The sequence below is a fragment of the Solanum pennellii genome, chromosome 12 (genome assembly GCF_001406875.1).
Source record: "Solanum pennellii chromosome 12, SPENNV200".
NCBI classification, from domain to species: Eukaryota; Viridiplantae; Streptophyta; class Magnoliopsida; order Solanales; family Solanaceae; genus Solanum; species Solanum pennellii.
Window position 1 is genome coordinate 60,040,372 of NC_028648.1, and position 51,251 is coordinate 60,091,622.

At 33.8% G+C, this 51,251-nt stretch overlaps 4 protein-coding genes and 2 long non-coding RNA genes across 6 annotated transcripts; 5 read left to right on the forward strand and 1 right to left on the reverse strand.

The window, feature by feature from the left end:
* Positions 1–15,633: 15,633 nt before the first annotated feature.
* LOC107006725 (cytochrome P450 CYP736A12-like) lies at positions 15,634–17,433 on the forward strand. The gene is made up of 2 exons (XM_015205241.2): positions 15,634–16,515; positions 16,588–17,433. Exons 1-2 carry the CDS (start codon positions 15,655–15,657, stop codon positions 17,218–17,220), a joined length of 1,494 nt encoding a protein of 497 aa, XP_015060727.1. The 5' UTR covers positions 15,634–15,654; the 3' UTR covers positions 17,221–17,433.
* Positions 17,434–31,274: 13,841 nt separating this feature from the next.
* On the forward strand, positions 31,275–32,165 carry LOC114075081. The gene is made up of 2 exons (XR_003575420.1): positions 31,275–31,703; positions 31,994–32,165. It is a non-coding gene; the product is annotated as an uncharacterized LOC114075081 (long non-coding RNA).
* A 725-nt stretch (positions 32,166–32,890) lies between these two features.
* On the forward strand, positions 32,891–34,882 carry LOC107005779 (cytochrome P450 CYP736A12-like). Its single transcript, XM_015204437.2, has 2 exons — positions 32,891–33,945; positions 34,022–34,882. Exons 1-2 carry the CDS (start codon positions 33,070–33,072, stop codon positions 34,637–34,639), a joined length of 1,494 nt encoding a protein of 497 aa, XP_015059923.1. The 5' UTR covers positions 32,891–33,069; the 3' UTR covers positions 34,640–34,882.
* LOC107005780 lies at positions 34,420–36,808 on the reverse strand. The gene is made up of 3 exons (XR_001454938.2): positions 36,464–36,808; positions 36,207–36,316; positions 34,420–34,541 (listed from the first exon to the last, which is right to left on the reverse strand). It is a non-coding gene; the product is annotated as an uncharacterized LOC107005780 (long non-coding RNA).
* Positions 36,809–38,341: 1,533 nt separating this feature from the next.
* LOC107005805 (cytochrome P450 CYP736A12-like) lies at positions 38,342–40,470 on the forward strand. The gene is made up of 2 exons (XM_015204458.1): positions 38,342–39,310; positions 39,703–40,470. The coding sequence occupies exons 1-2, from the start codon at positions 38,441–38,443 to the stop codon at positions 40,312–40,314; spliced, it is 1,482 nt and encodes a 493-aa protein (XP_015059944.1). The 5' UTR covers positions 38,342–38,440; the 3' UTR covers positions 40,315–40,470.
* An 8,728-nt stretch (positions 40,471–49,198) lies between these two features.
* Positions 49,199–50,476, forward strand: LOC107007615 (3-oxoacyl-[acyl-carrier-protein] reductase FabG-like). The gene is made up of 3 exons (XM_015206304.2): positions 49,199–49,617; positions 49,737–49,969; positions 50,042–50,476. The coding sequence occupies exons 1-3, from the start codon at positions 49,314–49,316 to the stop codon at positions 50,318–50,320; spliced, it is 816 nt and encodes a 271-aa protein (XP_015061790.1). The 5' UTR covers positions 49,199–49,313; the 3' UTR covers positions 50,321–50,476.
* The last annotated feature ends 775 nt before the right edge of the window (positions 50,477–51,251 follow it).

Consider the following 51,251-nt stretch of genomic DNA (forward strand, 5'->3'; position numbering starts at 1 on the left):
TTTTTTTTTTAAAAGATATTTTCAATTTCAAAAATTTATTTTTTCACCACAGTCCCACTCTCGACCCCATCCCCTCCAAATAAATTTAAGTTTATTTTTAAAAAATATTTCTAATTTTTAATTTTTATTTTTTACCCATCTCACCCCTACCCCCACTCCCACCACATCACCCTCCCAAAAAAAGTTCAAGTTTATTTTAAAAATTATTTTCTACTCAAGTTATATAGCTGAAGAAATTAAAGCGGCATTGGGTTATATTTAATCGAACCCATCCATCACGACTGATAAACTAAAGAGGCAATCAAAGCAGAGAATAGGGAAAAGAATTACCTCTACAAGCTTCGGTTGGGTATGCAACAAAATTCCATAGTTGATTGCTGAAAAGAAAAAGAAATATATATTCGTGTTGGAATATTTTTTAAGGCGTAAGGCGTTTTGAAAATATTATATAGACATAATTTAAAATGGACAATATCACATTGTCATATCAAAAATATCTTTGAATTAGCTTAAATAATTTTGCACAACTTTTAAAATTTGCCTAAAGTTCACTCGAGTTACATGATGAAATTAGCAAGAGGTGTTGGTTGCTAGTTTGTTGTAGGAATGTAAACTATAGTTAAAAAATATATATGATCTTACCTAGAGAATCGTTCTGAATAATGAATATTGAACACAATTTTTTTTATTGTTTATGCCTTGTATGAGTTATTTAATAATACTGGTGAGCGGTGATAGTAAGTCTGGGGTTAGATTTCTTATATAATTTTATCTTTTTTTTCGAAATACTTTTGGTTCTTTTTTTTTGGGTGTTATTTTATAGATCATAGTAAGCGCCATCGTGGTTCTTATACGATAACAACACAGTCACTCCTAATCAATTATTACATAAAATATGACTTTTCTTCTGTAATGACCAGGATCCAAAAAATCTTTTTTTAGCAATTTTGAATAGTCATTTAACTACAGATAATTAATTTGTGGATAATTTAATTATTTTTAATAATAATGGGCTAAGTTTAAAATAATAAAATACGTTAATGGGAATTATTAGTTTTAATATATGGGTCATAACTGAATAAGAAAAAAAAAAGGGAGGCGGAGAGTTTCGGCATCGCGAGTCTCAATTGCTCTAGGTACGACATCAAGTGCTCTCTGAATAGGTGTGAAAATAATATTTTATTATATTGGAAGGGAAAGATTTCTTTCATATGTTTGGAGATTAGATATATATGGCAGTGTATTCCTTTTCATTTTTTTAGAATTAAGAATTGAGGAAGTTTGATGATTGATTAATTTTCCTAGGAACACTAACCATGATATTATTATATTACCATATTTGTGTATTAAATGAAGTGGGTTAAGAAAATTTGTGCATGGATTATTGTAATGTTTTGAAACTTGGGAAAAATAAATAGAATTTGTGGTGGGTATTCTTAGTGTGATGGGTCCCTAAGGTAGGTGATTTTTGGGATATAGCATATTGTCAATCAAAATTTAGGGAAAGACGTTAATTACAAGATTTATCTTTGGCAATAATAAAGTGTTGATTTGTAGTTCTATTAATTGTTAATAATAATTAACTTGGGTGATGGTGATTCGTGGGATTTTGACACTTATTGGAGGCAACCATTATTTTAATGTTTATTTTTGAATTAGTGTAGTAGTTATAAGGGAGTGCATGTGCAGTGTGATGTCATATGATGCTCTGCATCATTCTGTGGACTTTAGAGAAATGAGAGGCAAGAAACAATGGGATTGTTGTTAGTATGATTATATAATTTTAGGTTATCAATGGGTTTTAAGGGAATTGATTTGTTAGGAGTTTATTTATATATATATTTTTCCATACATACAACCTACAGTTTCAAGTAGTAATTAAAATGCTCACTAAAGGGTTATGACGATAATCATTAAGAGTTATAATATTATAATGAGAACCATATAAGTGAGGAAGTTATGTCTTGGCTTCGAAAAATTGGAATTCTTATCTTTTTTTTTATCATCAATTTATAATTTAAGTTGATAAATGGAAATGGGTATTAAATATTGGGTTATTGAATTATATGAATACCATTCGAATCATGATATTGAAAGAATGAAATTAACATTATACTTGAAACTTGGAAATTATGATAGTTGAATTAGTTGGTATCAAGAATTATGAACTTGACTATAATTTTGGGTGAATTTCAAGGTCAAGGTTAAACATATAATAATGTGGGTGATATTATTTCGGAAATCTTATTGTGAATATATATTTGAATAGATTGCATTGGTTCGAAAGTTCAACGGAAAGGGAAGGCTCAATTCCCAGAGTGATTATTCGGTTGGCTAAGGCAAGTAGATTTCTAAACTCTTGTTAAGCGTATGAAATTCGTGTATTTCCTTGTCTGGTGTTGAGAATGATTTGGAGACTTGTTTCTTATTTGTTGGTGTTGTATTCCTTGTTGTAAATTGTGTTTTGATATCAAAATGGTAATCTCCTCATTTTCATTTGAGCATGTCATTGCATTGCATCTGAGACATGGTTGTAATAAGAGTTATGTGATAAGAGGATGTACCATTTCGAGGGTTGTATCGTGCGCCGTGATGAATATTATATTTTGAGGGACGTATCGCGTGTTGGGATGGTTACTATTATCGAGGGTCGTGTCATGCGCCGCGATGGATGCATGGACAGATATGTCCCCCATGGGTCCCAAACTGAGAGACAGCGGATGTGTATCGTTAGGGAAGACATGCATCACTGTACTTGACATTTGCATTCCATTACATTGCACATACTTATCATTGATAAACTTGATATTGTGTTTTGCTGATCTTGTGAGTGTTCCTCTGTGAAACTTGTGAGTGTTGAATATTGAGTTGTTATTGAGAATATGTAAACTGATAGAGTGTGGTTATTGAGTTGTGTGTTTGGTAAACTGTGAACTGTTAGGCTGTAGCGTGGAGGTTTATATAGGGTGTAAGGAGTACCCGTATTTTGTTCACTTAACTTGTGTTTAGAGGTTGACTTGTTGGGTGCCGCGTGGTTTGGTACTCACCCCTTGCTTCTACAAATTTTTGTAGGTTACAAGCCCGGATCTTCGTGATACCTCTCATTCTCTTCGTTTCCGAGGCATCTTGTGGAGGATTGTGAGGTAGCTGCTTGTCATCTCAGTGAACTTTCCTACTCCAGTTTATGACTTTGTTTTTACTTGAAAGACAACATCTTTTTAGACTCGTATTTTATTTTAATTCTAATATTTACATTAGAGGCTTGTGCACAATAACCTGGTTTTGGGGATTGAATTAAGTTGACTTGTTTTTCATAATAGAAATTGTTGTTGGATTGTTGTTTATTTCCGCACTTTGTTAGATATTGGGTCCTAGGCTAACTTGTCTTGGTGGGATAAGACGAGTGCCATCACAACCGTTTTTGGGTTGTGACAAAATGGTATCAGAGCCCCAGGTTCATAGGTCTCACGTGTATACAAGTCGAATCTACGTAGAGTCTCAAGGATCAGTACGAAAACGTCTGTACTCATCTCTGAGAGGCTATAAAGATTACTAGGAAACTTCCTTTTGTTCATTCTTTCTCATCGTGCGTAGTTACCTTTGTTAGTACTGAGTTGTTGTATACTCTTTTGACAGATCACGAGGACTAGAACTAATGCTACTGGTGGTAGAGGGGAGGCACTTCCCGAGGTAGTTGTTCAGGCCCCAGCTAGGGGTAGGGGTAGATCTCGAGCTAGAGGTTGTGCTCGTGGTACGACAGTAGCCAGAGGTCGTGGCCGTGGAGCAGCACCAGTGAGAGGTCGTGCTAGAGAGGTCTCTCCAGAACCTCAGATTGATGGCAGAGAGGACCAGGTTCCTCCAGAGCCTATAGTCACACCTTTTCTTCAGGATACACTATTGAGGGTGTTAAGTGTGCTATAGGGCTTTTCTCAGGGTGGTGGTGCGACCGCCACACCACATGACTCTCGTACTAGAGAGGGGGCTCAGACCCAAGAGCAGCAGCAAGCTCCAGTTGATCAGGATGCAGTAGGGCAACTACCAGTGGATCCCGCGGTTCAGAATGATGTTGCACCAGCAGTTGGGGGTCAAGTTGCACCGGTGGTTGTTTTGACAAAGGATGAGCAGCATAGGTATGAGAGATTTCGAAAGATGGGACCTACCTCAGTTTCAGGGTGGGAAGAGCGAGGACGCTCATGAGTTTCTAACTACCTGCCGAGAGTTACTAGAGGTGGTTGGATTAGTTGAGTCACATGGGGTTCGATATGCTACACTCCAGCTTCGTGGGCCTGTGAGAGACTGGTGGAGGATTTATTCGGGGGGTTTGCCAGTTGGATCTCCTCCAGTGACTTGGGAGCAGTTTGCTAGTGCATTCCAAGATCGTTTTATCCCTTAGAGCGTGAGAGAGGAGAGTCGCTTAAGGTTTGAGAGTCTGAGACAGAATGGTTTATCGGTTACAGAGTATGAGGCGTGTTTTTGCCAATTGTCTAGCCATGCGTTGGCCATTATTCCAAATGAGACAGAGAGGATCCGCAGAATTGTGAGGGGATTGAATTTCTCTATCAGGTCAGCTGTGTTTCGGGCATCTAGGGAGGGGGCTTCTTTCCAGTCCATTGTGAGCGCCGCCAAAGAGGCGGAATTGATGGAGAGAAAGGAGTTTGGGGACCCTAAAGGGGCCCGTATATCAGGTCAGTTTCATGGTGCCTCATCTACAGAGAGCGAGTGGTTCTTTTTAACAGCGGGGACCTATTCATGCATTTATGTCGATATTTGAGGGTGGCCAGACATCTAGGGGTTCTTATAGCCCGGTTCAGGGCTCGTACGGTTCACAGCAACGACCTACAGGGCGAGGCAATTATAGTGGGTTTTTAGGGTCCACACAGCAGTTCCCAGGTCAGAGATTTTATTTTACTTGTGGAGATCCCGATCACCTAATGCGGTAGTGTACTTCTCAAAGGGGTCGTGGTGGGCCTCGACCTAATTTTTCATTCCATACTAGACCACCAGCACCACAGGGTAGAGGTTGTGGCAGAGTTCAGTCAGATAAAGGTGATAGAGTTTCTAGTAGTGGTGTTGCAGCTCAGCAGAGTGGGGGTAAAGGTACAACCCAGACTGGAGGTAGACGACGAGACCACTGCTATGTTTTCCCGGGGAGACCTGCGGCGGAGACCTCTGATGCTGTTATTACAGGTATCATCCCAGTATGCCATCGACCTGCGTCTGTGTTGTTTGATCTAGGTTCTACATTCTCTTATGTGTCTATGTATTTTGCTGCTGAATTTGATATGATATGTGATAGCATGACTGTACCTATTCGTGTTTCTACACCCGTGGGTAAGCCCTTAGTGGTGGATCGAGTGTATTGATTCTGTTTGTTTCTTTGGCTGGGTATGACACTTGGGTAGACATAATCATTCTGGGGATGGTAGACTTTGATGTTATCTTGGGTATGGATTGGCTTTCTCCTTATCATTTTGTCCTTGATTGTAATGCTAAGATTGTGACTTTAGCAATGCCTGGTGTTTCGAGGGTTTAGTGGAAGAGTGTTAGTGGTTCTTATCCTAGCAAGGTCATCTCTTTTATCCGTGCTCAGAGATTGGTAGAGAGGGGGTGTTTGTCTTACTTAGCTTTTATTCAGGATACTAGTGTTGAACCACCTCCCATTGACTCTGTTCCCGTGGTTCAGGAGTTTCTCGATGTATTTCCTTCTGATCTTCCAGGTGTTCCTCCCGATAGGGATATCGATTTTGCTATTGTTTTGGAGCCGGGCACTAAGCCTATTTCTATCCCTCCATATCGTATGGCCCCAGCAGAGTTGAAAGAATTGAAGGATCAGTTGCAGGATTTATTGAGTAAGGTTTTTATTCGCCCTAGTGTATCACCTTGGGGTGCCCCTGTATTGTTTGTGAAGAAGAAGGATGGGACTATGAGGATGTGTATTGATTACAGACAGTTGAACAAAGTAACAGTAAAGAATAAGTATCCTCTTCCATGTATTGATGACTTATTTGATCAGTTATAGGGAGCATCATTGTTCACTATGATTGATTTGAGGTCTGGGTATCATCAGTTGAAGATTAGAGCATCAGATATCCCTAAGACAGCTTTTCGGAGCTTGTATGGGCATTATGAGTTCCTAGTGATGTCCTTCGGATTGACTAATGCCCCTGCAACATTCATGGAGTTGATGAATGGGGTGTTTCGACCATACCTTGATTCTTTTGTGATTGTTTTCATCGATGACATCTTGGTTTACTCCAAGACTAAGGAGGACCATGTCCGACACCTGAGGATTGTACTTCAGAGGTTGAGAGAAGAGAAGTTGTATGCCAAGTTCTCAAAGTGTGAGTTCTGGCTTACTTCTGTGGCATTCTTGGGACACGTGGTGTCCAAGGAAGGTATTAGAGTAGATCTGGCCAAGATTGAGGCAGTTAGAGGCTGGACGCGACCTACTTCACCTACTGAGATTCGGAGTTTTGTGGGATTGGCAGGCTATTATCGATGATTTGTTCAGAGTTTCTCTACTATTGCCGCTCCATTAACTAGATTGACTCGACAGGATGTGCGTTTTCAGTGGTCTGATGAGTGTGAGCAGAGGTTTCAAAAACTCAAGACTTTGTTGACTTCAGCTCCTGTGTTGACTCTACCTGAGGAGGGTGTAGACTTTGCAGTGTATTGTGATGCTTCAGGAGTTGGATTGGGTGGTGTGTTGATGCAAAAGAGGAAAGTGATTGCTTATGCTTCTAGGCAATCGAAGTCCCATGAGAAGAACTACCCTACTCATGACTTGGAGTTGGCGGCTGTGGTATTTGTACTTAAGTTATGGTGTCATTATTTGTATGGGGTGCATTGTGAGATCTTCACTGATCATCGGAGTCTTCAGTATATCTTTAGTCAGAGGGATTTGAACTTGAGGCAGCGGAGATGGCTTGAGTTGCTGAAGTACTATGATGTGACCATTCTGTATCATCCGGGGAAGGCCAATGTTGTGGCCGATGCTTTGAGTAGGAAGACCCTTAGCATGGGGAGTCTTGCATCTCTTAGTATTGATGACATGCCATTGGCTAGAGATGTTCAGATGTTAGATAACGATCTTTTCCGAATGCAGATTTCAGAGGAGAGTGATGGGATGATTGCTTTTATTGAGGCTTGATCTTCTTTAGTCGAGCAGATCCGTGCGCACCAGTTTGATGATGAGAAGTTATGTCTCATTCGAGAGAAAGTATTGAGAGGGGAAGCCAAGGAGGTTGTCCTTGATTTTGATGCGTCTTGAGGATCGAAGGCAGAATTTGTGTGCCTAAAACGGGTGATTTGATTAGATTAATTCTTGAGGAGGCCCATTGTTCTCGATATTCCATCCATCCGGGGGGGGGCGAAGATGTATCATGATCTGATTCAGCATTACTGGTGGTGTGGGATGAAGCGAGATATTTCAGACTTTGTTTCGAGGTGTTTGACTTGCCAGCAGGTTAAGTGTGTGCACCAGGGGCCCAGGGGTGTATCTCAGAGGATGCCTATTCCTACTTGGAAGTGAAAGCGGATTACTATGGACTTTGTTGTGGGTATTCCTACCACAGTGGGTGGTTATGACTCTTTTTGGGTTGTTGTTGATAGGCTGACCAAGTCTGCCCACTTCATTCCGGTTCGGGTGAAGTCTACGGCGGAAAAGTTAGCCAAGCTATATATCAGTCAGATTGTGCGACTACATGGAGTTCATGTTTATATTATATCAGATCGAGGTTGACTATTTACTTCTCACTTCTGGAAGGCATTACAGCATGGTCTTTGTACTCAGTTAGATATGAGTACAGCTTTTCACCCTCAGACAGATGGTCAGTCCGAGCGGACGATTCAGGTGTTGGAAGATATGCTCCGGGCATGTTTGATCGATTTCGGAGCTAGATGGGATCGACATTTACCCTTAGCGGAGTTTGCGTATAATAAAACAGTTATCACTCTAGTATCCAAATGGCACCATTTGAGACATTGTATGGTAGACGGTGTAGATCTCTGAATTGTTGGTTTGATTCGGCGGAGATGGACTCTTTGGATACAGACTTGCTTAGTGATGCTATGGAGCAAGTCCGTATGATTCAGTATAGACTGCTGACAGCCCAGAGTCGATAGAAGAGTTATGCAGACCGGAGAGTTAGAGCTTTAGTGTTTATGGAGAGTGATCATGTTTGGCTCCGAGTATCACCCATGAAGGGTATGATGAGGTTTGGAAAGAAAAGAAAGCCTAGCCCTAGGTTCATTGGACCTTTTGAGATTTTGAGCCGAGTGAGAGAGGTGACTTATAAGTTAGTGTTGCCACCTAGTTTGTCAGCAATTCATCCTGTTTTCCATGTCTCTATGCTTTGAAAGTATATTCCGGATGAATCTCATGTGCTTTCACTTGATTATGTGGAGTAAAGGTCCAGACTTGACATTTGAGGAGGAGCCTATAGCTATATTAGATAGGCAGGTCCGAAAGCGTAGGACCAAGGAGATTGCTTCAGTGAAGGTGCAGTGGAAGCATCAGTCGGTGGGAGAGGCAACTTGGGAGACAGAGTCTGACATGCGTGCCAGATATCCTCAACTTTTCGAAGCTCCAGGTACTTTCATTCACCTTATGTTCGAGGACGAACATGATTTTTAGTGGTGGATAATGTAATGACCCGGACCCGAAAAGTCTTTTTTTGGAAATTTTGAGTAGTCATTTAACTACAGTTAATTAATTTGTGGATAATTTAATTTTTTTTAGTAATAATGGGCCAAGTTAAAATAATAAAATACGTTAATGGGAATTATTAATTTTAATATATGGGTCATAATTGAATAAACAAAAAAAAAAAAAAAAGAGGCGGAGGGTTTTGGCATCGCGAGTCTCAATTGCTCTAGGTACGGCATCAAGTGCTCTCTGCATATTGTCATTAATTTCTGCAAATGATGAATAGGTGTGAAAATAATATTTTATTATATTGGAAGGGAAATATTTCTTTCATATGTTTGGAGATTAGATATATATGGCAGTGTATTCCTTTTCATTTTTTTAGAATTAAGAATTGAGGAAGTTTGAGGATTCATTAATTTTTCTAGGAACACTAACCACTATATGATATTATTATATTACCATATTTGTGTATTAAATGAAGTGGGTTAAGAAGATTTGTGCATGGATTATTGTAATGTTTTGAAACTTGGGAAAAATAAATAGAAATTGTGGTGGATATTCTTAGTGTGATGGGTCCCTAAGGTAGGTGATTTTTGGGATATGGCAGATTGTCAATCAAGATTTAGGAAAAGATGTTAATTACAAGATTTATATTTGGCAATAATAAAGTGTTGATTTGTAGTTCTTTTGATTGTTATTAATTATTAATAATAATTAACTTGGGTGATGGTGATTCGTGGGGTTTTGGCACTTATTGGAGGCAATCATTATTTTAATGTTTATTGTTGAATTAGTGTAGTAGTTATAAGGGAGTGCATGTGCAGTGTGATGTCATATGATGCTCTGCATCATTCTGTGGTCTTTAGAGAAATGAGAGGCAAGAAACAATGGGATTGTTGTTAGTATGATTATATAATTTTAGGTTATCAATGGATTTTAAGGAAATTGATTTGTTAGGAGTTTATTTATATGTATATTTTTCCATACATACAACCTACATTTTCAAGTAGTAATTAAAATGCTCACTAAAGGGTTATGACGGTAATCACTAAGAGTTATAATATTATAATGAGAACCATACAAGTGAGGAAGTTATGTCTTGGCTTCAAAAAATTGGAAATTCTTATCTTTTTTTTTATCATCAATTTATAATTTAAGTTGATAAATTGAATTGGGTATTAAATATTGGGTTATTGAATTATATGAATATCATTCGAATCATGATATTGAAAGAATGAAATTAACATTATACTTGAAACTTGAAAATTATGATAGTTGAAAGGTTAGTTGGCATCAAGAATTATGAACTTGACTATAATTTTGGGTGAATTTCAAGGTCAAGGTTAAACATATAATAATGTGGGTGATATTATTTTCGAAACCTTATTGTGAATATATATTTGAATAGATTGCATTGGTTCGGAAGTTCAACGGAAAGGGAAGGCTCAATTCCCAGAGTGATTATTCAGTTGGCTAAGGCAAGTGGATTTCTAAACTCTTGTTAAGCGTATGAAATTCGTGTATTTCCTTTTCTGGTGTTGAGAATGATTTGGAGACTTGTTGCTTATTTGTTGGTGTTGTATTCCTTGTTGTAAATTGTGCTTTGATATCAAAATGGTTATCTCCTCATTTTCATTTGAGCATGTCATTGCATTGCATCTGAGACATGGTTGTAATAAGAGTTATGTGGTAAAGAGGATGTACCATTTCGAGGATCGTATCGTGCGCCGCAAAATGGATATTATATTTCGAGGGACGTATCGCGCGCCTCGATATTTACTATTATCGATGTTGGGTTTTATTTGCCCTGGTTTCTTACCATAAATAGGTTTTCCTTTTAGGAAAAGGTTTTGGATTGACTAATCCTTTTTCTGGTAGGAAAAGGTTTAGAACTCTATAAATAGAGGAATGTTCCTTCTAACTTAATTAGCATTCACAATGTAGTCTTAAGGGCTTTGAGAGTTTTGGTTAGAGGGAGAATTTGTGGGTCACAAGCTTGATACGTTATCACTTGTGTGAACCTCCCATGTATTCCGAGTGAATTGGTTGAGGTTGTTTCCCTCTGTATTTTGTACTCTCATATTTATAGTGAATTGCTCATCTCCTTTGTGGACGTAGGTCGATTGACCGAACCACGTTAAGTCTTTGTGTCTTTTGGTATATTTCTCGTTGTCTTCTTACTCGTGGTCTTTCGAGGTTTGCATTGCTAGCTTCTGCAGTTACACCTGCTTATTTTCGGTCCTAACAATCGAGGGTCGTGTCGTGCGCCCCGACAGATGCATGGACAGATATATCCCCCATGGGTCCCAGACTGAGAGACAGCGGGTGTGTATCGTTAGGGAAGACATGCATCACTGTACTCGACATTTGCATTCCATTACATTGCACATACTTATCATTGATAAACTTGATATTGTGTTTTGCTGATCTTGTGAGTGTTCCTCTGTGAAACTTGTGAGTGTTGAATATTGAGTTGTTATTGAGAATATGTAAGCTGATAGAGTGTGGTTATTGAGTTGTGTGTTTGGTAAACTCTGAACTGTTAGGCTATAGAGTGGAGGTTGATATAGGGTGTAAGGAGTACCCATATTTTGTTCACTTAACTTGTGTTTAGAGGTTGACTTGTTGGGTACCGCGTGGTTTGGTACTCACCCCTTGCTTCTACAAATTTTTGCAGGTTACGAGCCCGGATCTTCGTGATACCTCTCATTCTCTTCGTTTCCAAGGCATCTTGTGGAGGATTGTGAGGTAGCTGCTTCTTATCTCAGTGAACTTTCCTACTCCAGTTTATGACTTTGTTTTTACTTAAAAGACAACTTCATTTTAGACTCGTATTTTATTTCAATTTTAATCTTTACATTAGAGGCTTGTGCACGTGATAACCTGGTTTTGGGGATTGAATTAAGTTGACTTGTTTTCATAATAGAAATTGTTGTTGGATTGTTGTTTATTTTCGCACTTTGTTAGATATTGAATCCTAGGCTAACTTGTCTTGGTGGGATAAGACGAGTGTCATCACAACCGTTTTTGGGTTGTGACATCTTCATTACAAAGCAACGAATTTTAAAAATAAGATATAATAAAAATTAACTATTAATCAAAAGAAAAATTGTATTGAAACCAAATAATACAATAAGCTAATTATCATCCAAACAAGCTATTAAATTTTGGTTGATATTCTTCTACTTTGTAGATTCATCATATTGATGTCAACTTGTTAAGTGAACAACTCTTTACTCTAATATTTTTCGATCAAATTTAAGTACTTCTTCTGGTTTTAGAAGAACATTAGACTCAACACAATAATTAGATGAAGTCAAACGAATAAAAAATTAAATATATGACGTTCCTTCAATTACTTCTCCAATAATTGTAAGAGATTGTTTATGATACTCGTTTAGTCATAGGTTTGACCAAAAAAAAGAACTTCTTATTATTATAATGTAACAAAATAAGAGTTAAATGATTTTCCAAATCTTTTTATAATAGAAAATGTCTTCTAGTGGGTGCACATACATTATTTTATAATTTTTGAGCGATTAATGTATTAGTACAATATATAATATAATACTTAAATTATATATTGAGGTAAGAGAACCATTTGATATTCTATTATTGTACAAATTTATATTAAGTTTAGGATAACTCCTCACCTTTGTGGAATGGTTGTTATCTATCATTAGTTTAAAAACATTATATTTATTTTAATTATAGCTTAAATTATATTATATTATATTATGTAAATTTATTACTTGGTAATGACGAAAAGTTACATTGGTTTGGTGTGATTGCATGCACCGTTACTTTTTATATTATTTTATCATTTTATTTTTACTATTTATGTTTTACCTCGTATCTATTTATTTATAGGTTTATTAATTATTAATACATAATATTATGTATGATGAAGAATAATTAAATCTATTTAAATATAATATTTATTATTGAGATAAGGTTATTGCGCACCGAGAAATTGAATCTTTCAACGTGTGTATAAGGAATATCGGCAACATTAGTTGTTATTTTTGTTGTCCATGCCTTGCTAAACAACATCCACAATAGGAAAAGAAAATAAATATAACTGTTAATCAAAAGAAATATTATATTTATTAAATTAATAACACGATAAAATACACTAGCTAACAATCATCCAAACAAGCTGCTAAGTTTTGGTGTATATCCTTTCACTTTGAATTTTCATATTGATGTGAACAACTCTTTACTCTAATATTTTCCTAGCAAATTTAAGTACTTTGTTTGGAAAATATATGATAAAGATAGGGAAATTATAGTATCAAAATAATAATAATACAAGAATTAAGATAAATATTACTACAATATTATTCTCAATTAATATATATATATATATATATATATATATATAATTCTTTAGTCGTGCTAGACATTGTCCTAAAAAATTATTTCAGCGATATAAAATACTTTCGCATGTTTAAACATGTCTTCTCTAATTAATTAAAGGACACATGAATCAACAAAATATAAATACTACAAAATAAAGCAAGTCGGAAGGGGATATTTGAAATTGGTTAAGTCTTACTCTTCACTTGGTTGTCTTTCCTCAAGACTTCATCAACTTATACATAGAAGAGTTTAGGCCTTCAAATTTGGAGAAGAGGAAAACATTACTTGGAGATTAAGGGAATTAATACTTTTGAGGCAAAGGAAATAACCTTGGGAATAAAGTATTATGACGTATGCACATTTGTCATCAACTTAATGAGTGCTTATATCATAAACTAAAATGTCTCAAATTAATTTAAAATATCCAACACTTTTTTTGGTAAAGAAAAATATTTAAAGACCTACGCTATACTTAGATGAAGTCTAACATATAAAAATGTAAAATATATAACGTCCCTTAATTTATTTATGAATAAATTTTAAGTTTAGCAGACATAAAAATTATATTACCGTTTCTATAGCTATAATTTTGTTATTTGCATTTCATAACAAACATAGTTTGCTATGAAATATCAGATTTGTAAAAATTGCAGGTAACATCTGATTGTATAAAATCGCAGGCATTTGATTTGTATAAATCAAAGATATGTGTCTATGAAAATTGTGTTTGTATATGTATTTTTCTTTGTGTTTGTATATCTGCATAAAATTTGAATTCATATACAATTGAATCGAGTTAAAACAATTATATTTGTTTATCAAATCTCTCTCTCGCTTTATATAAACACAAATTTTTACATTGTATTTTCTATAATTTGTGTTTGTATAAAAAGAGAGAAAAACAAAAGAGAACTGGATAGAGGAAGATTTGTATTGTATAATTTATAAGTGTATATGACGAAGCGATATGTATTTGTATGTACAATTCTCTCTCGCATTATACAAGCATAAACACAATTTATACATTTGTGTTTGTACAAAAATGAGAGAAGAGAGCGAGATTTAGGGAGAGAGGTGAACGACAAAGTATTTGATACAAATCAAAATTAAATAAAACTGTGATTATAAAATTTATTTTAAATTAACAATTTGTTATTTCATATCATTTTCCCATTTATTTATAATAGAAAAGAAAGTGTAATTTAGTGGGTGCACATAGTATTATTTAATTTTTAGGAGCCATTAATGTAGTACAAATACTTTATCTTGTCAAAAGTGATGTACGGTACTCAATATCAAAAATACAAAATCATCAAATCACCGTATGAGTATGTCGAACTTCTCATATGACTAAATCATCTCAGACTCACTATCTCGTCCTGTTCTTCATAGATGTCACTCTTTTGTTGTCTTGGATATCATCAACGTAACCCTAATGTTATCTTTCCGATACGAGTATGCTCGTATATCTATCTCAACATCCTTACTTCCACAACTTGTATCTTTTGAAAATGAAAGTACTTGATTGGCAAACATTCCTCTACATATGAGAAAATCGATCTAACCACCACTTTATAGGACCTACCTTTATATTTGTTTGGATGATAGTTTCATATTGTTTCATAATGTATCGTATAATACTGTACTGTAGTGTTTTCATGAATACATAGGTTGAATAGATTATATTAATATCGTTTTCCATTATGTAGGATAAAAGAAAAAGATTTAAAATATTGTAACGGCGCAATCACACCAAATCGATCAATACATAAAATGTGATTTTTCATCATTACATAACAATAAGTTTTAACAGTACGATATAATAAAATTTAACTATCAGTCAAACAAAATATAATATTTAAACCAAACAACACAATAAGCTAATAATCATCCAAACAAGCTTTAAAGATTTGATGGATATTCTTCCACTTTGAATTTGATATTGTTAACTCATTGAATAAATTTTCTATTTTTAAATCATTGAATAAATTTTATAGAAAAGAGATAATCAAAGCAGAGAAAAAAATGTTTGATTATATGGAGCCTATTTGACTTATTTTTAGCATTCTAGCTTATAACTACTTTAATTTCTTAAATTCCCCGAATTAAAGTACTTAAAAGTTATATCGATTTCAAATTTAAAACACTTAAGATAAGTCAATTCTAATACAGACATGGTTCTCACCTAGTTATTTTTTACTAAGAGGAAAGTGAATTAGATCGTCCCAAATTTTCGCCTAAAGTTTGCTCGAGTTACATAAATTAAATTGATAGAATTAGCAAGTGATGTTGCTTGTTGCTTGCTACTTGCTACTTGCTAGTTTGTTGTAGGAATATAAAGTATAGTAAAAAAAAAAAAAAATACACGATCTTACATAGGAGTGTGGGGATGCAGGGACGGACGTGGAGGTGAGGTGTGTTATAGGGTAACGAGGGAGGAGACAATTAATGTGGAATGTCACTTATGGAACTTGTTTTCCTTAGTATTATTAGGGAGGACATTTTCCGAAATATATTTTCACACATTACCAAATAATGCAATGATTATTTTTCTATGGTTCCAGCCATTATATAATTGAGATCTCTAGACACTTTCCGTTAGAGGTCATTTAGAAGCTAAAAGAGTTTAGTAAGTATTAGACATGGCTTTTGTATGGGCAACACTAGTTGTTATATTTGTTGTGTATGCCTTGCTAAACAACATCCAAAATAGGAAAAGATATCCTCCAGGTCCAAAAGGCCTTCCCATTATAGGACATCTTCACTTGTTAGGAAAAAATCCACACAGAGATTTACAAGAACTAGCAAAAACACATGGTCCACTTATGTATGTTAGACTGGGACTAGTACCTACAATCGTTGTCTCGTCTGCAGAAACAGCCGAGAAGGTCCTCAAGACATATGATCATATCTTTGCTAGTAGGCCTCATAACGAGGCAGCTCAGTATTTGGCATATGGACAGAAGAATCTGATAACCGCAAAGTATGGACCATACTGGCGCAACATGCGCAAATTGTGCACTCAGCACCTTTTGAGTAACCAAAAGATCAATTCATTTCAATCCATGAGAAGGGAGCAAGTTGAGCTTATGATTAAATCACTTAAAAATGATGATCGCGTTGTTGTTGATCTTAGTGCAAAGATTTCGTCTTTGAGTGCTGACTTGACTTGCTTGATGGTATTTGGAAAGAAGTACATGGATGAAGATTTGGATAAGAGGGGATTTAAAGCTGTTGTTAATGATGTGGAGCATTTAGCAGCAACACCAAATCTTGGTGATTTTTTCCCCTTCCTTGGTGTAATTGATCTTCAGGGACTCACTCGCCGGCTCAAAGATCTTTCAAAGGTGCTTGATGAGTTTCTTGAGAAGATTATCGATGAACATGTCCAGTTTCGTGACCAGAAGCAATCCAAAGACTTTGTTGACACCATGTTGGACATTATGCAATCAGGAGAAACAGAATTTCAGTTTGATCGTAGACATATAAAAGCTATCCTCTTCGTACGTTTATTTTATCCCATCGATATACTTCTATTATTAGGTTGTTTGTACTGATTTCCCTTTCTATAACAGGATATGCTAATTGCAGCAGTGGGCACCTCAGCAACAGCTATAGAATGGATACTTACGGAGCTTCTTCGGCACCCTCATGTGATGAAGAAACTCCAAAAAGAGCTGGAACAAGTGGTAGGACTTGAAAAAATGGTAAAAGAATCAGACTTGGAGAATTTGAACTACTTAGACATGGTTGTAAAGGAGGGCCTGAGGCTGCATTCTGTAGCGCCACTAATACCTCACGAGGCCATGGAAGATTGTATAGTCAATAACTTCCACATACATAAAGGATCCCGGATCATGATTAATTATTTTGCTATTCAAAGGGATCCAAATATTTGGCCAGGGGCTGAAAAGTTTTTGCCCGAGAGGTTTGTTGGGAGCAGTATAGACATTCGTGGACGTGACTTCCAACTTTTACCATTTGGCTCTGGCAGAAGAAGTTGCCCTGGAATGCAGTTGGGGATCATCATTGTCCAACTTACAGTAGCACAACTGGTGCATTGCTTTGATTGGGAGCTTCCAAATGGTATGGAGCCTAGTGATTTGGATGTTGAGGAGCACTTTGGGTTAGCAACAAGCAGAGAAAATCCTTTAATGGCTATTCCTACTTATAGACTAAACGATGCTGAATCTCAAACGATACAATAATAAATTGAAGGAAGATCTGAAATAGTTGGCCTGAATCAAATAAGAGTATAGTTGGTAAGGTTTGCATACATTCTATCTTCCCTAGAATTCATTTGTGGGATTTTTCACAGGGAAAGGTGTTGTTGTTCTTGTTGTTGTTGTTGAAGATCTGTTCCATCCATTCAAGTTGTCTCTTCTGGATTATAGAAAAATACTATTTGAAGAAGTCTTTAACAAGAATTTTAGTTAAACAATCAAATTAATAATATACCTATTTCGTGTAGGAATACTTTTAATGGTGTAAGGTCTTTCTTAAGTACTAAGCAAGCATTGTTTAGAAACACGGTTTTCAACCATTTATTTTGTATATTATTACTAAGAGGAAAGTGAATTAGATTGTCCCAAATTTTTGCCCACTCTTAAAATTTGCTTAAAGTTCACTTGAGTTGCATCAATTAATTGATGGAATTATCAAGTGATGTTGCTTGCTAGTTTGTTGTAGGAATGTTAAGTACAGTAAATATAAAAAACCCACAATCTTACGTTGAAACTCACCTTGAATAAAGGTGTAAAAACGCTATGGGGTGGGGTGAAGGATAGGAGTGTGTGGGGTGGAAGGAATGGAGGCAGAGAAGGAAGTGGAGGTGGGATGTTTTCGGAGGGTAGAGGAGACAATTAACGTGGAGTGTCACTTATGAAACTCGCATTTCCTAGTTTTGTTGAGGAAATTAATGTGGAGCTAACATTTTCTCATCCACTCCTAAATTTGCTTATGAGCCTCTAGTCCATCTGTTCTATGCTAATTTTAGATCCTCAAAGCCTGATGAACTGGAAATATTCGTTCTTGGTAAGATAATCTTTCTTGATTGTGCCATCTTTGATGCTATGAAAGAGTTGGTTTGGTTCTTGTGGAATCAAACTAAATGGAAGATGAATTAACAAATATTTGGTATGAAGATAATTAGTACAAAATAAAAGTCAAAGATAGTATCTTGGTAGGTGAAATTTAGGCAAACCATAAAATCGTTTCATATTCTTAACCTTGACAATTTTGACACATAGTAATGTTATGGATGACATCAATAGGATGAATTTATTCCTATAAATAGGTAGCTCTTAATTCATTTTCAAATCATCCTCTCACTTGCTTTCTCACGTTCTAAGGCATTTGTGTTCTCTCTCTTGTAGTATTTCACTCGTATTCTTTATAGAGTGAAATAAATATTGATGCAGTTGTTCTTTGGTGGACGTAGGATCATTTTGATCCGAACAACGTTAAATATTGTTGTTCTTCATTGTTCTTTAACTTCACGTTTCCGCTAACAATTGGTATCAGAAGCAAAGTTCTGTCTGAGTATGCTCTGTGGTTGCAGCACAGTCTGAACTTCCACATCAGAAAATGATTACTTTGGTTTTCTGTAGTTCCAAATACATTGTATTAGAAAAGGAAGAACAAGTAAAAAAAATAGTTGAAGTTTGAAATTGATAGATTTAGTGGGCGCAACAACTTCAATATCTGGAAAATCCAAATGATGGCGTTACTACGGAGGGAAGGTTCAATCCATGCTATTGATGGAAAAAATCCCGATAAGATATCAGATTCCGACAAGGAGAAGATTGAAGGAGATGCATTGAGTGTAATCCAACTGTCCCTTGCACCTAACGTACTCTGTGAAGTGAGTACAAGTACCGAAGAGATGGCCAAAGAATTATGGGAAAAGCTGGAAGGGCTTTACCAGGACCAGTCAGTGACAACAAGAATGTTGTTACAACGGCGTCTTCATACATTTAAGATGGATTCAGGTACTTTGTTGCAAGACCATCTAGATGCGTTCAATAAACTTGTGATGGACTTACAAACTGCTGGAATTAAAAAGAACGAGGAGACGCTTACATGTTCTTTGCTATTTTCATTGACTTCAAAATATCGTGATATTGAGAATTCAATGATGTATAGCAAACAACCTATCAAACTTGAGCAAGTGCGGCAAGCACTTAACTCTTGTGATGTGCGAATACATTTTGAAGGAGACAAAAGTGACGAAGCTAGTGGACTCTTTGTAAGAGGTCGTACTAGCCAATAGGGAAGGAGCAAATCGAAGTACAGATCAAAGTCTCGTGTGAACAAAAAGAATGCGGAGTGTTGGGGCTGTCCCAAGAAGGGGCACTTTGAACGAGATTGCCCTATATCGAAGTCCAAAGAAAATGTGAGTGCATCCATTGTTGAGCAAGTACATGATAATGATGATGATTATGTACTAACAACAACATGCAATAGTGGAGTCTATGACAACAAATGGGTCTTAGACTCTGGTTGTACTCTGCATATGACATTCCGAAAAGATTGGTACAGCAGCTATGAAACAAGCAGAGGAACTGTATTAATGGGCAATAATGCAACTTGTAAAATAGTTGGCATTGGTTCAGTTAGTGTTCCCTGCCATGATAGAATCGTGAGGACTATTATAGAAGTCAGTCATGTTTCTGATCTGAAAAGAATTTGACCTCCCTGGCTACTTTGGATAAACAAGGCTATAAGTACATGAGTGAAGGAGGAACTATGAAAGTGACTAAAGGATCTTTAGTCATGTTGAAGGCCAAGCTGGAGGATGGCCTTTACACACTTGCGGGAAGCACCATTACTGGCTCTGTAAATACATCTACACTGCAGTTATCTAATGATGACCAGGCAAAATTATGGCACATGAGACTAGTCCATATGAGCGCGCGAGGATTGGAGATATTGAGCAACCGAAACCTTTTGAATGGTGAGAAGATTAGCACACTCGAATTTTGTGAGCACTGCGTCTTAGGGAAGCAGAAAAAGGTCAGCTTTAGCACTGGCAAACACAAGACGGGAAGGGTTCTAGACTACATCCATTCATATTTATGGGGTCCCTCTAAGCTTCCATCGAAGGGAGGAAAGAGGTATCTTCTCACATTCATTGATGATTTTTCACGAAAGGTTTGGGTGCGTTTCCTGAAGACAAAAGGTGATGCTTTTGAAGCATTTAAAGACTAGAAGATTTTGGTTGAAAATCAAATGGAGAGAAAAATCAAGTATCTTCGCACAGACAATGGCTTGCAGTTTTGCAGTGAAGAGTTCAATGATATCTGCAAGGTTCATGGGATCGCAAGACATAAGACGGTCAGGCACACACCACAGCAGAATGGAGTTGCCGAGAGAATGAACAGAACTCTTCTTGAGAAGGCTCGTTGTATGCTCTTACAAGCCAAGATATCCAAAGTATTTTGGGCTGAAGCAGTTCATACTGCTTCTCATATTGTCAATCGATCTCCAGCATCAGCGATTGACTTTAAGACTCCGAATGAGGTGCGGTCAGGTGAATCCTCTAACTATTCATACTTGCGAATATTTGGGTGTCCAGCTTATTATCATGTTAATGAAGGAAATCTTGAACCAAGGGCTAAAAAGGCCATATTCGTAGGATATGTAAATGGAGTAAAAGGGTACAAACTTTGGTGTTTGTCTTTACTCAAATTTGTAGTTAGTAGAGTTGTTACTTTTGATGAATCCTCTATACTTGATCCCCGTAAAGTTTCTATGGAGTTATTAAGGGACGGGAACAACGAGCAGGTGGAGCTACTGGTGGAGCTTACCAAGGAACGAGATCAAGAGACTCAAATTGATGAGTCAAAAGATGCAGATCTTGAAGAACTTTCTCCCAATGAACCATACACAATTGCGAAGGGAAGGGACAAAAGACAGATACGGAAACCGGAACATCTTATTGAGCAAGAAAATCTGATTGCACATGCGTTCGTAGCTGCAGAAGAAGAGATTAAGGATCTCGACCCTCTTCATATGTTGAAGCAACTTCTTGCAAAGATGCTGCACAATGGCAGTTAGCCATGTTGGAAGAGATGGAGACTCTTCACAAAAATGAGACATCGGTCTTAGTTAAAAGGCCAAGGAGATGAGGATAGTTGGATGCAAATGGGTCTACAGAAAGAAAGAAGGTATTCCAGAAGTTGAAGATGCTAGGTTCAAGGTGAGATTGGTTGCAAAGGGTTTCAGTCAGAAGGAGTGAATTGACTACAATGAGATCTTCTCTCCAGTAGTGAAACATAGCTCAATTCATGTGCTATTAGTATTGGTTGCACAATTTGATTTAGAGCTTCAACAGCTTGATGTCAAAACTGCTTTCTTACATAGTGATCTAGAAGAGACAATCTATATGGATCAACCTAAAGGTTTCCAAGCTAAAGGAAAAGAAGACCATATATGCCAATTGAAGAAGTCTTTGTATGGTTTAAAGCAATCCCCTAGACAGTGGTACAAGAGATTTGATGCATTCATGACTACATATGGATTTTTGAGGAGTGCATTTGATAGCTGTGTGTATCACAAGAAGATGTCTGGTAATTCTATGATTTATCTATTGTTGTATGTTGATGATATGCTTATTTATTGCTGCTAACAACATCACAGAGATAAATATTTTAAAGAAACTGTTGAATGATGAATTTGACATGAAAGATTTGGGAGTTTCAAAGAAAATTCTTGGAATGAAGATTTCAAGAGAAAATGGTGTTGTACATCTTTCTCAAAAGAGGTACATCGAGAAAGTTCTTGAAAGATTCAATATGCATATGAGCAAGCCTGTAAGTACAGCGTTAGCTTCTCATTTCAAGCTTTCAGAGTTACAAAAGCCTCAGTCAATGGATGAGGTGGAGCATATGTCAAAGGTTCCTTATGCGAGCTCAGTTGGTAGCATAATGTATGCTATGGTGTGCACACGTCCAGATATTGCCCAATCTGTAAGTGTGGTAAGCAGGTGCATGGCAAATCCAGGAAAAAGGCATTGGGAAGTTGTCAAGTGGATATTGAGATATCTCAAAGGAGCTCCTAATGTTGGCCTAACCTTCCGAAAAAGTGAAGGTATTTCAATTCTCGGTTGTGTAGATTCTGACTATGCAGGGGATCTTGATCGAAGGAGTTCCACAACTGGATACATCTTTACTCTCGTTGGCAGTGCAGTTAGTTGGAAATTGACTTTACAGTCTATTGTCGCTTTGTCTACAACAGAGGCAGAATATATGGCAGCAACGGAAGGATGTGAAAGAAGCTATCTGGTTCAAAGGTTTGGTGGTAGAATTGAGTTCGGTTCAATCTGAACCAATTCTAAGATGTGATAGTCAAAGTGCTATTTATTTGATTAAAAATCAATGATTTAATGAGCGCACCAAAAACATTGATGTCAGATTCCATTTTATTCGAGATGTCGTAGAAGAGGGAGCTATCAAGGTTGAGAAGGTTATCACATACGATAACGCTGCAGACATGTTGACCAAAATAGTCCCGCTTGCCAACTTTGCACACTACAAGGACTTGGTGGGAGTATGCATCAATTGATGCAACTCTAAGAGAACAACTGCTAGGTGGAGCTGGTATGTTCAACAAAGGTTTGATTCTTCTTGTTTCTTACAACGGGATTGCCCAGTAAGCTTAGAAGTTTTGGCTGGAGTTGTTTATACGCATGCTTGGAACACAAACCAAGGTGGAGATTGAAAGAGTTGGTTTGGTTCTTATGGAATCAAACTAAATGGAAGATGAATTAACAAATATTTGGTAGGAAGATATTAGTACAAAATAAAAGTCAAAGATAGTATCTTGGTAGGTGAAATTTAGGCAAACCATAAAATCGTTTCATATTCTTAACCTTCACAATTTTGACACATAGTGATGTCATGGATGACATCAATAGGATGAATTTATTCCTATAAATAGGTAGCTCTTAATTCATTTTCAAATCATCCTGTCACTTGCCTTCTCACCTTCTAAGGCATTTGTGTTCTCTTTCTTGTAGTTATTCACTTGTATTCTTTATAGAGTGAAATAAATATTGGTGCAGTTGTTCTTTGGTGGACGTAGGATCATTTTGATCCGAACGAACCACGTTAAATATTGTTATTCTTCCTTGTTCTTTAACTTCACGTTTCCGCTAACATGCTATTTTTGAAATTCACTGCTTTGATCTCTTACCAACAATATATATATATATATATATATAACTTAAACTCGTTTTACCAACAAAAATCATGAAAATGAAGAGAGTAAAATAGAAGAAAATTTGGAGTCAGGGTGAATAATCCATTCCCAAAGTCTCACATACATAGCACTTTAGAAAATTAGTTAAAATTTCTTTCTTGTATTCATAAAAGTTGTTCTCATTATTGATGTATAAACTAATTAATTTTGTATTATTGAGTGAAAAGTTGCTGACTACTTAGCAAAAGACTAACTCAAGAAAAATAGGGACCATTAATTTCAATTTAAACTTTAAAGTCTCAAGTTAACTCTTAACTCAAATAAATGCATGAAAATGACTAACAGCGTATAGATAAGCGTCTCAAGACCTCAAAACATCTCAACAAAAGAAAATAATGAAAGACTATCCAACTTCTAACTATCTACGAAGTCTAAATACTATGATAGATGCAGGGAGAAAACCCACGACATCTTTACAAAGAAGAAATATAAATGTGGAGCCCACCGAAAAGCAAGGTGGCTCACCAAAGCTAGTTGTAGTGCAAATATTGTAAACAAAGTGCCTGTTGATGACCCTTAACATGTATCTGCATCATAAATAAGATGCAGGTCGAATGACATTAGTACATTGAATGTACGAGCATACACGGAAAATTGAAACATAGATAACTGAACTGATAACATGGGAAGACAGTACTCACCTCAACTCAACTCCCATATATTAAAGCAATAATAAGAGATGCAATATTAAAAACGGTAAATATCAACTCAATAAGTATACAAATACAGAAAGTTATTCTTTTATCTTATTTGGGAGATTGTCTAATCGATAATCATCACTATGAGTTATGTGATTACACAATGTTTCGTACAAACTGCCAGAACTGTTCTATACCTGACCGGGGTATAGAACACCTCAACTAAGTGGATCCACTAAGCTATATTTAAAAGCAATAAGAAATCGTCTAAAAAGTACGACCCTTAACCATGTTGCTACATGGTTTATGAGGAATGTGAGTTCTCTGAACTTATCCTCATATTAGTGCTCAATACTACTCCAAATAATATATAAACTCATTCTCAAATGTATAAATCATAACTCTTTCTTAATTTGTTGTAAATACTCAAAAGATCCTCTTAAAAAAGGTAATACTCTGAAACTTCTCTGAACAAATAAACTCATTTAGAATCAACTTTCCCTCTTTCAAAATGTGAAAGTGTTACATTTGAGACTTTTTAGTTACTATATACTCTTTTCAAATCATGAATGCAGCACTTCTCATTCTCATACTTACTTTAAAACTATACTTAATTACGAAAGAATTTTCAAAATGATTCAAAAGGACCTCTTAAATTTTCCTCTTAAACTCACTTTAATTTTAAATGCAAATAAATCCATGTGATTAGGATATGTACGATTTCTCAAGGATTAATAGAGAATTTAGGAGCTAAGACGAAGAAGAGAACATAGTCACAATTCAAAGGAACACGTACATAAATGAACCCCAAAAGAAAAAGACGAGGCGGCTTTGGCATACTAAGTGGCGTAGGGCGCCAGTTCCTAAATTACTGGCCGAGGCCCCAAACTACTGGGCAGGAGTTCGGGCTCTATGGGTGGTGCGACGCCCACACCCCTGCCCAGAATTCTAATGAATTTTTCTACTTCAATTCGGTACCTAACTCATCCAGAATCGAGTGATTTCTTCTAAAATCTTTTTGATTCACAAACCTAGCACGAATTCATAGAAATTTCACATAATTCCTATCAAAAATCACAACTTATTCTCAAGATGCTCAACCTAATAAACTCAACATTCCCATTGTTAAAGTACGAAACAACAATCAAGAACTACTCAACATTCTCTTAATATAAGGATTTTAAGGACGAATTTAGATGTATGGCGTGAGGAAGAACGAGTTCATCACTGTGGTAAGCCTTACATACTTGAAAAGAATGATTTTCTTGATGAATTCCACAAATCTTGATAAACGCTAGAAACTTAGCCCTTTTCTCCTTTTGAAACCTCGCTTAAGTACCCAAGTGTTTAGATACATGAAAAATGACTTCGCGTCTGATTAGACCCTTAATTGGGTGAGTAAAAATGTGGTTAATCCTAGTGGTCAAAGGAAAAAATAAAATACTCTTTTCTCAAATGGATTAAATGTTATAACTAGTGAGGCTTCACTCAAAACTGACATAACTTTTTACTCCGAGCTCGAAATTTAGCAAACTTGGGGCCGTTAGAAAGAGGACTCAAAGACCTTCAGGTTTGATAGCTTATGAGCCACCTAATTCTTTATGTGCTAAAATATATGTTTATTTGAAGTTGACTCTAAACTAAAAATAATAGGAGACTTGGATGAACCTTTACTTATCTCTTTCGAAGTCTGAGGTGTTATCATCTTGCATGTTTCCAACCAAGTTAGGCAAAGGTTGAGGTTGCTCACTAATATCTAATGAACCAGGAGGATTAGAAGGAAAGAAATGGACCACAGATCTAAAGAGATTGAGAATCAAAGCAAACTTGAATGACCTTTATTCGAACGTAGCATCAACTTAAATACAAGTAAGATGTAACTAACTTGACTAATTCTAAGGGACTATTCTAACAACTTAATATATAACTAAGTTGAAAAATCTAAGGAACTACTTTAATAACTTAATCTAAATCTACTCTAACAACTTGATAAGAATTGATAACAAACTAACAAAGTAGTGAGTGTGTCAACACACCCCCTCAAGTTAGGTATGGTGCAACAACGCCTAACTTGGATAAACATCGAAGGAAGGCAAGCTTGGGCAGCGGCTTTGTGAGAGTGTCTACAATTTGATCCCCGACAGGAAAATATTTGACTACTACTCTACCTGAGTTCACACTGTTGCGGAAGTAGTGAAAGTCTACTGCAATGTACTTCATCTTAATGTGGAAGACAGGGTTTTTGCTGATATATGAAACCCCAATATTATCACAAAAAATGCTTGGCATTTGCAAGACTTGATATCGCAGTTCAGTCAACAGGTTGTGTACCCAAGTAAGTTCAGAGAGTGCATTGGCTACTGATTTGTATTATGCTTCAGTAGAGGAACGAGCAACTTATTATTGCTTCTTAGAGCACCAACGAATCGGATTTGGTTCCAAGAAGAGTATGTAACTAGATGTGGAGATTCTGTCACAGGGATCACCTGCCCAATCAGTATCAACGTACATATACATATTACTATCAGAGTGGCTAGATATTTGCAGACACGACGTTGATGATGCCTTGAGGTATCGCAACGCCCTTTTTACTACTTTCCAATGCTCCAAACTTGGGGATTGCATAAATTGTGATAGTTTGTTAACTGCAAAGGAAATATCAGTACGCGTTAATGATAAATATTGCAATTTACCAATAGTGCATCGATACAAGGTTGTATCGGCAAGAGGTGAACCATCGCCTGCTATGGGTGGTGAGCTTGAGCACATGGGTGTCATAACTCCTTTGCAGTCGGCCATATCCACATCCAAGAGAATTTCAAGTATGTATTTGGATTGCGATAAGACAATCCCATTTGGAACATGTTTAACTTCGATCCCCAAAAAATAGTTGAATTCACCAAGGTTCTTTAGGGAGTACTTGTCAGCCAGAGAGTTGATTACATGTGTTACTAAGGTAGGGTAATTTCCAGTAATGAGTATATCATCAACATACACTAGAATATACATCGTGACAGTTTCGGATGTGAAAATAAACAGAGAAATAACTGATTCAGACTTAACAAACTTAATTGTAGTCAAGTGAGATTTGAGAGCTTCATACCAGGCATGAGAAGCTTGTTTCTGTCCGTAAATGGCCTTTTTGAGACGACAGACATAATTGGGAAAATCAGGATTGACATAGCCTTTCGGCTGCGCCATGAATACTTGCTCCTGTAAGTTACCTTGCAAAAATGCATTATTCACATCAAGCTGCTGAACTTTCCAGTTATTTTGAATTGCAATAGAAAGAACAATTCTGATGGTTGTTGGTTTGACAACCGGACTGAAAGTTTCATGAAAATCCAATCCTGGACATTGTGTGAAACCTTTTGCGACTAATCGCGCCTTGTACCTATCAATAGAACTATCAACCTTCTTTTTAATGCGAAATAACCACTTACAATCAACAACATTGTTTATTAGGTCCCTAGGTACTAGTTCCCAAGTTTGGTTTCTCATTAAGGCTTCGTATTCCAGATCCATTGCATTCTTCCATTCAATGTGCTTAACAACATGGTTAAAGGTATTTGGAGTGGGAGAAAGGTGAGCCAAGAAGCTAAATTTTTTCTTTGGTGTGAAGATATTATTTTGGACCTTGTGACAACACAGGATGGTGGTGGGGCAGCGGCAGGTGGCATAATTGCTCGTGGATTCGGTCGCTGCTGGTTGTGTGATAGACAATGGGAATGGGGTAATGGGCGAGAGTTGTGGGTTGCTTCATTAAGTAGCGAAGGAGGTTGAGTAAATATAGGAATCATACCTGATGAAGTGGAGAGTGCTGGTAGTTGGCTTTCAATTCTGGACTCTGGAGTGTTTGAATGAGAGGGAACTGTTAAGGTGATAGGAATAGGAGGTGGAAGAGTTTGAACTAGATTGGAGTCCAAATTTAATTGGACTGTCGACTGAGCATCCTTACAGACTTGGGACTCTATGATTTCCCATTGTAACTTGAAATCCTTATTTTGCAAGTGTGAAACATTTGAGTGAAAGGAAAAACGTCTTCACAAAATTGAACATCACGACTGACAAAAATTTTTAGTATACTAGATCAAAGCAAAGGTGTGCATGATGAACAATAAAAACTCCTATTAGACACAAAGTGAAGATCTAGGCTGAAACTTATTTTGTGTATATGGCTTAAGCCATGGATAAAAAAGACAACCAAAAATTTTCAGCGAAGAGTATTTTGGTGGTTCACCAAATAATTTCTAATACGGAGAATCATTATTCACACCAGGTGTAGGGAGTCTATTTATGATATAGACTGCATGATGACAGGCAAAGGACCACAATTCATATGGTAGTGAGGCTTCATCGAGAAGAGTTCGAGTTGTTTCGACAAGGTGACGAGGTCATCGCTTAGCGACTGTAACTCGTCGGAGCGTGTAGGGTGGGGAGATCAAATGTTCAATGACATGGCATTGTAGGTATTGTTTAAGACCTGTGAATTCAACCCCTTCATCAGTATAAAGTAAGACAATTTTGTGTTTAAAAATTTTTTCCACTAAAGGATGAAAGTTTGCAAAAATTGAAGCGACTTTCTTTTTATTTTTTATTGTATACAACCAAGTATATTTGGTGTATACAACCAAGTATATTTGGTGTAATAATCAACAAAAATACAGTATACAACTTTTTATCAATGGATAAAATGGGTGATGGACCCCAAAAATCACTAAACAAAGTTTGAAGTGGTGCATTACTATTTAAAGTGAGTCATTGAAATGGCAAGCGATGAGCTTTATTTGATGAGCACGAATTACAAAAATGAAACTTTTCTTTTGTGGTAAAGGGAAGTGAAAAGTTATTCAGTAATAAGTCTAGGATTTTTAGATGAGGGTGACCCAAGCGACGATACCACAGTTGACGGGAAACTTTGGTGGAGGTGAAGTTGGCGGAAGGTGACACATGATCCCTCTGGGGCCACTCATAGAGTCCATATTTATTCCGGCCTTGTACCAGCAATCTCCGAGTTTTGAGATCCTTCACAAGAAAAGAGTATGGAAAAAATTCAATTGAGGTTAGATTGTCAGTGCAAAACTTAGCAACGGAAATAAGGTTTTTTTTTATAACTGGAGTACAAAGAGTGTTAAAGAGCATGAAATTGGAATTAAAAGCCTTAAGTTGAGTTAAACCAGTGTGAGTAATGGGAATAATTTTACCGTCACCCATGGAAACTTCCTCATTGCCATGTATTCTTCAAGATTATTTGACTCTGTTGTGACATGATGGGTTGCTCCAAAGTCAAGGATCCAAGGAGATGCATCTGAGTGATGATTTGACACAAAGTTGACCTTAGATTCAAAGTGGGTGTTTAATTTTGAGCGACACACATCAGCTGTGTTGCCAATCTTTTGACAAAGTTGTCACTTTACCACTTGCCTGGGTTGTCTCCCATTTTGTTGATTTCCAGGGACCGTCTGTCGTGGGGGTTGTGGTCTTGAAGACTGATTTGGGAAGTGACGATTATTCTTCTGATGTTAGGGTTGGAAGTTGGTCCTTTGTGCAACTGCAGCCGTGATGAAGGAGGATGATCTGTCAATATCTTGATTTTTTAGGAAGAGTTCATGGTCCGTGATTTTTTGGAATAGCTCCTCAAAGCTTAGGGCTGTGTCACGCGCTCTTATATCAGCAGTGATTTCATGGTACTCACTACCTAGGCCACTCAAAATCTTGACTGCTAGTTCATCATCAGCCACCGGAGAACCTGCTACTTTGAGAGCATCAGCAATCGATCTGATCTCCTGTAGGTAAGTAGCAACCGTCTTGGAGACTTTTTTCATGTTTTGCAACTGATCTCTCAAACTGAAGATGTGAGTGTGCTCTTATTGGCATAAGTTGTATGAAGGAGATCCCAAGCTATTTTTGTCGAAGAGGCATCTACAACAGTGGAGCAATGGTGGATTCAACGGATGCCATCATTGCCTGTTAAATCAGTTGGTCTTGGCAAAACCACAACTCATATTCAGGATTGGAGATGGTTCTATCAGTTAGTGTGATAGTGGTCGGCGGAGCAGATTTGGTACCAGTATGATGCCCAAGGAGCTTGTGTCCATTGAGTAGTATCACTAGTTGAGCCTTCCAGGTGTCAAAGTTGAGGTTACCTTGCAGTTTGATAGGTAATTAGGCAGCTGGATTGAACTGTACCACATGAGTGGTAGTAAAAGTGCAGCAGCACTTTCAGTGGTGGTAGCGGGAATAACCATGTTTGGACGCAAAGAAAGGGAAAAAAATTGGATCAGACTCGTGAGAGTTTTAGAGGGGCTCTGAAACCATAAAGGGATTGAGAATCAAACAAACTTGAATGACCTTTATTCAAACGTAGCATCAACTTAAATACAAGTAAGATGTAACTAACTTGACTAATTCTAAAGGACTATTCTAACAACTTAATATATAACTAAGTTGACTAAATCTAAGGAACTACTTTAACAACTTAATCTAAATCTACTCTAACAACTTGATAAGAATTGATAACAAATTAACAAACTAGTGAGTATGTCAACAAGATCTATGTGAGTGATACTTAAAATGTCCAAATCTGATGTTGTATTTATCTTAAAAGGAAACTAAATTATCTGAAATCCACATCCCTATTGACAAAAAAGATCTTATCCTCCAAGTCATATGATATGTAGCCCTTTTGAGTTTCAGAATAGCAACCAAAACAACTTTCTTAGCCCTTGCAGCAAAATTTATCACTTCTTGGTAATTTACAAGCGTAACATAAGCAGCCAAACACCTTAAGTGATCAGAATAGGCATCGCTCCATACAGTATTTCATAAGGTGTCTTCCCATTCAAAACTGGAGAAGGCGGTTTATTTGTTATGTACATTGAAATCCTAACACAATCACCCCAAAAACTTATAGGCACACCACTTGGGAATTTAAGAGCTCTAGCTTTTTCTGTAATGTGTATGTTTTTCTTCTACTGTATCATTTTAGTGATTATGCCACGTGAAGCCAATAATTGTATGCAATGAGTGTTGAAGAATTCAGTTTCATTAATAGATCTTATGAATTTCACAGTGACATTAAGCTGAGTTTAAATATACAAAGAAATTGTTATATTAAGAAATTGTTATCAATAAGGTTTTTGCTCAGAAATTACTCATTAGTCAATGATATTATATTTACTCTTATAGTATCATTGACTAATGAGTAATTTCTGAACAAGAAACCGTAATGATACCAATACAATATATATACTTATTTAGTATCAGTTAAGCAAAATTATCAGTTTTAATGATACCAATACAATATATAATATTGATTTTGTATCAGTTAAGCGAAAATTATCAGTCTTAATGAATTGAGGGTATGGGTTGTATATTTATGAGAGAATGAATATTTCATAAATTACTTTGGACTTGGGTATGAACTTGCAATTATTTTGAGTTTTATGGCGTATTTATGTAGTTTTCCAAAAACAAAAGTTCACATTACCCACTTTTCTCTTTCTAAATTTTTCACCTAATTCTATCATTATCTTTCTCTCTCACGATTTATTCCATTATTTCATATTTTCAAGTAACTTAAACCCTGCCTTTTTAAAATCAAATTCCTCAATTTTTCCAGGGATCTCATAAATCATGTAAAAGTTTTTCTACCTTTGTTGAAGTGAACTCAATTGATTTGTGATTGTTTCCATTAGGGAAGAAAATTTTGAAATAATCAATTGGGATATCGAAGTGAATTCAACTGATTTCGTTGAACTATGAGATTGTCGGTGAAATACAAAAACAATCAGGTATTCATTAACGGTTGATTCTTTAATTTTTTTGGAAGTGATATGAAAATGGTAGTTGAAAAAGTGATTATAAATGGATCTAGATCGTATTTTATACTGTTGGATCTTCACATGAAGATCTTTATAAGTTACTATCCAAATATTGGATTTAAAGGTTAGACAGTCACTAAGGTATTCGATTTGGGAGTTTCAGGTCAATACTTCATCCAAGACACTATGTTGGACAACATCAATAATTATAGTTATCTCTTCAATGAATTGAAATATTTATGTATCTTTTTCGCATGCAGAAGGACCCAAAGGAGATGAAAGTGCAGAATCACCAGCCATATTTTAAAGTAAAAAAATATACAAATTTTTAATTTGTAATATGTTTGGGATACAAATAGCTAGTGAATGATTGAAATTTTTTGATTTTTTTTTACGTCGTATACTTGGAATAGAAAATAATTTTAAAATCTATTTAGTAGGTGTTCTATAAATTAGACATTGAATGTAATATATTTTTGGAATACATAACAGATAAGAAATACAATTTTTTTTAAAATACAAATTTTGACTGCTACCATGATTGTAAATTTATATGTGTTTGATGACTAAAATACAAATTTTATCTTACATTTTTTATAAATATACAAACCAATGTTGTATCATTTCTGAATGAAAATGAATTTACACAAGTATATGGATACAAATATGCTTCTTAAATAACTACAAATCCATTTGGTATACATATTGGAATCAATACAAAGTATAAAGAAATTCAAATGTCATTATATAAACCCAAATATGAAAATCATAATGAATACAAATACACATATCATACATCTTGGAATGAATACAATCAAAAGTAAATTTTAGGAATAACAAATATAAAAATCATATTAGCTCTCTGTAGCTACAATTTTGCTATTTGCACTCCATATAATGCATATCTATCCATTGACAGTACTAGAATTAGTACTACTTGTACAACTTTCTAAACCAACTTGCAGCCAGCCAAATACACACATCATACATATCTATCCATTGACAACACTAGAACTAGTAGTACTTGTACAACTTTCTAAACCAACTTGCAGCCAGTCAAATAATTCAATTAGTTATTAAAAAGCCTTATAGCAACTTATTCCCAAGGCTTGCTATGCTATCAGACACACAACTTGAAATATGGCTCATTTAGTTGTCTTCTGACTTTTTTCTGAAAGCACCATATCTTCCATTAACTTGATAATGACTACTTCTCCTCCACATTGTCCAAAAATAATATCTAACATTACCAAACACAGCCATTATATGATTGAGATCTCTAGACCCATCCAATTAGAGATCTTTTAGAAGCTAACAAAGTTAGCAAGTATTAGTCATGGCTTTGATATGGGCAACACTTGTTATTATTATTGTGTATGCATTTTATGAGCTGCTAAACAACATCCAGAAGAGGAAAAGTTATCCTCCAGGTCCAAAAGGACTTCCCATTATAGGACATCTTCACTTGTTAGGAAAAAATCCACACCAAGATTTCCTAAAACTAGCAAAAACACATGGTCCACTTATGTATGTTAGACTGGGACTAGTACCTACAATCATTGTCTCGTCTGCGGACACAGCGGAGAAGGTCCTCAAGACATATGATCATATCTTTGCTAGTAGACCTCACAATGAGGCAGCTTATTATTTAGCATATGGACAGAGGAATATGATATCCGCAAAGCATGGACCATACTGGCGCAGCATGCGCAAATTGTGCACTCAGCACCTTTTCAGTAACCAAAAGATCAATTCATTTCAATCTATGAGAAGGCAACAAGTTGAGGTTATGATCAAATCACTTAAAAATGGAACTTGTGATCATCGCGTTGTTGTTGATCTTAGTGCAAAGATTTCGTCTTTGAATGCTGACTTGACTTGCTTGATGGTGTTTGGAAAGAAGTACATGGATGAAATTTTGGACAAGAGGGGATTCAAAGCTCTTGTCAAAGAGGTTGACGAATTAGCAGCGACACCAAATCTTGGAGATTTTTTCCCCTTCCTCGGCGTAATTGATCTCCAGGGACTCACTCGCCGGCTCAAGGATCTTTCAAAAGTGTTTGATGACTTTCTTGAGAAGATTATCGATGAACATGTCCAGTCTGGTGACCAGAAGCAATCTAAAGACTTTGTTGACACCATGTTGGACATTATGCAATCAGGAGAAGCAGAATTTCAATTTGGCCGTAGCCATATAAAAGCTATACTCTTCGTACGTTATTTCATCATCCCATCTATGTTCTTTTATTATTAGGTTTGTTTGTGCTAATTTCCCCTTTCTATAACAGGATATGTTAGTTGCAGCCATGGGCACTTCAGCAACAGCGATAGAATGGATACTAACAGAGCTTCTTCGGCATCCTCATGTGATGAAGAAACTCCAAAAAGAGTTGGAACAAGTGGTAGGACTTGAAAAAATGGTAAAAGAATCAGACTTGGAGAAGTTAAACTACTTAGACATGGTTGTAAAGGAGGGCTTGAGGCTGCATGCCGTAGCGCCACTAGCACCTCACGAGGCAATGGAAGATTGTGTAGTCAATAGCTTCCACATACAAAAAGGATCCCGTATCCTGATTAACTTCTATGCTGTTCAAAGGGATCCAAATATTTGGCCTGAACCTGAAAAGTTTTTGCCCGAGAGGTTTTTTGGGAGCAGTGTAGACATTCGTGGACATGACTTCCAACTTTTACCATTTGGCTCGGGTAGAAGAAGTTGTCCTGCAATGCAGTTGGCAATTGTCCTTGTCCAATTTACAGTGGCACAACTGGTGCATTGCTTTGATTGGGAGCTTCCAAATGGTATGCAGCCTAGTGATTTGGATGTTGAGGAGCACTTTGGGTTAGCAACAAGCAGAGCAAATCCTTTAATGGCTATTCCTACTTATAGACTAAAAAAGAATGCTTAATCTCAAACGATACAATATGGTGCAATAATCAATTAAAGGAAGATCAAATGAGAGATTATATACATAAAAATAATGGAGTTGGCTGAAATAGTTGACCTTAATTAAACCGTTTCTTCTCTGCTTTACTGGTCATGCTATCTCTCAGACTACACTCCTTTGTAATTTGTTTTTTCTCTTTAGTATTTGTGGAGCTAATAAGAAATGTATTCGTTTCACAATGTAATACAGAATACGTTGCGAAAATATCATAGGCTAACTAGCACACAATCATAAATAAAGCAAAAAGAGAAGAAAATTAACACAACGACTTAATGAGGTTCGACTACGCCTAATCCTCCAAGCAAGAGCAGAGAGAGTTTTCCACTATGCTTTAGAATCCCTTACTACATCCCCTATATATACATCTCAAGCAGTCTCAAACCTATAAGTAAAAAGGTTCTCCTAGTCCTAGAAAGACAATATATAGTTTCTCAAATCAATTAGGACAAAGGATCTCTTAAACTAATAGAGATTATGAGTTTGCTAAAATATATAAGGAAAGAATTCAAGACATAATTAACAAATCTTCCCCTTGTCTTGAATTCCTTCATCAATAGTAACATACTTCTGTCTTGTCCTAAGGGCTTATTGTGTAGTACTGTTGTAACACTCCAAAAATTTCTAAGATAAGACCTGAACAATTCTTTATATATGTCTATAGACTCTTAACGGATGATTTACTAGGTGCTAAGATAAATTTCCAAGTGTGGAAAGTATATTGTATGTGAATTAGGATCATAAGGAACCTCTAACACTAAGTCGAGTTCAAAGATTCTCTATCAATTAACCTTTTGGATAAGATAATGCAAGGGTCAACTTTAAACAAGCCTATCTCTTATAATATGAGGAGTTACGTGTCTCATTACCCGTCACATTAAAGGTCTATGAAGACCGTTTGTAAATCTGAGTCTAGAATAAAAAGTGATAATTATTTCGCCATAGACATTCTAATTTAAAATTTTCATCAATACAACTCTTATGTTGAGAGTATGATCCGTATGGAAAACTTAAAGGGTTTCGAACCCACGCAACCAGGAGTCAAACCACGACTCATAATACATGTATGATCCGTATATCTTTATTATACAAATCTGTATATCAGTGTATACTAATTGTATATTTGTTTTTTTTTCAAATTTTATAAAAACACAATTTTGAGTACTTACCTTATCCATATACTTATGTAAAAATATGATTTTGGGAATTTCAAATTATAATCTGGAATTTTTCAACTACAAAATTTGACCCACAATTTTACATTTTATAAAATAAACTCACATTTAATTTATATATATATTTACTAGTCATTTGTTTTATATGTATATTTAATTTATAATTCACATCATTATTTTATAAATCATTTATATCTTATATATAACGATTATTCTCGTTGACATAAAATTATTTTATTTCAAAACAATTCTAAATTTACCATTTATACTCACTAAATTCATCATTTTTATCGGTACCTTATTCAAATCAATATTTAATTAAAAATTCATCATCATATTGAGTGAACAAAACTAACCACGATGAAAAAGTGGAGTTATTTTGACAGAAGACCAGAAGATAGTCTTCTACCATTAGCGGGTCTTTTTGACCCGTTTACAGACCCGTTCATTTTCACCATATTAAAACCTGAAAATCATATACAAAGTCAGGGAAAATGTTATAAAAATCTGTTTCCTTATGATTTCCAACACTAATTTGTATCAAAAATTAGAAAACACAAATCTAAATTCATTTGTAGAGTAAAATTGTAGCGAAAATAGTGAATCGACTTACCTCCCGCCAATCGCCATTGTTGCAGAATCATGTCGATGTGATCTTGAGCACTCAAACCTCACTTAAACAAACATTTGTGCCCAACTTTCAAAGGCCCAATTTTACTCTTTTGGCTTGCGCTAGATTATCTTTTATTTTTAGTTTGAGACTAAAATTCTTTTTAGAAAAATAATTTGTAATTTGAAAATTAACGCCAATAATGATGTTGGACTCGATCCCCAAATTCAAACTAGGACAAGATTTTGATGACCGTTTTAAATTGACCCTGAGATTTGACCTAGGATATCAAAAAAAATGTGGGGAGGGGTATAGGGACTAGGAGTGATAGGGGTTGGATGAGGTAAAAAAAATCTTTAAATTTGAATTATCTTTCAAATATAATTTTAAAAAATTCTATTTCTTTAAATTGGATGGTATTAGGATACATTTTCAAAATGTCCTGATACATCCCATTCCAATTTCATATACATCTATTAACTTCATAATACATCATTCAGAGTCTGATACATTGTGTAAAGTGATATATACGAGGATATGAGAGAGTACGAATCTATATAACTTTTTTTTCAAATAATAGAAAATTTTAAAGAATATAGTAAAATAAATTGTGTATCTAGGTAATTTTTTCAAAATAAAATCCATATGAATATATATTTGTTTTTTTTTCAAAGTTTAAATGTATATTATGTGTATAAATTTGAACTCCGTACACCAAATCATGTATTGTATGAATTGATGAAACATTTATGACAAAATCATTATCATTCATTCGACCAGACATATTGATTCAAATCATATTAATCTCATTTTTTTAATAAATCAAACTGATAATTGATATATACATGTCATAACAATCGTTATGCTATCCAGATTTAGAATATCGATACATTTAATAGTGTAGAGAATAGATTTTACCATTTAATCTAAAACATTCATCTCATATTCAATACATAAAAAATGCACTAGAATTAGAAGTCGGAACAACGTCATTCTATAAGTATAAGATAAAATAGTAAACTATATTTAACCTCGTGCTACAATCATATATACAGATGGTTTGTTCATTTTCCATCTTTATCAGATTGTGAACAAGAAAATTATACTCGTAAGAAGTATTGATTCAAGTACTCATTTGTATGTAAGTTAAAACTCTATACACTTAAAATCATTTACTATACAAATAAATGGACATATAAACAAAGAGTCTGAAATCAAAAGAGCAAAAAAAATTGTCAAAAATTCTAAAAGGGTACATCAATTTTTTTTAATCAAAAGGGCAAAATCGCTCCCAATGGAGTGATTTTCTTTTGACAAAATTGCAGTGACAGTGACTTCGTCCAAAAAAAAAAAGTTCTTTTTTCTTAAAATAGCTGCCATTTTTTGTCGAAATTTTTTTTTACAAAGAGGCAAACAAAGCTGGCAGCCTCTATTGCAGGCTTGCTGCAAACATAGGAAAAAGAAATCATTTGTTTATTTTTTAAAAATACTGCATATGCAGCGATATTAAAAAAAAAGTTACGATATCAATTTTGTCCTAAGTTTGCTCTTTTGGTTAAAAAAAAAAAAAAGTTGATATCCCCTTTTAGAATTTTTTACAATTTTTTAATTTTTTGACTCCGAACTCTATAAATAAATATACAATCTATCAAATCATTATTAATAAAATGGGATCCCTAATAAATTGAACAAGCAATTATTCTACAATGTATATTATTCTTAAACACATAATTATTATATATGTTCCTATGATATTCGAGATCAAATTGACTATTGCAGCCAAATTTGAATATCGGTACTATATATGATAAACTAATACATACCTTTTAATGGTCACTTTCATCTAATGGTTACTATTTTTTAATATTATTGACTCTTCCATGTGTATACTATTCAACATAAATGATGTTTATATAAATATATATACATATTACATTAGAGATTAGACTTAGAAGTTAGGGAAGTCATATTAGCTTAGCCATGACTTTGATATGGGAAACAATTGTAGTAGTTTGTATAGTGTATGCGTTGTATGAGCTCCTAAATATCCACAAGAGAAAAAAATTTCCACAAGGTCCAAAGGGAATCCCCATTTTAGGACATCTTCATTTGCTAGGGAAAAAACCACACCATGATTTACAAAACCTAGCAAAGAAATATGGTCCATTTTTCTACATTAGACTAGGACTAAAACCTACATATATTGCATCGTCTGTCGATACAGCCGAAAAATTCCTCAAGACTTATGATCATATCTTTGCTACAAGGCCTCATAACGAGGCCGCTAAGTATTTGTCATATGGTCATAAGAATTTGGTGTTTGGAACATATGGACCATATTGGCGCAACATGCGCAAATTGGTCACTCTAGACCTTTTGACACATCAAAAGATCAATTCATTTCAATCCGTGAGAACAGAACAAGTTGATCTTATGATCAAATCGCTTAAAAATGATGGCGGTGGTTGTGTTGTTGATCTTAGTGCAAAAGTTGCAAAGTTGAGTGCTGACATAACTTGTTTGATGGTGTTTGGAAAGAAGTATATGGATGAAGAATTGGGCAAGAGGGGATTCAAAGGTATACTTCAAGAAGTTGTGCATTTAGGTGCTACACCAAATCTTGGAGATTTTTTCCCCTTCCTTGGTGTAATTGATCTCCAAGGAATCACGCGTAAACTCAAGGAACTTTCAAAGGTGTTTGATGCGTTTCTTGAGAAGATAATCGATGAACATGTTCAGTCTCGTGACCAAAAGCAATCCAAAGACTTTGTAGACACGATGTTGGACATTATGCATTCAAGAGACAGAGAGTTTCAGTTTGATCGTACCAATATAAAAGCTATTCTCATCGTACGTTCTCTAATTTCATCCCTTCTATTTCTTACTCCCTCGTATAAAAAATAATAATCTTCTTTGCTTTTTAGTCTGTTTAAAAAAGAATGACCTCCTCTCCGTTTTAGTCTGTTTAAAAAAGAATGACCTCTTTCTTTTTTTGGTAATATTTAACTTTAACTTTTCACGTGGCATGTTTAAGGCCACAAGATTGAAAAACAATTTTGTACATTTGACATAACTTTAATTTAGGACCACAAGATTCAAAAGTGGTCTTTATTTACTTAAACTCCATATCAAGTCAAATCAGGTCATTCTTTGTGAAACGGAGGGAGTATATTATAAGCTTATCAAACGATTTGAATTTGTTCATCCTAATTTATCCTGTTTAATTTCCTTATATGTAACAGGACATGCTTGTTGCAGCCATCGACACTTCAGCAACATCGGTAGATTGGATAGTAACAGAGCTTCTTCGACATCCTCATGTGATGACGAAACTCCAAAAGGAGTTAGAAGAAGTGGTAGGACTTGAAAGAATGGTAAAAGAGTCACACTTGGAGAAGTTGAAGTACTTAGATATGGTTGTGAAAGAGGGAATGAGGCTGCATTCCGTTGTGCCTGTAACGCAACGTGAGGCCATGGAAGATTGTGTAGTTGATGGCTACCATATACAAAAGGGATCACGAATCATGATAAATCATTATGCAATTCAGAGGGATCCAAATGTATGGCCGGAGCCTGAGAAGTTTTTTCCAGAGAGATTTGTTGGAAGTACTATAGATATTCGTGGACGTGATTTTGAACTTTTACCATTTAGCTCTGGTAGAAGAAGTTGCCCTGCAATCCAGCTAGGGATCATCGTTGTCCGCCTAATGGTGGCACAATTGGTGCATTGCTTTGATTTGGAGCTTCCAAATGGTATGCAACCTTGTGATTTGGACGTTGATGAACACTTTGGGATAGTAACAAGCAAAGAAAACCATTTAATGGTTATTCCTAAATATCGACTAAACGATTGATGAAAAATCATTTTCGATATTGTAAACATTATCTAGGGTTTGTTACTTCATTAGCATTGGTGCAAGATAACGTCTAGACCCTCTTGTTTGTACTTCTCTCTTCAGAGAATTGTTATTACGAATAAATTAAGTTGTTAGATAGCGTTTAGTGATTAATACAAATTTGTTACAAAAATCCATAACTATAAGTAGGGATGACAATGGGGCTAGGCGGGCGGGATGCAAGGCGAGTTTAAGGCTATGTGGGGGCAGTGCGGGGAAGGCGGGTTTAAACTTAATTTTGACTTTTTACATATTATAAGAGTGATCATAGAGCATTATTTATTAAAATAGTTTCTTTAAAGTTACTAAAATATTCAAGTTAACAAATGAAAATGGTTCAATCAAAATTAATACTTCATCCGTTTCAAAAGGAATGATTACCTTTTGTTTTTAGTTTGTTTCAAAAAGAATGACTTCTTTCTTTTTTTGGTAACATTTTAATTTCAGTTTTTCACGTGACATGTTTAAGGCCACAAGATCAAATGACAATTTGTACATTTGACGTAAATTTAATTTAGGACCACAAGATATAAAAGTCTTATTACTACTCTTAAACTCTGTTTCAAGTCAAACCAGGTCATTTTTTGTGAAACGGAGAAAGTACTATTTCAGTATTTCTTACCTATATAGGATTAACCTCTAAAAAATAAATTTTAAGTCATTATCTAATTAATTAATACAATTGAATGAAAAAATATATTTATTTTTATGAATTTTATTTTTAGTATCAAATTTAACTAGCTAGAAAAGAAAAATGTAAAAAAATTTATGTATGACGGGTTCATGTAGGACAAATCTATGCAGAGCAGATTAAAAATTTTACGAATTAAACTCAATCCACTCCGTCATATGTCGCACCACCCTATTGTCATGACAAATTTTATCCGATTATATGTGGCTATTAGGTTGTGCAAGTGGTGATATTTCTTGAGCTAATGTTTCTATTGCAAAATACAGTAGATTAATTAACTAGCACTAAATCAAATAATCCAAGCAAATAATAAATTGAAAAACTAGCAAGATTTAACGAGATTCGATTAATTGTTTGTCTTTGGAGTAAAAGTGGAGAGAGTTTTTCATTGTATATGAGAACCTTACAAGAAAATGTACCACAATCAAGACTCAGTCTAGCTTTAATTTTTTTTTCTCCATTATTGTACTACGTTTTATTATTAAAGTCACAATTATTTTTTTTATAAAAGTCATAATTTTTATAAAAGTTGTAATTCTATATAAAAGTTGCAACTCTTCATTTAAGTCGCAATTTTTCATAAAAGTCACAAGTATTTCATAAATGTCACAACTTTTTATGAAAGGAAAAACTAATTTTGAAAATAAATAAATTAAAAAGAAATTTTGATTTGTAATGATGTCACGTAACTTAATTTAATATTATCTCTTTGATATAAATATATAATTGTGACGGATTGAATTTGATACTTGAGAGATAGAGTATAGTCGCATCCACTTAATTAAACTATCAAAATGAAGATTCAAAGTGAGAAGAATAAAGTATTAAAATGAAAATTCAAAGTGAGAAGAATAAAATATTAAAATGAAAATTCAAAGCGAAAAGAATAAAATATTAAAATGAAAATTCAAAGTGAGAAGAATAAAATATTAAAATGAAAATTCAAAGTGAGAAGAATAAAGTGGCTAATTAATGCAATTAAATGAAGGGAGTTAGCATGGAAAACATTTACTCTGACTCCTTTTTTACCACGAAGTTATTAATTAATTTTGTTAGAAATTTATAAATTAATATATATATATATTTATTTAATTTTCTAATATAAATATAATATTTATAAAAAAAATTAAATTTATTTAAATTTATGAACTTCACTTAACTCCCTCCGTATCTAATCATTTTCGTTGTTCCACATCTTAGTACATTAAAGTCAAAGAAAGACAACTATGGATATATGAATGAAAATGTATTATTGTTCTTCTAGTCCTTTTGACTTGGAAATTTCAAGCGAAAATTACAAAAGCTGTCAATATAGGCTAGTCCACTCCATTCGAGTTAATTCATGCAGGCTTCAACATTTTATGGATTAGATTGGGGTAGTTCATATTTTTATGTGGGCCAAAAAACGGCCGGTCCAACTCACAAGTACGTGTAGGCTTGCCGAGCCAGCCCACTTTTTTAAAAAAATTATATTATTTTTAGAATTATTAAATTAAATTACAAATTATAATTTAAAAATATTATCATAAATATCGATAAAACAATATTACATGATGTTAATGTTACTACTTTTTAATCAAATTCACATTTAAAATTATTTTTATATACTTATTAAGTTTTCTTTCAAGTAAAAATATAAATATCTAAATAGAAGTATTAATCTAATTGTTTTGAGTTTGGACTCATTTTAATTTGAAAATTTAATATTTAATATATTTTTGATTAATTTTATTGACCCACGGACCGGCCCTACGGATATTTCTCAAGCCCTACAAATCAGTAGACTTATTCAGATCGGGCTAAAATACTTTTTTCCCAAACGGACTCCAAAGCCCAATCCTATTAAATCCCAAATTAGATCAAGTCAGTCCAAAGAACTAATCTATATTAACGGCTCTAATTACAACACAAACATATCACATGTTACTTGTAATTTCTATAGTACGTAGTTATTATATTATACTATTCTAAGGACAAGAAAATAATATCAATTTTGAAATTTCAAAATAGATATTTCCGGTCAAATTAAGTATGACTAGTTAATGATGATCAATATTAAAGTCTCTTTAAAATTGTCGGAACATCAAAATATTTATTTTAATAATTTTTTTATTTTTTATTTTTTGAAAAATCAACTTATTCGGCTAATTAGAATAATTGCTTTAGAAGGACGTAAATACAATTTGTATGGTGTTAGAAATTAAAAATTTATGCTTTTAAAAAAACACAAGGAAAACAGAAAATTATTTATTTCAACACTAAAATATCTTATTTTTCTTAATATTTTTATTTATATTTTAATCATTATGTTAATATTATATTTTTTTCTATGTATATATTGATTGATAATTTACATATGTACATTTTGTTTAAATAAAAACAAAAATTTAATTAAAATTTTATAATATTGATACTTATCCTTTTTTGTAATTTAACTCTTAAAAGACAAGAAAAATAATTAACAAAATTAGTCAAACACAATTTGATTTATAAAAAAATATGTCCTCAAATGAATTAGCTAAACATAAATTACTTTTTGTAGAACTGTTTTTCTGAAAAACTATTTTTTCTAAAAATAAAGCAACTTTTTAGCTGTTAAACAAACGTTTATTCCTTCTCTATAATAATAAGCGTTATACAATTTTCCACTCTATTAATCTTGTTTTCTCCCTTCATTTACTTAATTGCATTAATTAATTTGCCACTTTATTCTTCTCACTTTGAATTTTCATTTTGATATTTTATTCTTCTCACTTTGAATTTTCATTTTAATATTTTATTCTTCTCACTTTGAATTTTCATATTGATAGTTTAATTAAGTGGACATGACTTTACTCTATCGATCTCTCAACCATCATATTCAATCTGTCACAATTTTTACGTATAATCCAACAAAATAGATAAAAATAAAAATAAAACAATAATGGAGAAAAAATAAATGTTAGACTGAATTCTAATTGTGGTACATTTTCTTGTAAGATTCTCATATATAATGAAAAACTCTATCCGCTTTTATGGCAAGAATATAGATAATTAATTGAATTTTATCAAATCTTGCTATTATTTCAATGTATTTAGTTGCTTGGAATTTTTATATATTATCCTTATTTCAAATATGTTTGTATAATTTCAATCATAATCTATAGGAACTTGTGCCTTGTACCCTATTATACTATCATAAAAACAAGAAAATTATATCGATCTCATAATGAATATTTCCGGTCAAATTAAATATGACTAGTTAACAATGAATATGACTAGTTAACAATGACATATCTTATTCCTTCTCAATAATAATAAACGTTACACAACTTATTAATTTTCTTTAATTTGTCCCTTGATTTACTTAAAAGCATTAATTAATCACTTTCTCTAACCACAAAGTAAACCCTTCATTTATTCTTCTCACTTTGAATTTTATCATTTTGACTCATTAAGTGGAGGTAACTTTACTCAACTCTCAAGCATCATGTCATAGTTATCCATTCGAGTCGTCTTTTATAGAGTATATTAACTTTTTGGCTTAAGTCATATACCGTCTCTCAAAGTTGTCAGCATAATTCAATTAGATATCTCAACTGAGAGTTGTACCTACTGAACACCTAGATTGTTCAAAACATGTACCTATTAGACACAAAATGCTGATATGACAAAAACCGTGTATTGTACTTCCCTGAAGCGCGTGAAAAGACTAAAAATAGTGTCTTTTTTATTTTATTTTTACATTTTTTTTCTTTTGTTGACACTTGGCATTATAATTAACTTAAAAATATTTTCTTCTTTATTTACATTTTTTCAAAAAAGAGAACACCCCACTCCCTATCTATCATCTTCTTCATAATTTAGTTTACAAAACTTTCTTCATTTTAGCTCCAACACTATTTTTTTTTTTTTATATACAAAAAATTTATATCTTCCAAATACGAAGATAAATGAAAATCAACTATAAAGATTCAGATTTGAAAAAGAAAGTCTTCGTATGATTTATTTCAAATCTCATAAAAACAAGGAACAAATATGAAGAAGATGAAAAAAGATAAATGATTTTTATGTATAAAAATAGTTAGCCGATATTTATTTATCACAATTTTCGAACAAAGATTTTTACTCAAATTCATATGTGGTCATTAAATTTATCAAAAATGATATAAAAAATTTGAAAGAAATAATTTTAGAGCTATCAATTTCATTTTGTCATCGATGTAGAGTTAAATAACCGCCAACAAAATTTTCTTTCTTATTCACTCTTAGTATGAAAAAAAAAATTAATCTTGAAGTTATTTGAAAAGAATAAGATTTTGTAATTTGAGAAAGAATGTGTTTTGGGAAAGAAGATGAAAATGAAGATGAAAGGATGTTGGGTTGGGTTGGGGTAAGGTGGGGTAGAATAGGTTGACATTTTCATTTTTTCTTTTTTCATTTTTAAAAAATTAGATATTAAATGTGTGTTTTTTTATAATTTTTGGGTCCAATGCCAAATGTTATTTTTTAATTAGTCATGTTGCCACGTCATCGCAAGTGTATCACACACTCTTCACATTTTTTTGTTGATTATCAAAAAATGTCTAATAGAAACGATTATTACATAGGTAAAAGTGTTCAATTGGTACTAGTATTAGTTGAAGTGCCTACGTGAATTATGCGGACAACGTTAAGGGACCGCTGATGACTTAAGCCTAACTTTTTTGATTAGTAAAGTACTCATATTAATTGAATTTAAAAGGGATAAGATATAAGGATTTCTTTGAATTGTAATCGAAATTCAAGTGATACATTTTAACTTAACTAGTTTATAATATCCTATTTTCTTTCATCCAAAAAAAACTCATTTTTTCTGTATTTTTGTACACCTTCTATGTTGATATTGAGTGGAGTCTCAATTTCAAAATAGTTGCTATGATAAACATGTGTTGCCATATTTATAAAGATTTTATCATTTTTTTAAAGAAAAATAATTTATTAAATCTTCTTATTTTCTTTTGCCTTATATATATTTGAGAAAATGATCAAAAGTCTCCTCAATTTATAATTCGATTTTCAATTACACACTTATATTTCTATTTTAAAGTGAAATTATTTGCTCCCTAAATGCTGATGTGGCAGAGAGGTGTAGTTTACTCTCTTTGGGAAAGTGAGAGATAAAAAGATAATTAAAATATTATCTTTATAAAAAATCATAATTTATTTCATATTAATATACTTATTTTTTTTAAAAAAATTATGTTTCCTTTTATTCTTTTTATCTTCTTTATCTTTTTCCTTTAATCTTCATAGATCCATAGATACTGGTGGCTCACCAATCACCTCGACCACCAGGTCACCGCCCTCCTCAACTATTCATCACTAAGTCCTATCTTCAAATCACATACTTTCCGTCATATTTTTACTTTTCAAAACTTGAAAATTTTGTTGGTTGCTCAAAATCAAAATAAAAAATGAAAGTTAGAAGAATCGAACTTCAAACTAGTCACTAATGGAGTAGTCCACTAAGTAATAGATTTAACTAATGGAGAAGAATTCACGAAGGAATCATTTGATAACAGCCTCTTTGATTAAGAAGACCCACTTATTGAAATGTTATAATAGCGGAGAAAGACGCAATGAGTTTTTCGTTTGTCTCTAGCTTTGAAGAACGAGATTTCCTAATTTTTAGAATTTCAACAAAGGTCAAAGATGCGGTAGTCATCAAATCTGCCGAAACTCTTAAGGAAAAAGAAATGGAGGAAAGAAAAACAGAGAGAAAAGGAGAATATGAAAATACAAAACAAAAAAAGTAAAATATAAAAAAATAATTAATTTTTTTATATAAAAAAAGGTAATATTACGTGGCAGCACGTGTTGACTATGCCTAATACAAATCTGGGCATAAGTTTGTAGGGGACTAAATATTTCACTTTAAAAGGTTCGATTAGAGGGTTGGGTGATGGGATCCCGTATAGAGTAAGTGTGTAATTAGAAATTCGATAATAGCTTGAGAAGATTTTTGGCCATTTTCTCTATATATTTAAACCAAGTTAACACATGTAATATTTTTTAAAACACTTCCTTGTATTAAAATTCTTTTTTAACCCTTATTAATTGTTTTTTCTCTTTTTTTCTATGGATTTTATTTCTCCTTTTTATTTTTTTTCTCTTTCTTTTGAATTTGATTTCGAATATCTTCTATTTAGAAAGACAAATATCAAAAAAGTAAAAATATAAATATCGAATTATTCAAATTCAAACCCCACTTTTAACTCCGGCTCTAATCACTTCCGTTGTTCCACATCTTAGTACATTAAAGTCAAAGAAAATAATATTTTCTCCGTTTAAAAAAGAATATTTCTATTTCTTTTATAGTTTGTTTTTAAAAAATAATGATTCATTTTCTTTTTTGGCAACACTTTAACTTTAACTTTCCACGTGACATGTTTAAGACCACAAGATTAAAGGATATTTTGGTACATTTGACATAGCCTTAATATAGAACCACAAGATTAAAAAGCTTCTTTTCTTAAATTACGTTTCAAGTCAAACTAGATCATCTTGAAATGGAGAGAGTATCAGTTGAAAATTTGAAATTTCAAAATGGATATTTCCGGTCAAATTAAATATGACTAGTTCACGGTGATCAATATTAGAGCCTCTTTGAAATTGTTGGAACGTTAAAACATTTATCTTAATGATTTTTTATTTTTGAAATATCAACTTATTTGGCTAATTATTAATGGGAAAATTGTATATAATAGCAAACTAATAACTTAAAATAAATGGAGTAGCCAGAGTTTGATTTAATTGTGCTCCATAGCAAACGCTTACAAAAAATTATCAGGCGCCTCTCTCCCGAATATCTCGTTCGCCACTCTCCTCCAATCTCTCGCTCGCTTCCTCACTTTTTATACAAACACAAGTGTTAAAAATTGTTTCTAATTGTATAAAGCAGAGAAAATTGTATAAATATATATATTTTTGTTCCCCTCTCTCCCTTCTTCCAGATCTCGCTCGCCACTCTCTCAAATCTCGTTTGCCACCCTCGCTTTTTTCATTTATACAAACAGAAGCGAAATGTATAAATTAGGTTTCTATTTGTATAAAGCGTGAGAAAATTATATATACACATGCAAGTACATATATTTTCGTCCTATACGCTTAACACAAATATTTTAGTTGGCTATGAAAGCTAATGATGTGAAGTTTAAGTTATAGTTGTTGAAAAAAAAAACTACACGTTAAGCGAGAAAATACTTGTAATGATGTGAAATGTATAAGCTTAATTAGTCCAAAATAGATGGTATCAAACTATATTAATATTAAGAATATGAATTGATTTAGCCTAACAACTTCTTAATTAAATTTTAAAAACGTGAATGTACTCTTAAATTTGCTTAAACTCTAAATTTTGCCCAAGTAATAACAACTAGTCTGAAGAACAGAGGGCCCACACATAGTGACATATTCTTGGTCCACATCACGGATATTTCAACAAAGGCGGCCATAATATTCCATTATCTATTTTAACTTTGACAAAAAGTTTAAAATATAAAAAATAACTTTTAAATTTTATAATTTTAAATTAAACAAATGTACAAAGTATTTTTTCTGATCTTATAATTTAAACCTATCATGAAAAAATAAAATATTATTGAAAAGAAATCGTTCCAATTGTTTGTAGTCAATCTCTTTGTCACATCTAACAAGTGGGTTTACCAACTTTTAGTTCACTCTATATTTGTGCGTTTTAACTTTTAAGGAAAAAAAAATGAAAAAATTCAATTAATTTTGTAATTTAATACTCTCTCAGTCTCATTTTATATGACAATATTTGATCGGACAGGGAATTCAAGAAATAATGAAAACTTTGAATTTTTTATCAAATTGTCCTTCAAAAAAGTTAACACTTTTTTCTCTATCCTCATAAATGTATTAGAGTACTATGTTTAAATTAAGTGAAACCAACAAAGATAAAAAATAAATTGTATATTTAAATACTTACCATATAAAAAAATATAATATTCTTTTTTAGACTGACAGAAAAAATAATGTCATATAAAATTAAACGAAGAGTAAATAATTTCAAATTTAATTTAATTAAAATGTGGACATATAAGTAATAGACAAGTTAGATGGATAATTCAGACTACAGTTCATTTATTAGGAAGAAAAGAGGAAAAACGCGTCTAGTTTAGAAGTTTTACATTTCATTGACTTTATATATATATATATATATATAACTTTCTGTATCAAAATATATAGTATAACATTTGTAACTACATTTTACTTGTAAAAAATGGAGCCATGGCAAGACCTTAGTGGAAAAGTAGTTATGGTGACCGGTGCGTCATCTGGAATCGGGCTAGAGTTCTGTATCAACTTAGCCAAAGCCGGTTGCAAAATCATTGCTGCAGCTCGTCGTGTTGACAGACTGAAATCTCTCTGTGACCAAATTAATAGTAAATCCAACGGACCTCAACGTGCAATCGCCGTTGAGCTTGATGTCTCTGCTGATAGTACTACCATTGAGTCCGCTGTACAAATAGCTTGGGATGCATTTGGACGTATTGATGTTTTGATTAACAATGCCGGTGTTAGAGGTATTTTGACTATTGAATTTAATAAGCCTCTTATTATAATTTAACTTTAGACCTTTCATTTTATTGAGTCGCTATCAGCTGTTGTACAGTAACTAGATTTAAATTTTGTGTATAATCAGGGAGCGTGAGCTCTTCAGTGGAAATAACAGAGGAGGAATGGAATAATACATATAACACGAATCTACGAGGGGCATGGATGGTTTCGAAATATGTTTGTAAGCGTATGATCGATGCTAAACAGGGCGGAGGATCTGTTATTAACATCACTTCAATGGCGGGTTTAAATCGTACAGCAGTACCAGGGACTATTGCTTACGGTAGTTCAAAGATGGCTCTAGACATGGTTACTAAGGTACGATTCGTTCAATTGAACAAATTATCTGTGTGTATGTGATGAATTAATTGATTATGATTGAAATGACAGATAATGGCGATTGAATTGGGTGGAGAGAATATCAGAGTGAACTCGATATCACCAGGAGTTGTAAAATCAGAGATAACAGAGGACCTTGTTAAAAATAAATGGTTCCATAAGTTCCTTTTGCGAACTCTTCCTCTAAAATATCTTGGAACTACAGATCCGGCCTTAACATCACTCATTCGATATTTAATGCATGATTCTTCTGAATATATAACGGGCAATGTTTTCATCGTCGATGCTGGTGCTACCTTACCAGGTGTCCCTATTTTCTCATCGCTCTAGGGCGATGAACTTAGCTCAAGAAGTTCAACAAGAAATGGATATGTTAGACAAACACTGTAATAATGTTGGTTTTTTCTAGTTCTTGTAAGTTCAATTCTCGAAGCAATCGAAAATGTTTCTTAATACTCAAGTGCAATGTTTAGAGTGTTTGCGATTCGATTTGGGTCTGTTTTTAGTTGAAACTAAAATTTAGTTCTTAAGATCAAACAAATTTAGTCAGTTTTAAAATTATTTCAAATTTAGTGGATTTTTAAATTATTATTAATCAAATTAAATCAGATATGATAAACATTTAATTGATTTGGTTCATTTGTTCGATTTTTAATTATAAATAAATTAATAAAATTATTCGTGCTTTGCGTGTGAATTTAATATCAAGGAATTAATGAAATAATACTTAAAACCTGTCGGTTATCAAAATTAAAAAACTATATTATTTTACATACAAGATTACGTAGTAACGAACATTAATAATGTAACGGAAAATGAAAATTATAACAAAATACTATGATCTGTAAATTAAGCAATGATGTCAGTGAACAACTCAACATAAACAAATTACACGAATATTGAATGGTGCAAAAGAAGAAGAAAAAGAAGTTCAGATTTTTGGTTGTTTTAAAATGAGATGAAATCCTTATATTTATAGACAACAAAGGACATATTTGTTGTTCCTTATTGAAAATGTCACAACTATTTGGATTAGTTGCAACCCTTCGAAAAGGTCATAACATCTCATAAAAGGTAAAACTTTTCATAAAAAGTCACAAAATTTTATTAAAGTTATAACTTTTCATAAAACACAAAAAAATTTCACAAACAATTGCATTTTTTTTTTATGAAAGGGAAAGACTAATTTTGAAATTAAATAAATTTTAAAAATAATTCTTACTTGGAATGACGTCATGTATACAGACCTAAAATTTTCTTT

Excerpts from the sequence above, each read along its gene's own strand:
- LOC107007615 (XM_015206304.2), top strand. The coding sequence starts at position 49,314 with ATGGAGCCATGGCAAGACCTTAGTGGAAAAGTAGTTATGGTGACCGGT. Across the intron at positions 49,618-49,736 it reads TAACAATGCCGGTGTTAGAG|GGAGCGTGAGCTCTTCAGTG; the intron begins GTATTTTGACTA and ends GTGTATAATCAG. Across the intron at positions 49,970-50,041 it reads CTCTAGACATGGTTACTAAG|ATAATGGCGATTGAATTGGG; the intron begins GTACGATTCGTT and ends TTGAAATGACAG.
- LOC107005805 (XM_015204458.1), top strand. The coding sequence starts at position 38,441 with ATGACTTTGATATGGGAAACAATTGTAGTAGTTTGTATAGTGTATGCG. Across the intron at positions 39,311-39,702 it reads ATATAAAAGCTATTCTCATC|GACATGCTTGTTGCAGCCAT; the intron begins GTACGTTCTCTA and ends TATATGTAACAG.
- LOC107005779 (XM_015204437.2), top strand. The coding sequence starts at position 33,070 with ATGGCTTTGATATGGGCAACACTTGTTATTATTATTGTGTATGCATTT. Across the intron at positions 33,946-34,021 it reads ATATAAAAGCTATACTCTTC|GATATGTTAGTTGCAGCCAT; the intron begins GTACGTTATTTC and ends TTTCTATAACAG.
- LOC107006725 (XM_015205241.2), top strand. The coding sequence starts at position 15,655 with ATGGCTTTTGTATGGGCAACACTAGTTGTTATATTTGTTGTGTATGCC. Across the intron at positions 16,516-16,587 it reads ATATAAAAGCTATCCTCTTC|GATATGCTAATTGCAGCAGT; the intron begins GTACGTTTATTT and ends TTTCTATAACAG.